This window comes from Diplotaxodon limnothrissa, linkage group LG9, assembly GCF_057381915.1.
Source record: "Diplotaxodon limnothrissa isolate DT_005_m linkage group LG9, D_limnothrissa_male_GT1.1, whole genome shotgun sequence".
Taxonomy (NCBI): Eukaryota; Metazoa; Chordata; class Actinopteri; order Cichliformes; family Cichlidae; genus Diplotaxodon; species Diplotaxodon limnothrissa.
Window position 1 is genome coordinate 3,091,145 of NC_140604.1, and position 72,089 is coordinate 3,163,233.

General features: G+C 41.9%; 1 pseudogene; it reads right to left on the reverse strand.

Moving 5' to 3' along the window:
- Positions 1–14,546: 14,546 nt before the first annotated feature.
- LOC146624984 (rab3 GTPase-activating protein catalytic subunit-like) lies at positions 14,547–49,824 on the reverse strand (annotated as a pseudogene).
- Between the last annotated feature and the right edge of the window lie 22,265 nt (positions 49,825–72,089).

Below are 72,089 nucleotides of genomic sequence, written 5' to 3' on the forward strand. Positions count from 1 at the left end.
ACAGGCATTTAGCTACTGAAATTGCATTTGCCGTTTTCACTGGAAAGATTTCCGGCCATTTTGAGAACACATCTATAACCACTAGGGCGTATTTTTACCCTTGGCATTCATTTAGCTCAATAAAATCCATATGAATTGTGTGAAAAGGATCAGGTGGAGTGGGAAAACGGCCTCTTCAGGTTTCCCTGAGCATTATGTTTTTGACACGTCATGCACGTTCTGACAAATTGTTTCGCTGAAGTTTCAAAATTTACAGTGTAGAATTTACAGTGTAGAATTTACAGTGTAGAAATGAGAGTTGACAATACAGGTCATCCCCCCCCCCCGATGACAAATGCGTACAGCCATGAGTCACTAATGCCGCCATTTTGTGGAGGAATTTTGGCAACACTGGCTTGCCATAACACATCATTAAGTCGTTTGTCAGAACTGCACCGTGTTTTAGCCATTTTGCCTGCTCTGCTGTGCTTGCTGCTTTTTGTTCATTTTTCAACACATCCAGTGGAATCTGATGTGTGTTTACTGCCATCAATGTGATGTTTGTCTTTTGTGCCGCCTGTTTTGCTGCTCTTTCAGCAAAATTGTTGCCTGTAATAATGAAAGAGCCATCAGTTTTGTGTGCTGCACATTTACACAATGCGAGTTGTTGTGGTAAATGTATTACAGTCAGTAGGTGTTGTAGCAGGCTGGCATGCTGAACTGGTTTTCCGGTTGATGTAATCCTTCCTCTGGTTTTCCAAATTTTTTGCAAAATGATGCACAGCAGAGAAAACATACTGGCTGTCTGTATGTATGTTTATTTGTTTAACTTTGTGTATTTCACATGCGCGAATCACAGCTATCAGCTCACTGCACTGTGCAGAATATGAAGAAGAAAGTGGTTTTGCTTCTATTATTCTACTATCTGTGGTCACTGCGTAACCTACACAATTTCGGCCTGTGCTGTAAGGTCAAATGCTGTTCTCCTAGCTTCCACACTTGCTGATCATAAGGTGGATCTGGGCCTGGAGTTTGTTTAAATCTCAGAATGTTGTGATACTCAGTCGGTTTCTGGAAAGTGGATGTGGCGGGTGTCATTTAGCATGCACTCAGGTGTAATACCAGAAAAGAATGGCATGAGTGCTATCTTAAGTTTTGTCAGAGCGTCTCTACCTAGCAAATTTACTGGACACGACGGGTCATATATGCATTTAACCCTTTAAGACCTACCATAGAACCAAGTCCGCCAGAGCTTATATTATATTTTTACATGCTGTGGAGCCATTTTTGGGAGCATTTCAAGTTGCTATACATCAATACAACCATTATAGCCCAGATTTTAATAATATGTATTCATTAAGTGCATAGTAATTACATAAATTGCAAAAAAGTGCAATAAACTACAAAAAAATTGAAAATCGTTTTTGCTTTTTTAACATATTTGTAGTTAGAGAAATTTAAGAGGCTTTTCCCTCAAAACTGTAAATACAAAAAAGTTGCACAAAATAGTTTCCCACCACAGGAAATTTATTTTGAGTGTCTTCATAATTTTATTTTTGAAATACACCAATTTTTATACACTGCAGGAAAAACGAAAATAAATATTATACTGCAAATTTGCAAAAAAGCAGCATGTGCATCAAAATAAACTATTTCCAGCAGTGCAATATGAGTCCTAAGCATCCCAGAAACCACACAGAAAGTCATAAAGTCAAAGATAACTTTTAAAAAGACCAGTATAGGCCCTGAGGCCCTGATCATAAAAAAGACTACATTTCCGCGAAAATGACGTTACTTCCGGTTTCTGGCTGGTAATGGCGGAAAAATGCAAAAGTTCGCGCTGACGTCTATTCCAACGTAGGAAGTGTTACGAACAGCTGATCGGATTGGCGAAGCGTGTTTCTGGAATATTATGTTTTTGTTCCTGCAAGCGCTTTTTATGCAGTTTTTGCAAAGCTTTATGTGGAAGGAAACCGTGACCTAGGACAAGCTGATGGCATGAGATGTAAGTACAACTCCTCCAGTTTCATATGCAAAAAAAAATTTTGCGCTAGCTTACGTGGTTGCAGTGCTACTGGGATTTAAAAATAGTTACACAAAACAGAGCGTGTCCGCTCCGATCGGCTCTAAAGGGTTAATAAAGCACCTGTGGCCACTTGCTGTATGTACTAGTTCTAAAGGGGCAGTTAATTGTTGTACAGTTGTGTGGCCTGAATGCTGACTTTACAACTAATTTGTCCTTTGAAAACTGTAAGTTCTTAAGTGGCTGCCTCAAAACTGTTTTGCATTATTTCTCTGTGGCCTCCTACAATCTCGAGGGAAGTGACCTTCCTCTCCACAGTTCTAGCAGGCGTTGTCTCTATGTTATCTGCTGTTTCTGCGTGGCTGTCTGCAGCCTTGGTGTTTGTGACTTTGCTCGCCTCTCTGTTCCTGATAGCCACCTGCGGATTAGTGTTTTAGTCTATTGTCAACACGTCAGCCTTATTTCTAAGTTACAGAATGCTTCTTCTTTTTTTTGTCTTGGTTTGGGAGAATAGATGCAACACTACATTTTCACTTAAGGCTTTTTAGATAATTTCTAGTTTTTCAAACAATTCATGGTCCTCACACATTTCAAACTTTCAAGTTAGGGTTGTTTCCCATTTATACATATATATATATGTATATATATATAACTTTTCATTGCTCACAGCTCACAGCTCTAAATCTAGGCATTTTCCAATCATATGCCTAATCACTATGCGTCACTGTGACTCTCAAGTATTGTCACAAGTTCGTTTAAATTCGTTTCCAAAACCAACAAAATAATCAAACAAAAACAAAAAACATAAACGTGTCAGGACACAAAAGAAAAAGAAAAAAAATGCTGCCATCCGAACAAGGCAGAAGTCTGCATATGTTGGCTTTTAATAGCATGCAGCTTGTAACATGGTAGACTAATGTGCCTGTGTTAATTCAGCTCCATATTATTGTGTGAAGTTGCACTGGGTTGGGAGTGGTTTTGTGTGTGTCACATTTTTGGTGAGCCAATGGCTGGAATGAGGTTGGACTAATTAGAGGCAGGTGTACTTGATTGCACTGATACACTGGTCTACTTATAGCCCACACTACAACCACTGCTGTTTTGTTTTGTCTCTCTGTGCAGGTATGTAATGTGATGAAATTAGATATGTTTGGGATGGATGGGTTTTGCGCTATGAATTTTATATTAAGTGTGTCGTTTTGTCTCTCTGTGCAGTCCAGGGCCTATTATATGCCACAGCCTAAAGGCAGCAGGGTTGCAGAGGCTTGAGTGACCACTGACTATATGCTTGCAGGGTGGTGGGTCTCCAAGGACAACTTCTAACCCTGTTAAAGGCAACATGTGGAGTGCAACTTGGCTGTGTGGCATAGCTGGCTCTGGCTTTGGGACTGTGTGTTTTTATACAATTCATAAGTGGGACACTGGACTGTTTTATCTTTTGATATATTTTTTGTCAATAAATTATCTTTTAGAATTTTATTGACTGACATCTTTTTGCCCATGACTGAAACGGTTGGTCAGACCTAGAGTCTTTCTTTGGGTGTGTTACAGCAGCTTCTGCTCTAAAAGAAACAAATAAATAAAAAGAAAAGAAAATGTGTAACATGCTCATCAGCTTAGCAGTGTCTACATATTTAATTCAGCTTCTCAATCCTGTAGTTGTAGCTGTTGTCTACAGGGTTTTGCTTATTGGTTGTTATTATAGGTGTGCTCTATATCTCAGCAATGTGTCATTCTAGGATGATAGGTTTCAAGCTGGTCAAGTGCCTCTATGCACTTCATTAGTTTAGTTATTCTCTGTATTGTCTTCATCTCACATGTCATTACACTGAGTTTCAGCAAACCTTAAGCTTGATGCAGACTACTGCTTAACAATTATCCACCTCACATCATAACCGATTAAGGTGCCTCTTCATATTAATATTATGTCATTGTTAATATTATCCTCTTTGTCTTATATAACAGCAATAGCATATTATAATATTTTATCAGTGTGTACCATTATACTACTACTGAGCCAATTTGATAGTTAGGATCATCTTATTCAGCAAACAGATAATTTAGAATTCATCCAATCTGCGGTCACATTTGTTCTCTCTGTTGCATGGCGGACCAGGCAGTTCTATTATAATATATTATTTATATTTTATTTTGTATCCATCAAGGGCTTCAGGTGATCTGCAGTTATCACCATTTTCCCAGGATGGAGACAGTTACCTTTTCCACACACTGTCCTTGGCTGAACAGTGACACAATCTTAATATACCTTATTTATTTTATTAAAATATTTTCGTGTGAATTATTTGCTTTATATCCATTTTATACATTGTGGGCATGGTCATCATGTCAACTGTGTTTCATTGATAATATCACTTTACTATGGAGTGCCAGGACTGCCATAATGAATGAATTAAATACACCATTAAATAATTAATTAAATGTGGCAATAATTAATTAAAATTGGAATTAATTAATTAAATAAATAGTTATGACACATGTAATTAATTAATTATTGACACATTTAATTAATTATTTATGTATTTCACATTTTAATTAATTATTGACACATGTAATCAATTAATTATTGACACATTTAATTAATTATTTATGTATTTCACATTTTAATTAATTATTGACACATTTAATTAATTATTTATGTATTTCACATTTTAATTAATTATTGACACATTTAATTAATTATTGACACATTTAATTAATTATTTAATGATATATTTATTTATTTCATTTTGGCAGTCCTGGCGCCTGGCTCTCATCATGAAATAATTTTATCTGTCAGCCTCACCCATCAAACTCAGGGGGCGGGGTTAACGCTGATCGAGCCAAAACCATTGCTTTGGCCTGGTGGCCATTGTTTCTAGCACACAACAACCGGCATGTGGAAGCTAACAGAACTGAACTTTGAAAAACCCTGTTTGTGTGTCACCAAATACCGTTTTAATGTTTTTTTAGCCGAGAATGTAGTGGTTTAATCTTCATGTGTCTGGTCGGTTTGTCAAGATACAGCCTCTTTGCAAAAGTGCTTCGATGATTTCGGAGATGTCTGCCCAGTCTCACGGCAAAGCGTGGGATAGACCCGCTCGCCTCGCAAGCAATCCCACCGACAAAGCGCAGGCCCCGGTACACAGCTGTAGTAACCCCCGCTGACTTCTTTTACCGAGGTTATATTTATCGGTGTTTTATTTCCTGATGTTCTTATGTGTCCTACGTGTTTCAGTCGCCAATTCTGAATTATAACTAACATTAAAACGTGTTTAAAGAGGAGAGAGAGCAAATAAACCTGTCTAACATCTGATCTTTGGGTTTTTGTTCAGTAATCAGCGTGACCTGTGTATAAACGCATAAAAGAGATAACGTTGGTGTTGGTGTAGTAACTGCTGGCTTTAACTGTACAAAGGTTGTTCGACACTATGAAACACATACAGACTTCATGATGTTCGGCTAATATTTTTATTGTGAATATTAATCATGCTGACCTCGCTCTGTACACCACGCAGCGAGGTCAGCATGTCCACGATATCCACGATATCCTCAGCTCCATGAATTAACACAAAGTTTCTCAGCTGACTATCTAACTGCCAACTATTCCAGAGACGTGAAAATATACAGCATAAAGAAAAGTGTAAGAGATCCAGCAGCAGATTAGAATAACAGTTATACATTTAATAAATCACCAAATGAATCCAAGAAACGAGCAAACCTGTTCCGACAATTTGAGTTTGTATTCCCTCAGCTGCAGACTCGCTGCTGTTTAAATGTTTGAAAAGGAAGATTAGATATAAAAAACGTCAAACATAGACTCAGTCTGCCTTCACATTTGATATGAGGCCAGCACGTATAGTGGCTGTGTCCTGTTTTAAGATCATACGTGTAAAATTGTTGTCTGTCGATCCAGCCGCTCAGAGTCCGTGGTTACCATGGTTACTGCATAATCAGCTATAATGTTAACAGCTGGCACTGAGGAAACCTACCGGCAGCATGGGTGTTTATGTTTGTCATTGCAAAAGAACCGTCTGAATGGTTAACTGAAGTTAACTTGGATAAATTATAGTTAAGGAGTATCACAGATAACGCCCACGTGAGCTGTGCGACTGTTCACCACTGAAATCAGCTATTACTGAAATACACGTGCTGTATCATAAACTATGATATAAATAGGGAGGTCCTATTAACATGTTTAGTTTTAAAGGACACCTTCCTGCCTTTAGTCTCCTTCATGAGCATTATTAGTTTTCTTCTAACATCCAGAAGTCTGCACGATGTGTTTCATAGTTTGTAACAAGACTTTGACAGGTAAACATAACATGACCCGAAAAAAAAAAGAGAGAGTGTTGACATAAGAGAAAATGCTCTCAATTATGGAGACAGGCAAATGGTTCATTTATGTTTGACGTGTGTTTATTCCTCCCTAAATATCATCGGTGAAGTTTGCCATGCACGTCAGATTTTCCTGCGCATTTTTATACTTCCGCCAACAGAGAGAGAAAAAAAGTCACATTCTAACAGACAGCTGTGCTTAGAATACAGTTGAATAACTATTAAAAAACAGATGATATTTAGATGATAGTTCAGTCTAACACATGTGCCACTGAACCATTAAACGTCTGTGAAACTATGCAGTTATGAAACGTAACTTTAACCTCAGCCAAACCGATTTGCTCAGTTGTAAATAAAACAGCGAAGTAAACGTGACCCGACAGACAGAACCTGAGTGAATGAAGTCCAGCGTTTAACCACTGAGAGCTAAAACTCAGCTGAGGTTTCAAAGCTGTGTGCTGGTGATTGGACATCAGCCGCTGATGAAGCTGGTTCGCCTATAAAGTGCTCTGTAAGGAAACAAGCTCCAGCAGCTCTGCGCTCGGGGAAAACACTATATTTACTTATCTTGTGCAGAAAAATGCGCTGACATTGCTTTATATCGAGTACCAGCTGCCCAGTTAAACTGTGACTATCACCAGGTAACTAGGCGTGTTTCTTGAATTAGCAGCAGGTGTTAAACAGCTGACAGATGAGGAGGAGGATGCATGCATGTAAACTGAGGGTCTGTTGAGCTGATCGCTGGTTTCGTGAGAAAAATGTCAGCTCGTTCTTTATGTTACAGAAGCACAGAGACACAAGACCAGGCGGAAAGAGACGATCGTTCGGCGAAAATGAGAATCTGCGAATGCAACATGTGGAACACGGAGAGTGGAATATGTAAACAAACCGGTTAACGTAACCCCCTGGGTGCACTCTGCATGCTAACTGTTAGCAGAGCTAGTGAAATCTCTGAAAACATCTGAGCACTTTTGCAAACATGTTCTATGTTGACAACCTGACCAGACATACGGCGCGACATTCGCGGCTAAAACACTGTTAAAAGTGTAGCTGGTGACAGAAAAACGGGGTATTTTAAAACTACACCACCACCATTGCTGCCTGTGATTTGATCTGCATTCTGGGATACCTGGCTGCCCCAAGTCTACACAAGCAATCGATTATCTAGGATCGACCTGTTTTGACTTACTTTGCACGGCAACCAATCAAATGTTAGAGAAGCTGCATGGGCAGCGTTAACCCCGCCCCCTGAGTTTGATGGGTGAGGCTGACAGATAAAATTATTTCATGATGAGAGCCAGGCGCCAGGACTGCCAAAATGAAATAAATAAATATATCATTAAATAATTAATTAAATGTGTCAAGAATTAATTAAATGTGTCAAGAATTAATTAAATGTGTCAAGAATTAATTAAAATGTGAAATACATAAATAATTAATTAAATGTGTCAATAATTAATTAATTACATGTGTCATAACTATTTATTTAATTAATTAATTCCAATTTTAATTAATTATTGCCACATTTAATTAATTATTTAATGGTGTATTTAATTAATTCATTATGGCAGTCCTGGCATTCGATACTTTACAGGTTGTTATCCTTGCTATTATTAATTTCAAATACTCTAAAGATAATTTCTACTGTAATTTTCCCTTTGTTTATCTTTATTTCGTACTTTTTATATTTATCTACTCAGTGGGGTCTGTTTTCAACCCTTTTAAACTACCTCAAACTACTGTGATCTCTAGTTTTCACTTAATAAGGGATTATTATGTTCTTCCTGATATGGGTGTTGCTGCAGATGCGGCTGCAGGAATGAGTGTTGGTTTACTAAAAAGATTGTGGGAACTGCACAGTGTCTCGTCTTCTGGTTTTACTAAACTGGCAGTTGAGTTCTGTTCTTTTGACTGTTTATATTTTGTTTTCTTAAATTTCTCAATTCACAGACACTGTTTTTGTCCGGCGTCTGGACTTTTCTTTTCTCACCACTGCTCGTCAGCAGGAGTGAGTTTTAATTTCACTTGCTTGATTACCCATCTTATTTATGTATTTACTTATTTTTTGTTTAAGTAATATATACACGATACAGCTGCTATCACCTTCGCTGGTATTAGAGATGAGAGTGGTTGCTCACACGCCCTTCTACTTTCGGACTATTTCCAAAAGCGGTGTGAACTTTACGAGACGGAACTCGACCGTTCTCTCAACTCGCCAGCACGTCAGTGAACAGCAGTAAAAGAAAAACACAGTAGGAGCAGCTCAGTCTCTTATTGGACCGTGAAAAGTCAGCTTGCTCCGTTAATTAAAACAATACACACACACACATTCACATTCACACCTATTCGCGCGATTGGAACCCTTATCATAAGGGGAGCTGCTTATTCCCTAGACCCTGTCTAGACCCAGCTGGGGGAGCTACCCAGAGCTCCAAACCTAACCCACAGAAGTGGGGAGCTTCCAGTCGACGAGCTCCAAGCTACCAGTCGACGAGCTACTTCCGCTATTTTAAATTCCCTGAATTTAAAATACGCTTTTACGCAAGATTGTGTCAGTGTATCTGTATCTACCTGGTCAGTGTCGCCGGGTCTGGTCCACCTCGATCGGGCCCCACCACCGTGGGTCGCTTTCTAAGACGTTGGCCAAGACCCAAATTTTAACGCTCTTGGTCTTTTATCACACACCTGGTGTGTGAGCTGTTGACAGGCGAACAACGTGGACTGGTCACGGAGATGGGACACGATGGAGGCGCTCCGGCTCCGAAGGACCAAGAAATGTTGGGGGAAAACTGCAAAAGACCCAGGAGAAATAAAGACACAATGAGACAAGGTTACTTTTTATGCTTTAACGTGCGCACGGGTAAGCTGTTCAGAACAACTCACGCCGTGTACAGAGGCTTGGCACTTTTTTATAGGAAAGACAGTGAGAACAGGATAAGAAAATAATAAACAGATAAAATAAACAACTCCATATGTGGCGCTAGTCTCGTCAGCAGAGAGCTGGGAGAGATAAAACAATCAAAAACAATATGTCCCAAGACAATATGTCTTGACACTAACAGCAACTGTGCCATGTGTTCGCTGACCAAGCCACCTGGATCAGGACCTTCAATGATGAACTGGGTGAGTTGGAGGGTATTTGAATTTCTCAAAAATGTGTAAAAGTCTTTGAGTATAAATGTGTTTTTTTTGCTTTGTCTGTTTAATTTTAAATAGATACAATGTGACACCTGTCAACGATGGTACCATGAACAGTGCCTTGACATGACCAACAATGACTTTAAAAAAGCAAAGGAAGAAGCGTGGAATTGTCTCCTGTGCTGTTAAACCACAGACTTATTGGATGCTTGTGTCAAAATATTTGAAGACGTACTCTGTTGTCTCCACCAAAGTGATAATTTGAGCAACATAATACGGTGAAACGTTTTCATACATATTTCATTCACATTTCCGTGATGTTGTCATTTACCTTTAAAGCACCTATAATGTTATCATGACTGCACCTTTCGGAATTTACAATTTACTCTCCTTGTATTGAGCTGTTTTCTGGGTTTTGTTTTCCAAGATAAACAGATTCACCTATGTTACTTTTATGAAAATAGTTATATTTCATAACATTACAAATACAAATAAAAGATTGTGTCATTAATATGTAAAGACAAGAAATCCACTTCAGTAAATTTTAATAAATGAAATCAGAATGACTTGATATTGATATGGTATCACCGTGGGGTTGTATGCTGTTGATCTATAGTGGAATTACCCTGTTGAAACTGGAATTTTCCATTTTAGAGCATTTTGAAATCACTGAAAGTTAGGTCAATTATGGACAATTTGAAAAGTCTTTTATTTTGGAAGGCATAATAACAGAGCAATCGAAGTCACATTGCCCAGCCTCGCCCCCCTTAGTTCCTCCTTACCACCTTCATGCTCTGTCTCCGCAGTCTGATGTGTGATGTGTGGAGGGTCCGGGCTGTGAGGATTATGGCAGCGGTGACTTTTCCCAGGAGAAGCTGGGACCCTGTTTACTAGAAGGTTTTAAAATCTCTGTACTTTTAGGTGACAGGAGACATGTGGCCTGGTCAAAACACAGAGAGCTGCACTCTAAAAGATCTTTAAACATAGTAAACATAACTTGTGTGCCACAGACTGCTCCCAAACACGAGGGGACAAGTAATGCCTCTAAAACACTTAAGTTGACTTTATTAAACGTTAGATCTTTAGCTGGGAAAACATTTTTAATTAATGATTTAATCACTGAGCACAGCCTTGATTTTATGTTTTTAACTGAAACTTGGTTGGACCAAAGTAACAGTGGAGCTGTTCTCATCGAGACGACCCCTCCTAACTACAGTTTTATCAGTGAGGCCAGGGTGAGCAGGAGAGGAGGGGGGGTTGCTGTCTTATTTAATGAATCATTTCAATGTAAGCAGCTATTTCCTGGAAGTTTTCAGTCTTTTGAATATGTGGCTTTACAGCTGAAGGCCCCATCCAAAGTTGTGTTTCTGAATGTTTACAGGCCTCCCAAATACTGCACAGACTTTTTTAATGACCTCAGTGAACTGCTGTCTGTGATCTGTGTTGATTTTGACTGTGTAATTATTGTTGGGGATTTTAACATCCATGTGGACAACCCTCAGGACAAAGGGACTAAAGACCTGAGTAACACTCTGGGCAACTTTGGGCTGACTCAGCATGTAACAGAGGCCACACATAATAGAGGACACACTCTTGACCTACTGATCTCCAAAGGCCTGAGCATTTCAAAGGTTACTGTGTCTGATGTGGGCGTGTCTGATCATTACTGTGTTTTCTTTGAAAGTAAAATCTCAGCCCACACAAATATGTCAACAACAGTGATCACAAAACGGTGTATAACTGAACACAGTAGTGCAATTTTTAACCAGGTCTTCCCATTAACACCTGACCTGCCCAGAGGGTCAGTCAATGAGCTCGTCAATAGCTTCAATGCTAACATGTTAAATGTAATGGACACTATTGCTCCCATTAAGGTGAAGGTTATCTCTGGAAGGAAAAAGTCTCCATGGAGAAACTCCACACTGGTGAAAAATGAAAAAAGAGAGAGTAGGAAAGCTGAGCGCAGATGGAGAAAAACAAACCTCCAGGTTCATTATGACATTTATAAAGAGAAACTTCACAATTATAATTTACAACTGAGGAATGCAAGGAGGTCCTACTTCTCTGACATCATCACTAAAAACAGCCATAATGCTCGGGTCTTATTTTCTACAGTAGACAGGCTAACAAACCCTCCTGTGTCAGTGGCAGCTGAACTTCATTCGACCATGGCCTGCAATGACTTTGCCAAATTCTTCACAGAAAAAATCCAAAAAATTAGACAAGCAATTGGTACATCAACAGCAGATCCAGGATATGTACTGTGTCCACCAAAAAACTGTTTAAATACCATGAAACAGTTTAAACCTATTAACAGCAAAGACCTGGAGGACATCTTAGGTCAACTGAACTCCTCCTCCTGCTGTTTAGATGTCCTGCCAACAAGTTTTTTCAAAAAGGTCTCAAAGACTTTAGAGTCAGACCTGTTACAGATCGTCAACTTTTCTTTATTATCAGGTGTGTTTCCAGAATCACTAAAAACTGCTGTAATCAAACCTATACTGAAAAAGGACAATCTTGACAAGACACAAATGAACAACTACAGGCCGATCTCAAATCTCCCATTTTTAAGTAAGATCATTGAAAAAGCAGTTTCTCAACAGCTCAGTTACTTCTTAAAACAGAATAACTGCTACGATGCCTTCCAGTCAGGTTTTAGACAGAACCACAGCACTGAAACCGCTCTGACCAAAGTGTTTAATGACATATGTCTGAATACAGACAGTGGAAAAATGTCAGTCTTAGTTTTACTGGATCTCAGTGCAGCATTTGATACAGTTGACCACAACATATTACTCAAACGACTGGAGAACTGGGCAGGTCTCTCAGGAACTGTACTAAACTGGTTCAAAACATACTTAGAAAACAGGAAATACTTTGTATCAATAGGTAACTTCACATCTGAGCAGACAAGTATCACATGTGGAGTTCCCCAAGGTTCCATCTTGGGACCCCTTCTGTTTAACATTTACATGCTCCCACTGGCACAGATTATAAACAACAACAAAATAAACTATCACAGCTATGCAGATGACACACAAATATATATCACAATGTCACCAGGAGACCAAGGCCCTGTGCAGGCTCTTGGTAAATGCATTGAGGAAATCAATGACTGGTTGTGCCACAATTTTCTCCAGCTAAACAAAAACAAAACTGAGGTAATAGTCTTTGGCGCCAAAGAAAAACGATTACAGGTCACCAGAGAACTTCAATCTATACATCTAAAAACCACAAACCAGGTGAGAAATTTGGGTGTAGTGATGGATGCAGACCTAAACTTAGAAAAACACATTAAGACAATAACAAAGTCAGCTTACTATCACCTCAAGAATATTTCAAGGATAAAAGATCTGATGTCTCAACAGGACCTGGAAAAACTAGTCCATGCATTCATCTTTAGTAGGCTTGATTACTGTAACAGCATCTTTACAGGTCTACCTAAAAAATCAGTCAGACAACTACAGCTCATTCAGAACTCTGCTGCTCGAGTCCTCACTAAGACCAAAAAAGTGGACCACATCAGTCCAGCTCTGAGGTCTTTACACTGGCTGCCTGTCCGTCAGAGGATAGACTTTAAAGTTCTGATGCTGGCCTATAAAGCTCTGAATGGTTTAGGACCAAAATACATCAATGACCTCCTGACCCAGTATGAACCTTCCAGATCCCTCAGGTCATCTGGATCCGGTCTTTTATCAGTTCCCAGAGTCAGAACCAGACACGGAGAAGCTGCATTCAGCTTTTATGCCCCTTATATCTGGAACAAACTCCCAGAAAGCCTCAGATCAGCTGAAACACTCAGTTTATTTAAATCCAGGTTGAAGACTCACCTGTTCTCAGCTGCATTTGAATAAAGCACCAAATCCACACTTTTAAGCTTAAATTTCAAAACTTACATTAACTACTGATTTTATCTACTGTTCTGATTTTATCTGTTTTGATTTTATATACTGTTTTGTTTGTTTGTTTGTTTGTTAATTAGTTAGTTAGTTTATTTGCTTGTTTTAATCAATTTTAAATCATGCTTTTTATTTGTTTTTGTTTCTAATGTCTCTGTAAAGCACTTTGAATCACCTTGCTGTTGAATTGTGCTATACAAATAAACTTGCCTTGCCTTCTTATTTATCAGGCTCTCATTAATCTTAGTTCTCCCTCCCTCAGTGTTCATTTCAGCCTGTGTTTAGTTTCTGTTCCCGTGTCCCACGTTTCATCGTTTCATGTCGAGTCAGCCCTGTCTCTCTGTTTCCTGTGTCTCCCCAGTCAGCCCCGCCTCCCTCGGGCACTCATGTATGATACAGAGTAATAAACCTGACTACATTTGCTACACTCTCTTTATTACCTGTTACTTTAAAATTCATACACTAATTATGTCTGCCCATCTTTCTAATGTGAAGGTCAAAGGTCAACATCCCAGTGACATAAGAATAATCCCAAAGGGGCAAAGGCAGCAGTTAATTTAGCATATTTAGCATTAAGGGTACAGCAAGGATATACTTTTACTTATTGTGGCAGGGGTGTGGTCTCTGGCCTGCTGCAGTGGAGGCTGGTGGCGGGACGTTGGACGGCACAGGTGAGGGTGATGGAGCTCATGACTCTCCCCTTTATAGTGACGGAGGAGACTGGCGTGGGGGAAGCGTGTAGTGGAGGAAGCCGAGGAGAGAGCTGGTTTCTGGCTACAAAGACGGCGTCAAACCAGAAAAGATTGCTCGTGGTCAAATAATGTGTCAATAACCTGTGAATCAAACTGTGTGTGGCTCAGTTCATGTCACAGTGTTGTTTAGTACACTCAACAAAAATATAAATGCAACACCTTTGTTACTGCTCCCATTCCCCATGGGATGGACGTAGAGACCTAAAATTCATTCCAGATACACAATATAACCATCCCTCCCAAACAGTGGTCACAAATCAGTCCAAATGTGTGGTAGTGGGCACATCTGCTATATTGAGATAATTCATCCCACCTCACAGGTGTGCCACATCAGGATGCTGATCTGACATCATGAGTAGTGCACAGGTGTACCTCAGACTGCCCACAACAAAAGGCCACCCTGGAATGTGCAGTTTTGTCTCACAGCAAAATGCCACAGATGCCACAAGCAATGAGGGAGCGTGCAACTGGCATGCTGACAGCAGGAATGTCAACCAGATCTGTCGCCCGTGCATTGAATGTTCATTTCTCAACCATAAGCCGTCTCCACAGGCGTTTCAGAGAATATGGCAGCACATCCAACCGGCCTCACAACCGCAGACCTCGTGTAACCACACCACACACACTTATTTTCCACCCTGATTTACGAATAAATTCTTTACAAATCCTACCATGTGAATTCATGGATTTTGTTTTCACATTCTGTCTCTCACAGTTGAAGTGTACCTCTGGTGCAAATTACTGACCTCTGCCATCATTTTAAGTGGGGGAACTTGCACAATCGGTGGCTGACTAAATACTTTTTTGCCCCACTGTATCATACAGTGCATCCACTTGCAGCCCTCCTCGTTTCCCAGCCGTCGCGCCCCCGTCTGCACATCCCCACACAGTCCTCACGTTTCTGGCAGGAGCCTGTCTGCAGAGAAGTCATTCCTTTGTCACTATCAGTGGCTTCATCCACCTGCAGAGGAAAGCAGCTACCATGCACCTTATCATTAAGCACTCGATAGGCAACTTTGATGAGCACGACGTTTTAGAAGTGTGTGTCTGAAAAAGCCCTCTGACTTGTCTTTGTGCTCTGGATGTTTGGCGTCTTAGCTTGTTAAGCTTTAAACTGTCACAAACTTGCACTTTAAGACAGACACGCTGCGCAGGTATGCTTCATCTTATCTCCTTTGGTTTGGAAACATATTTGGTGATGCTTCATCCTCTGCTTTGTGTTTGTGTGCGAGCCCCGTCAAAAGCCTGTGCATTATGCTGGCAGCGTCCAAGATTTCTACTTTTTTATTCATGCAGCTTCTGGTTTTTTTCTCCATTAACATCTCGGGTTGCATTTCATTTTCTTAGTACTTATTTTAATATCTTTAGTTTTTTGTATTTCAGTCTTACTGTAATTTACCTGCTGTGGGCTCAGAGTTATTTTCCCTGATTTTATTTCATATAAACGTGTTTTTCAACCAAACGGTGAGGACTTACCTTCTTCCTTCAACTTCAGAATAGTTGCATGAAGTATACAGGGCAGGAGGTGACGGGCCAGGTCTGCAGGTTTCTGCATCGCCATGTAGTGCAGAACCTAAAGACAAACCCCCAAAAAGTTTAGTTTGCCTGGCTTCTGTTTTCCTTTTGCTCTTTCAGATCAACAGAATATTTTTGCACAGCCAACAGGCTGCCTCTGAAGAAGACTCCAGATAAACGGTGACCTTTCTCTATGATGGTTATTCGCAGAGGGACCAGTCATACCCAGATCTTTAAATCTGTCATAAGACTATCAGTGAGCGTTATTTTTAACTTTCTCTTTTTGGATAAACAATGTCTTTAAAAGACAGGCAACATTTTCAGTGATGGTGCAAACTGGAGCTCCGAGCTCTGCTTTCATATGTGCAGGAAGAACATGCAAACGCTTGGCAGGGACCTGCCCGGGTCCAAATCCAGGACCCTCTTTGGGTGAGGAAACAACTAACCCCAGTTACTGTTTGTCCCTTTCCCATAAAGCCGACCGGATCATTAATAGAAGCTGGTTTAAAGTTGTTCTTCATTTAACACCATCACACCACAGAGAGCTGCTGTGTGTCAGTTAAACATCGTGTGTGACAGCATCAGATCCTTTTTCATCAACATGTGAAAATGCTTCAACATGTCTGTGAGCACAGATCTGTGTTAAACTGACTTCTCCAACATACATGAGCCAAAACGGTCCCATGGCACAAGCGGATCCTGAAAATCAGCAGAAACATTCATGAAAACACTTTGTGATCCACGCATGCGGCAAAACGAACGACCTGCTTCAGACCTTCTCGGCCTCCTTGGTGTCATCAAAAAGTCTTTTTTGGCATCGTGCAGGTGTGACCCTGGCAGTCTCCCAAGCCTCCACCCACATGTTGCCTGGGATCTTCATCCTGGGACTGAGTGTCCCCGTCACCATCGTGTTGCCCTTCTCATCGACCACTTCCTCTTCTACGTAATCCCGAGGTGAATACCAGGGCACAAAATCCTCCAGGACACAGCCGGGGTTGGCTGCCTGTGGACAGAGACACAAACTCGTACTTTAAATGAAGTAATGTGTAAATATATTCACTGACACCTCATACTGACACTGACGACTCGAACAGGGCCCACTCACGACACCACTGCATTCATGGACCCAAGCACACCAGGCTGTCACTGAACATAAAATGTCATTTAGGCATCAAAACGATTTCCTTCTGTTCAGGACTGGAAGTAAATACGTGTGATCTGGCAACAAAAATGTTTTACTTTTTTGTGTAAGAGTAAATCTGAAAATCTATGAATAACAAATCAATTGTATTTTAGTATTAAAACCAGTTCAGACTGAATAAAGAGCTCGTCCACACTGGATCAGAAACATAGAGACATGGTGGGAATAACCAACACTGTAGATTCAGGGCAGCTGCAGCATGACTTACACTGTGTGCTGGTCATTATCACTGCATTACTGCCTCAGGTCTGCAGGTCTCTGCAAAGACAAGGTTCAAATAACCTCTGAAGATGATTTATAAAACTGCAATGAGCTGTTTGAAAACTGACGACCACGTGATCGTCTGGTGATCAGAGGTTTCTGCACTCACGTAGCTTCTCCCAGCATGACTGCATCCATCATGCCACACGTGTCAGTGACAGAGTCACAGCTTTCCACAGCGTAGGCTGATCAACAGTCCTCTTATTTCACACTAGTTTACTTGTAAAAGCCTACATGACATTTTTTATTAATTCATTAATATCCCATTCATTAACTGCACAGAGAAGACGTCGTTTTCTTTAAGCTAACAGTATTATTAAAGTTCTTCATGACTGGGCCCTGTTATGAGTTCAAAATTGGGGATGGAGACAAGAGAAAAACCACAATAACAACACTGGTCCGGCCGGGTTGAGTCAAACGATGATTTTAATGATCACACACGTGGGAGATGACACTGATGCAGACAGCCTCAGATCTCAAAATGATGTCTGCGCTGCGTCTTATTAATTGCTGCTTGGATGACGTTCAGATGGACAATTAAAGTGCCGTTACGTTGAAAGGATTTTATGGTCAAAGTCTATTGTGGCTTCCAGTGGATATGTTTTAATGGATGATCACTGAAGATTAAAATAAATAAATAAAAAATCGAACAAACAAACGGGAAAATCATGAGTCAAACAGGTGGTGATGATTGTTCCTCTAATGATTTGGGGGGAAAGAGAGAAAGAAAAATGACTGGAAAGGCATTGTTGAATAAAATCGAAAAATTACAAAATGAATGCAAAATATATGTTAATAAAATGAAAGGACTAATACAAAAAATGAAAGCGCTCATGCAACACAATGAAAATCTTTCTCAAATTAAGCAGTGTTTGGTGGATTTAAAGTCACGGTGTGAAAAGGCTTCAAGTTCACATGTTGAGGTGTTGTCTTTGGTGCCAGAAGAAGAAGTAATAAAACAAGAGGAATGGTTTTCAAGTATCATGAAATACACCAATGTGTTTTTAAATGAAATTCAGAACTGGATAAATCAAAGAGAACAAAATCCTGCTGTTTGTCCAAAGCAAATCAATTTATTGGAAAACAATGTTGCATCAAATACTGAGACAGAAGTGGAGGATGATATCAAGCCAAGTGATAGTGTTTCAAATGTTGAAAGCCACAAAACTTCTACATCAAGATCTTCAACTTCATCTGTTCGTATGAAAGTTGAGGCAGAGTTGGCAGCTTTAATGATAAAGCAGAAATTATTGGATGAGAAACATGTACTGGAAGAAGAGGAGGAACGTCTTCGTAAAAGAAAGGAAAGGCTAAAATTGGACACTGAAATTGCTGAAAAAATGGCTACAATAAATGTCCTTAAAGCTCAAAGTATAACAAGCAAAAAAGGATCTTTAAAAGTTTCAGATGGAATGAATTCATACATTTCCCATGAAAGATCTAAACAAACCCTTAATGTTGATGCATTGGAATTTATACCTCACATTTCTGCAAAACAAAATTCATTGACTAATGCTGAAACTCAAAACAGGAGAAAAGATAAAACCCAGGAATGTGTCATGCAACAAGCCGTGCTGACTGAATCTTCTCAAAATAAGCATCCTCGACAATATTCAGTTATTCCTTCAAACCCATCTGATGCAAATGGACAAAATGACTGTCATACAAATGGTATGGTGGAACCGGAACCACAAAATGATGTTATTGGAATAATGACTAAACAAAATGAAATAACAACACTCTTAATCCAACAACAAAGCCTCTTTTCTTTACCAAAGAGAGAAATACCTCATTTTGATGGAGATCCACTTCAATATTATTCATTTATTAAAGCATTTGAGAATGCAGTTGAGTGCAATACGAAGAATAACAGCGATCGTTTATATTTTTTGGAACAGTACACAAGAGGCCATGCAAAGGAATTGGTGAGAAGCTGTCAACAAATGAACTCGGATCGTGGTTATCGCAAGGCAAAATCACTGTTAAAGGAACACTATGGCGATGAACAGAAGGTCGCAGCTGCATATCTGGAAAAGGCACTTTCATGGCCATCAATTAAAACAGAGGAAGTAAAAGCTCTTCAGAACTACAGTTTGTTCCTCAGGGGATGCTGTAATGCAATGGAGGAGGTGCAGCATCTGAGTGATTTGGACATGCCTTCTAATATGGTGAACATTATTAAAAAATTGCCGTATAAATTTAGGGACAAATGGAGAAGCCATGTTTGTGACCTGCAAGAAAGGCATAAAAGAAGAGCCAAATTTATGGATATTGCAGACTTTTTGGAGAAGCAAATAAGAATATTAACTGATCCTGTATTCGGTAATATTCAAGATTCTCCGCTTTCTTTACCAATAAAAGGAATGAGTAAAGCCAAGTATCAAGGCAGACCTGGAAATAAAGGAACAAGCTTTGCCACCACTATGCAAGTTGTGGAGAGTACACCTAAGCCTGCGGAAATGGAAATGAAAATTAATCAGGTTGGAAGGAACGTCTGTATTTGTTGTGGAGGAAGACATATGTTGGACGTCTGTGCACAGTTGGGGAAAATGGCTCATGAGAAGAAGATAACCTTCTTAAAGGAAAATGGCATCTGTTTTGGCTGCTTGTGTATAGGACACATCAGTAAAGATTGCCGTAAGAGGATTCCCTGTTCCAAATGCAGCCGGAAACATCCCACCATCCTGCACAAAGAAAGTTCACCTTCTGAAAAGACCGACAGGAACATGCAGCCGCATGTGAGCACACTGGTGTCGAGTGGTCTTACAGGGGCTGGAAACCAGGACTGTAAACTGCCCATTGTGCCTGTCCAAGTAAAGTCAAAGAAAGGAAGCAACATTATTACAACGTATGCTTTTTTGGACCAAGGGAGCACAGCAGTTTTCTGCACTGAGAGTCTGATGCGCAGACTTCACCTTGAGGGAAGGAAAGGAAACATCCTCCTCAGAACCATGGGCCAGGAAAGAATTGTGAGCAGCAACACTTTATCAGGACTGGAGGTTGCCGCTCTTTGTGGTGACGAATTTCTGGAACTGCCAAAAGTGTACACACAGGAGTCCATGCCTGTACATAAAGGAAATATTACAACACCAGGAGATATTGAAGGATGGGCACATTTAAAACACATAACCCTGCCTCAAATAAATGCAGGAATCGAACTTCTGATTGGAACGAACATTCCCAAAGCCTTGGAACCTCTGGAAGTGGTGTGTAGTGTTGATGGAGGACCGTATGCTGTAAGGACAAGGCTTGGCTGGACCATCAATGGACCACTTTCAGGAAACTGTGAAGCTACAGGTGATCAGAAGCATCCACAAGTTACAGTCAACAGAATTTCTGTTGTCACGCTGGAGGAGCTTTGGCAGCAACAGTTCAAGAATGACTTTCCTGAGAGCAAAGTTGATGAGCAGGTTGGATTGTCAAGAGAGGATCAGAGATTTCTGGAAATAGTGACTAACTCTGCCAAGTATGTGGGTGGTCATATCCAGATAGCATTACCTTTTCGGAATGCCAGTATCAGTATGCCAAACAATAAGAAAGTTGTTCAACAACGTCTGCGCTTTCTAAAAAAGAGATTTGAGAGAGACACAGTGTTTCATACTGAGTACAAAGTCTTCATGAATGAGCTTCTGGCTAAAGGTTATGCTGAAAAGGTCCCGGAAGAGGAGATCAATCGCAATGATGGCAAGCTGTGGTATATACCACACCATGGTGTTTACCATCCAACCAAGAAGAAACTCAGAGTTGTGTTTGACTGTGGAATGAGTTATCAGGGAACATCTTTAAACTCCCAACTCTTACAAGGACCTGATCTTACAAGCTCTTTAATAGGAGTGATCACAAGATTCAGGAAGGAGCCAGTTGTAGTTATGGGAGATATTGAATCCATGTTCCATCAAGTCATGATTCCAGCTGAAGATAAAGATCTATTGAGATTTCTCTGGTGGCCTAAAGGTGATCTGGAACAACCAACATCTGAATACAGGATGAATGTACATCTCTTCGGGGCAACTTCGTCACCAAGTTGTGCCAACTTTGCACTCAGAAAGTGTGCGGATGACTTCGGACATCTCTACAGTGAGGAAGCTGTGAAGAAGTTGTTGCACTGTTTTTATGTGGACGATTGTCTTGTGTCTGTTGAAACTGATGAGGAAGCAGTCTTAATGTACCACGAGTTGGTTTCTTTGTGTGCCAAAGGAGGATTTCTGCTCAAAAAGTGGATCACCAACAAGCCTGGAGTGCTGGAATCAATTCCTGAAAGTCACAGAGCCATAGGAATGAAAGAGTTCAACATGGAATTGGATTCCTCAATGACCGAGCGAGTTTTGGGCGTGGAATGGTGTATAAAATCAGACTCTTTTAAATTCAAGATTGCGCTCAAGGACAGACCGCTTACCAGAAGAGGAATCCTTTCAATTGTCAGTTCTATCTATGATCCTCTTGGAATGCTAAGTCCTGTGGTCTTAACTGCTAAGAAAATCCTAAGAGATCTATGCCAGGAAGGAATCGGCTGGGACAATAATGTAACCGAGCTGTTTCCCAAAAGATGGTTAACATGGCTCCAGCAGCTCCAGCTATTGAGCAAGTTTGAAGTGAGTCGTTGTTTGAAACCTGATGGATTTGGAGAAATCACGAGTGCTCAGTTGCACCATTTCTGTGATGCCAGTGAGGATGGGTATGGAACAGTGACCTATCTGCTGATTGAAAACATCTGCTCAGAACGACACTGTGCGTTTGTTATGGGAAAAGCTCGTGTCGCTCCTCTTAAATCCTTTACCATCCCGAGGATGGAGCTCATTGCAGCAACCATGGCCAGTCGATTAGATGTACTCTGGAGGAAAGAGCTGCAGATGGAACTTCTGGATTCTGTGTTTTGGACAGACAGTGCTTCTGTTCTTAAATACATCAGGAGTGAGACTTCAAGATTCAAGGTTTTTGTGGCCAACCGAGTTTCACAAATCTTAAGAGTTTCATCTTCCTCGCAATGGAGATATGTGGACATTGCCAGCAATCCAGCAGATATGGCCTCAAGAGGAGTAAAAGTCGATGTTTTTATGAAGAATACAAAGTGGTTGTCTGGGCCTCAGTATCTTCTACAATCTAGGAGTGAATGGCCTGTCTACCCAGATGACATCAGTCTGCTTGCATCTGATGATCCTGAGGTTAAAACGGTTGCCACAGTGAGTGTTGAGCAAGCTGGAGAAAATTCTGTTACTCGCTTGTTTAAACATTTTCCCACCTGGACACATCTTAAGAAGTCAGTGGCATGGCTGTTAAAATTTAAGGACTTGCTTCTGTCCTTTGTGAAGAAAAGGAGAGAATTGTGTTTAAGCTTACCACAGTCAGAGGTCACCAAAGAGCAACAGAAATCATTTGTGGAAGAAAAGCTGAGGAACTTTAAGAGGACATCTGTGATTAAGAATCTTACAGTGGAAGATCTGGACAAAGCTGAGATTGTCATTATCAAGTTGTGTCAGAGGAGGAGATTTTCCTTGGAGCTTGTGAGTCTGGAGAAGGGACAACCCATTATAAAATCAAGTCCTCTAAGAAGACTCTGCCCACAGCTACAAGATGGAATTCTCAGAGTGGGTGGGAGACTCAGTAGATCATCGATGCCGGTTGAGGTGAAACATCCCATAATACTAGCAAAGGATCAACACATTTCCGAGCTCTTGCTTAGACACATACATCAGGAAGTTGGACATGGTGGTCGTAACCACATGTTGTCTAAGCTAAGAGAAAAGTACTGGTTGATTGGAGCTAGTACAGCAATAAGAAAAGTGTTATCTAAATGTGTCATCTGTCGACGTTTTAATGCTCCACCAGTGAATCAACAGATGGCGGATTTGCCCAATGAAAGAATCATTCCAGATGAACCTCCATTCACGCGGGTGGGAGTGGATTACTTCGGACCCTTCAGTGTAAAAAGTAGGAGGAGCGTGGTGAAGAGATACGGTGTTATATTCACCTGCCTTGCTATCCGTGCTGTTCACATTGAGGTTGCTCCATCACTGGATACTGACTCTTTCATTAATGCGTTCAGACGTTTCAATGCAAGAAGAGGTCAGGTTCGAGAACTGCGTTCTGACAACGGAACCAATTTTGTAGGTGCTGAACGTGAACTTAGAACTGTCATTGAACATTGGAACCAGGTAAAAATCAATGATGTCCTTTTGCAAAAGGGAGTTAAATGGACCTTTAATCCTCCTGGAGGTTCACATCACGGAGGAACCTGGGAGCGACTGATAAGACTGGTTCGCAAAGTACTTAATTCCATAATGAAAGTACAAAACCTGGATGAAGAAGGTCTTCATACAGTACTTTGTGAGGTTGAAGCCATCATTAACAGCCGCCCAATTACCAAAGCCTCAATAGATCCTAACGACCTGGAAGCTTTGACCCCTAATCATCTTCTTCTGTTAAAGACCTCACCGATATTACCACCAGGAGTATTCCATTCCACTGATATGTACACACACAGAAGATGGAAACAAGTCCAATACATGTCTGACTTGTTTTGGAAAAGATGGGTGAAGGAATACCTACTACAGCAACAGGAACGTCAGCGATGGATTGGAGTAAAAAGGAACCTCATCGTGGGAGATCTGGTTCTCATCATGGACAGTTCGGCACCTCGAAACTCTTGGCCAATGGGACGTGTGATAAAGACTTTTCCTGACCGAAGAGGATTCGTTCGTCAAGTTCGGATTAAAACTCAGACTAGTTGCCTGGATCGACCTATTACCAAACTGTGTCTACTGCTGGAGGCAGATCACAGTTAAAGACTTCTGGGTCCAATTATCAGACTTTGATTGTATTTGGACATAAAATGTCTCATTTTTTTTTCTTTAAAGATAGACTTTAAGATTACCTATAGGATTCCTGCGGGTAATATTGAAATACAGTAAATGCTTGACTTTTCTCTGCATGTTTTATGTCTCCTACTTGGTTAATTATGGGTAATTATCAGAAGGGATCCTAATAATTAGGGGCTGGTGTGTAGGAGCCATAATTGAATGTATTGAATTTTGATGATCACTGGGTTTTTATTTGTTTGGTTGTTATGGGAGTCACATGGGTGCTAGCGGTGACATAATTGGGCGTTGTCAGTCTGTCATTCACGGGTTTTGATTTTGACAGAGAGGAGGGCTGGGTAGCCGTAGTTTTTGTTGACCGCTGCACTACATGTTCGCTTCGTTATATTAGAGCCTGTGATGTTGTAAGAGTTTGAATCAGGAGCCGATGATACTACTCTGTAAAAATCGCAAAGCACTTTAATTAAACGAGCAAACAATTCCATCTCTCGCATTATTGCGTAACTTTGACAGCGCGTCAGGCAAATAGGCAGGCTCCATCCCCGGCCTGTAGCGACTGTGGAAGTCGCTACAAGTGCTTTACTAGTCCCTAGGTTTACACAACCAGTCATCCACCCATTCACACACACATTCACACACTGGTGATGGCAGCTACATTGTAACCACAGCCACCCTGGGGCGCACTGACAGAGGCGAGGCTGCCGGACACTGGCGCCACCGGGCCCTCTGACTGCCACCAGTAGGCAAGGGGTGAAGTGTCTTGCCCAAGGACACAACGACCGAGACTGTCCAAGCCGGAGCTCAAACCGGCAACCTTCCGATTACAAGGCGAACTCCCAACTCTTGAGCCACAATCGCCCCATAGCCAAGATACTAACCCCAAGCTGCTCTCCGATGTGTCCGTCTAAGTGTGGATGTTAGACAGGAAGCACTAAGAAACTTAGGAGACAGCTGACCCAGAGTGTGTCCGACTCACTTTGAAGGACTCCATGTCAGATAGCAGACAGGCACTCTGCATCCGAGCACGCAGGTGGGTACCTTCAGCTGATGTGCCCAGTTTGGTCAGTACCTCTGACTGCTCTGCTAACAGGTCCTCTGTCATTGGAGCAGGTTCCTGAAAATGAAACATGATGCACAGATATCAGACTCAGTCAGCTTCAGCTGAGGTTAATGACATTTCTGTGAACCACTTATATGAGATCTGCTTTCATGGTTTTGTCACACAAAGGTCGCCTCTGTACTGTTACAACCGCTTTCTTTTAGTTCTAATTATTAACTGCACGTCTTTGAACATGGAGCGAGTGGGGTTGGGTTAACTCTGACTCTAAACTGCCCACAGGTGTGAATGAGAGCATAAATCAGAGGTGTCCAACTCCAGGCCTCGAGGGCCGGTGTCCTGCAGGTTTTAGATGCGTCCTTGATCCAACACAGCTGATTTAAATGGCTAAATGACCTCCTCAACGTGTCTTGGGTTAGGGCTATCCTTTGTCGCTAGTTAGCCTGACCTGTATCCCCAATGTTAAGTTTGTACATTGTATGTATTGTCGATTAAGTCATCTCAGTTGCAGGCAACCAACAAATAAAGCTTATCCTTATCGTGGAAGTTCTCCAGAGGCTGAACTAACCATCTGATTCAGGTGTGTTGACACAGGGTGAGATCTGCAGGACGCCGGCCCTCGAGGCCTGGAGTTGCCCACCCCTGGGTTAAATGTTTGTCTGTCTCTCTGTGTTCGCCCTGCGACTGGCGACCTGTCCAGGGTGAACCCCGCCTCTCGCCCTATGGTATGGGATAGGCTCCACCTCGTGTGACCCCGACTATTATTTTCAACATGCTGTATTTGGAATAAATAACAGCATATGATGTGTTTGCACAGTGAGGCAGTGACTCTGACCTGTGTGGTGACCTGTGAACACAGAGAGGCTCTGCAGAGTTGAGCAGAGTCATGTTGTTGTAGGGGTGCAGCCTGCCCTCAGCTTGTGTCGCCTCAGGCTCGCCCTGGTCACTCAGGCACTCGAAGAATTCCTCCTCGCTGTCACTCCACGAGTCCCAGGATTTTCCTTGAGACATCTCTCTTGTTGAACTGGAAGCACTGGTTGCACACTCTGGTCCTTGGCGGCTCTTCTGGCAGGTACCTGAGACCCTGTGTTCCTTTTCTTTCCCCTCGGGTACCTTGTGAGATTCATCTCTGGCCTTCTTCCTTTCGATACAACAATTCAGCATCTGTCCAGGAACAAAAACTCTTTTCACACATGGAAACATAACACTGCTACTTGTGTTCAACAGACAACATGACATAAACAGGTGTTTGGGAGTTTGAAGATGCTGTATCACACTGAGCATCAGCTCTCAGAATTCATTTTTCTCTTTATCACCTAAACATCGTTCCAATTATCAAAGTTAACACAACACTGGAATTAAAGTTGCAAGTCTACAAATGTGCATGATGTTGTTTTTTGTCTTTTAAATCGTTCGATTAGTCCTTGCACTTTGTGCACTGTGTGGCTACCTCGAACTTCTGATGCAAAAGACAACAGCGAAGATCAGGAGCTTGTTAAGGTTCAAAAATATTGGGGATGGAGACAAGAGAAAAACCACAATAACAACACTGGTCCGGTCGGGTTGAGTCAAACGATGGTTTTAATGATCACACGCGTGGGAGATGGACACTGATGCAGACAGCCTCAAAATCTCAAAATGGTGGAGCATTGCTCAAACTTTTATAGCCTCTGGTGTCTCCACCTTATCATAAAACCTAAACATTCACATGCTTTCTCTCACACAGCGCCTAAGCTACGACCTTGGCTCCCCGTTTATCTGCTCCTGCTGAGATGGGGCAGAAAACTCCAGTATGTTCTGTTCTCTTCTAATCAGACAAATAAGGCGATGACTTTCTGCAAACAGTATTTCTTATAACTCAGCAGTATAATGCATCATAAAACAATATCATTCATTCACAATAAATCAACAGTTTAATATAATGCACATCAGTTTAACTAATGCAATAGTTATCAGCTTCTTCTAATTCAGGAGAATAATGCAAACTAAAACTACATAATAATTCACAATCTTTAATTAGGGGTATAGCATGGCATAAAATAATATTATAATCTAACAAGCTCCACCTGCCAGCCTGCAGATTAGGAAGCACAGAGATGGATATGAGTGAACACCAGTGTGTTAACAGAGAAACAAATACTGCTTAAACAATTTCAAGCAAAGTTTTAGTTAGAGCACGGCACAAACACTGCAGGGGCTTTTGTGCCTGGTATTATGTACTTGGATTTTTACATTTTGGTCATTTGTCTGTTATTAGAGACGGACGGAGATCCAACATGACTGACAACAACACCAAAGCCCGATTCTAAAGTGTCGGCTCAGCTGGACAGCTGAAGCTGGACAAAGTACAGACATCCAGCATTTGACTTTATTTATATGGCACAGGATAAGAACCACAGAGTGCTTCACAATAATATGAAACAGCACAAATCCAGTTCAAAGCCAGGCTAAATAAATGAGTCTCAAGCTGCTGTTTATAAAAATAAATGCAATCAAGGCAACATAATGATGGAGGCAAAGCACTCCACAGCCTGGGGGCCCCCGCTCTGACAGATCCATCTCCTCTGGTCTCAAAATGTGTTTCTGTCTTCTGTCTGTGTCCAAGTCAACAGTCTAACGAGGTCCCACAAATGTCTGCAAATAGGTTCTGCTCTTCCACGAAGTCCTTTGAGATCCCGACTGAAATCGGCTGATGCCAATATCTGCTGAGTGTTGGCCACGAATAAAGCAGCAATAACAGAGTTCAACGAGGACAACAACTTTTCATTATCACTTATTCTTCACTCTCTCCACAGCTGACGGACCAACAGCAGCACACAGAGGACAGTGGTACCAGATACTTTGTATGCCGTCACCATCTGACAGAGGAGCTCCAGGGCTGAAAATATATCCTCAACCTCAGGTTCAACTAACGAACTGACCCAGTCACAGACTTCCAGGGAGGCTTTGGAGTATCATTCCCAAGTTCAAGCACAGCCCCTAGTCCCACTTCATAGAAAGGGAAACCGCTACTGTAGTCTGCTTATCCCGAGGTGGGAAACCAGGACAGTCCAACAACATCCACAGACTCAGTGGGACTCGCACCTCCAGCCCAGGAGTCCTGCCACCAAAGAGTCATGTAACTCGTCACAGACCTCGCCAATTAATATCAAATCAAATATAATGGATTGGATTTATATAGCGCTTTTCAAGGCACCCAAAGCGCTTTACAATGCCACTATTCATTCACTCTCACATTCATACACTGGTGGAGGCAAGCTACAGTTGTAGCCACAGCTGCCCTGGGGCAGACTGACAGAAGCGAGGCTGCCATATCGCGCCATCGGCCCCTCTGGCCAACACCAGTAGGCAAGTAGGGTAAAGTGTCTTGCCCAGGGACACAACGACCAGGACAGAGAGCCCAGGGATCGAACCGGCGACCTTCCGGTTACAGATGCGATTCCCAACCCCCTGAGCCACGGTCGCCCAATATATCAGCTGGTTCAGTCCCAACTGATGGTCTTATTATTCAGGTTTCACACAAGAAACGCCTCATGACGGGTAAAAACAACGAGCTCTCTCAAGACTTGCAAAACATGCTGGTGGCAGTGGTCACAGTAGAACTACTGAAGGTTCCAGCGCACTTTTGGTTAAGTTGAAAGAATATTATTTCACCATAAATGGGCCACGACCAGGTGCTTCCCACAAGATTTCACACAGACCAGTGAAAAGAATTATCAGAAGAGTCAAGGCCCAGTTATGAAGAGCCACAGAAAGGCCTGGAATCAGCAGGTACGACTGTTTCAAAGAAAACTATATGTGCGCAAGAGCCACAGAAAAAAAGAGAAGCGTGAAGTGTGTATAAAGTTTGCTGAACAAGTCTGTGAAACGCTGGCAGAATATTATCATCTGCATTCATAAAGTATCCACAGGCGTCTTTGCCTGCTCTCCTGTACACTCATGAGTTCACACCTACCTGCCCCTCTAACACCATCATTACATTTGCTGATGATGCGACAATCATCAGTGGAGAAGACGGCGAACAGGCAGGAGGTTAAAAACCTGACAGGCTGCTGCAATGAACACAACCGTCTGCTCAGCACCATCAAAACTAAGGAGATGTGACCTCAGCAGAGGGAAACACGTTCCTCTCCACATCAAGCAGACTGTGTTCAGCGAGTGTCCTCGTTCCTGGGGACTCACGTAACTGAGGACCTCTCATGGTCCAAAGTCAAAGACTCCACCTCAGGATGCTGAGGAGGAGGAGGAACCATCTGGAGAAGAAAGTCTTGGTGGCTTTTTTACCACAGCACTCTAGTGTGTCCCCACCTACTGCTAACAGCTTGGTATGCTAACTGCTCAGTGGGTCATTGAGACAGCACAGAAGAATAGTGCCTGTCCCTTTCCTTCCCTGGAGGACATGGTCAGCACTCGCTGTCTCAGGAGAGCCAATCAAATCTCATCTCATCCTGGACAGCACCTGTTCAAGAAACAGGACAGCCAGGCTAAGAAAACAGCTTTTCCCCTGGACCATCGATCACTGAACACTAAGCTCAGTGAATGGACCGAGTGAGCCTCCCTCCTACCTGAGACACTCCTGTGTAACATTCAGTATAATGTTCACTAATGCTGCCAAATGTAAGCTTACATCTAATACAAAACACCAGCATAACACGGGACAATTACACCCTCCCTCCATGGCTGCTGCCATCCAACCAGTGCAATACTCCTCTGGTTAAATGGTAAATGGACTGGTTCTTATAAAGCGCTTTTCTACTCTTCTGAGCACTCAAAGCGCTTTACACAACTTGTGCATTCACCCATTCGCACAAGCACATTTTTCTAGGTGCTTTCTAAGTAACATTCTCTCTCTCACACACACACACACGCGCACACTCCGATGAACGCATCGGAGAGCAATTTTTGGGTTAGTATCTTGCCCAAGGATATTTGGCATGCAGCCTGGGGGAAGCCAGGAATTGAACCACCAACCTTCCGATCAGTAGACGACCCGTTCTACCGCCTGAGCTGCAGCCACCCTATTTTATTGCTATTTTATTCAGTTTGACGAATGAATGATGAGTGTAAGCAGGTAAGAATGTATGTAAGCTCTGCTCCAGTGTAATGCATAGGTACAACAATACGCTTTAACTTTAATATAGTTTGGTCACTTAATTCAATTCAATAAAACTTTATTGATCCTGAAGGCTGACCCCGATGGAAATTGGGTTAAGGCTGCCGACCTCTGCCAGCGCCATCTTACCCTTCTGACCATACATACATGACACAAACATCACATGGGGAAGACAGGTCAGAGAGGTATAACAATGGAAAATGCACCACATGAGGAAAGGGATGGGTAAAAGGTGAGAGACAGCCAGTGTAGACAGTACATCCGGGCCTGCGTGCGCTGGTCTCCTTGATCCACCGTCAGCATCGGAGGGGAATAAGCGTCGAAGGCGTTTGGAGGGGGGAGGAGTGTACATCTGCATGTGTATATATGTCTGTGTAAGTGTGTGCGTGTCCAGAGTTCAGCTGAGACAGTGTCCTCCTCCCTGCCAGGCTAAGTAAACAGTCTTCCAGCCAACCCAGGTGGCCTTGCATGGAGTGGGAAGAACAGTCTAAACACAGTCGTTATCAGGGAGTTGTTCTTCGGCTCCAGCCTTGAGCCCACGGCTGGGGCCGAAGGGGTATCCGCATAAGTGATGGAGGTTTTTACTTTAGTGCGAACAGCTCATATGAATTTCAAAGCTGTTCTAACACTCCGACACTGGTCTCTCAATCTCCCATTGGAGAGCCGTGAGCTTCTCCATGATGTTATCAAACTTGCGCTCCGTGATGTTGTCATTCTTGTGCTCAGAGAGCCGATTCTGAGAACTCAAAGACACAACGTCGTAGTCTCACTCCAAGCGCTTTATTTGTTACGCCATTTTTCTGCACACCAACAACAACCCTTCGCGGGCAACAGTACTCTCACAGTATAACAGAAAATAACAAGTTAACAACGACTGCAGTGAGCTTCTCCAAGATGTGATCCATGCTGCGTTCAATGAGCCCTTTTTGAGAAACTCACGCCTCTTCCCATCGTTTGAATCCCAGCGGGCAGCCTTGTGGGGGTTTGAACAGCCGGTTCCGCTTTCTTAATTCTTCGATAAGTCAGGGCCAAGCCAGCTCCGATCAGCCAGAACCCTGTTACCATGGTTCCGAATAGGTAGATATCTTCAGCACTCAGGCTCACCCGAGCCCAGACTTCTCGTTGAGAAAGGGGTGTCAATTGCATTCAGGGAGCAGTTGATCCAACCCATAATTCCTCTTTTAGGTTTTAGAGAACAGACTGTGAGAGAATGTTCCAGGGAAAAGTAATACAAAAAACACGAGACTAGACAAGGACACAAGAGGCTAAGCAGGGAAGCTAAGGGGGAGGAGAAAAGTGCGACTGCCTTTGTTAAGAGCAAAACTCTCTGAATGCTGTAAACACACCGTGTTTGGGTGGCTGCATCCCAAAAACACCACAGCAACACTGAAGTCTGGAGGTGGGAGCATTATGATTTTGATGTTCCCAAAAAAATGTGTGATTGCTTAGAAAACTTATGCATAAAAACTTTATAACAAGCTGCAAAAGGGACTGAGCCATTAAATCTAACTCCAGGAAGGATGAATGGAGACATTGTTGATTAAAATCTGCTGCCATCTACCAGGATGATGAAGATGAAACAAGGATGGATGTTTCAGCAAGACCATGATCACAAACACAGCCAATGGAAACTGTTGGTTTCAGAGGAATCAAGTAAAGCTGCTGGAACGGCCCAGCCAATCACCTGAGCTGAATGAATCTGTGGGAAGGATCCACAAAGCATTCGGGATTTATAGACTGTTTGTGTGGTGAGTGGGTCAAAGTCATGAGCAATGATGGGACTGGTTTCTCCATACAGAAGCTGCCATGAACTGTCATCACCAACATTTGTATAAAGTAATAAATAAATGTCTGTGTGTTTAATGTCCCTGTGTTACCGACATCTGGTGATAATTTCACATCAAAGCACCTTTAGAAATATATTTGCTTAGAGAACTGCTGACGTGTTCAATACTTATTTTACCTGCTATAAAATGAAAATGTTAATATGTGTGACATCTTTAAAATCAAAGCAGCACGAGCCTGTGAGGTACCCACCCACAAATAAGATGGTTATTTTCCCACCGGTAACGCAACTCAAGGACAAACTCCTGCCAGAGGTGTCCAACAGCCCGCAGCCCACCGTAGTAATAGTTGACCAGACACACACACAGAGCCAGACGGTAGGTCAGACTGTCACTGGGGGCTGACTTCAGCTGGTGGAAAAGGTTCTACAACGAGGGAAAAGACCAGCATGAAATCAAACAGCAGGACACCAAATTTAATACATTCTAATAAAAATCCTGACAAAGTACTGACAGCACTGAGCCCGTCTTCACTCTGAAACTTATATTGGACCTGACCTGAGTGTAACCTTGAGTGTGCGAGTGGTGAAGAGGCAAACATACATAATCAGAGGTTTTCTCTTGCTCCGATGTCCCACTGGAGTTGGACAGCTGAGTGTTATTCTTACAGTCAGACTTCTCCACAGCAGCATCTGGAAACAGATACTGAGACACAAACACAAATAAGTAAGTCTGTCATTTAGAAACTCTGTTGTTTTATAGATGTTAGAAGAATTAAACAAGTGCAGCTCACGTAGTCATCACTTCATGATAAAACACAGGATGCTGATCGCTCAGTGGCAAAAGCAGGATGTGACCAGAAGTAGACAATAAAAATAAGAACGCTGCCTGATATCCTGTTTAAGATGACGCTCTTGTGCTTTACTGAGCTGCTGTCAGATGGGATCAATATCTGTGGCCAGCACTCTAAGACATAAATGCAATTACGGCTGTAGTTTTAAGATTCAAGGCTGTCTTAGCTCGAGCTGCTGAGTGTGACGGGCTCAACAGTAACCAGGAAGGAAAAACTGTTTGTGAAAAGAAGCAGAGGAGCCACATCAGTACGAGTCAAACTACCACACGCTCCGAGGTCTCTGCTGCTCTGAATATCACGCTCACGGTCTCCTAACACGGGATCCACACCTCTTCTGTCAGAATCAGTTTCCTCATAAAATGAGCTGAAACCATTAAAACTCAGTCAAGTATCAGTCAACTCCGACTAGTTAATGCCTTTTAAACAGGCTACATGATTAACTCTTACCAGAAGGACAGAATTGAGTATCTCGGTGTTAAGGGGCGACTCATCGATGCGTCGATGGCGGCGAATGTGCTTCCGGGCACTGTGCACCATGTTGGACACAGACAGTTTGGAAATGGGCACAGTTGCTGCTGGCTCGGTCAGCTTGGACAAAGCAGAGCTGATATCACTGTTTTCTACAGACGACAAACACATCCAAGAGTTTCTGTTCAATTGCTGAGGCCCGGGTCAGCACAGACGCCCAGATCTCCCAGTAAGCTACGCACGTTTCCAGAATGCAGTATGGTCACTCAACAAGTAAAGCCAGGAACCTGACCTTTGCCCTCATCTTCAGCGTATCCTCTTCCAGGAATCTCCTCTGTAGACTCAGTCCTACAGCAGAGTTTAAAGAGCTCTGTCACAGCCTCACCTACAGGGAACAAAAACAGTTACTGACCTGATATTTTCTTATTCAAACTTTTCATGAAGCACACGCTTCAGCACAGCGAAGCAGGACAACATATGTGTAACATTTTCTAAATCATGGACGTGGCAACAAAAGAAAAGTCCACTTTACATCACATGTAAAGTGCTTGGGGCTGTCATGAGAGGCGGGGTACACCCTGGACAGGTCGCCAGTCTGTCGCAGGGCAAACAGAGACAGACATTCACACCGTGGGAAATTTAGAGCCCCAATGAACCTGTCCCCACTAACTGCATGTCTTTGGACTGTGGGAGGAAGTAGGAGGCCCACACAGAGAACAATGAGGAAAAAAGACACTTTATTTGTCCTTGACTATGTTCTTTCTATCGGAAGCTTGATTACATCCGTCTTATCTGCTGCGTATCATTTGATGTAGGGGTGCAACGATACACAAAATTCACGGTTCGGTTCGGTACTTTGGTGTCACGGTTCGATATTTTTTCGATACAAAAAAATGTTCATGCCTTTTTAATTTGTCATTTATTAAAATTATAAATATATATTTTAACTCAAAAGTACAGTTTTTAAATTTAATCCTAACCCTTGTGCGTGTTTTTTATTTTGACAGCGAATGCGCACCACTTATGTGCAGCCCTGGTTATTTAGCTCGTCATATTGCAGCCACAGAAATTCTTTTGTCCATGAAACCATAAAGCTGCACTTTCTTTTTGCCTTATAGTCTGATTTGTCATAACTTCTCCGTTTTGTGGTAAGCTTTTCTTTGGCTGTCACTTCTTCACCCTGACCTGTCTTATTTGGCTCAGCAGAACTGAAATATATATCCTGCTGCTTTTACACACACACTCACATAACGCTCAGCGATTCTCTGCGCGATCAACCTCTCACATGTTTAAGCTGCGGGAGATTTCACTTGTCATGTTTGCATAGTAAGCTAACGATTAATAAGACGATGTCAGAGGAATTGGTGCGCAAATTATCATCACTCACAGATCAGTGCTGTCGCTCTCTATACACAGTTCGCACGATTGCAAAGTGAAAGCAAAAAAACAAGCGCAAATTCAAACGCGATTTCAATGTCACATATTGACAGTGGCTCACCGATGCCAATGACATAATTACCCAGCTACATTTCTGAAAGAATGCAAAAGCATTGACATATATTTTTCCTTCCTACAATAGCCCGACAGGCAGGGCAGAGATAGCCCCGGGACGTCGGGCTAGCGATATTGCGAGCCCTGTATCTGATTGAGGAATCACTCATCTTTGGAAAAGAGAGTTTATTACAGAGAAATGTCTCTTTCCAAAATAAAAGCTATACTATCCGCTTCTTCTGGGCTATATTCTCAGCAGCATATTAAACATATCAGGTCTCCATAAGGAGAATCCTGTGCTAACAGCTGTCTAAATGACTCGGCTAAAGTTTGTAGCATGCGTGCTTGTTGTTTTTTTCTGCTTCCACTTGTCTTTGCACTAGGATGATGTCGGAGTAAATGTGCAGTCATATTCGTTGTGTTCCCACTAGTGCTTTCAGGTTAATCTCGTTGAAATAACCTTAACGCCACAACACGGCAAATCTCCGTTAACGAGCTACCGCCGATCACCCCGTGCATGGGGCTAGACGGCCAACACGTTAACGAGCTAACTGCGCTAACACACTAGCTCCCACCCATGTAATTGAGCATTGCGTGGCACATCCAACTTACTGTTTTACTTTAGTTCATGATTCGCTTACCTTCAGGGTCATACGTCACATGAAAACCAAAATAATTCCAAACGCCAGATCTGAATGAGGGTGGGGAGGTCCACTTCTGTCTCGCTAGCTTGCCCTGCGCTCTTCCTTCTGACGATGCTGTCTGTGTTGAGCGCTCAGTGAATCTGCGTTCGACTACTCCGCCTAGGCTCGAGAGTGCAGCCTAGGCGGAGTAGTCGAACGCAGATTCACTGAGCGCTCAACACAGACAGCATCGTCAGAAGGAAAGTTGATAAAATAAATTACAAATTTTGTATTGTTCGATACATATGCGTACCGAACCGAAAGCACTGTATCGAACGGTTCAATATCGATACGAATATCGTTGCACCCCTAATTTGATGCATGAATTTTAGCCTCTTGGCTTAGAAATAGTTTCCTCTGTGCTGTTTGGACAAAAAACAAAGCCATAAAAAGTCTTCACACATCACACAACAATGTGTATGTTTGTAATGGATCCAAGTGTATTAGCAACCAGAAAAATACAACATGTAGTATGTAGCGGTGTGTTTGAAATCTGTACTGACTAGTAAAACCTCTGTGGTCTGCCCCAAAGCATCATGGTCTCTGTCCCCGAGTGTCCCACTGATCAGTTTAACTTACCCAGTAAACACTGAGGATTTTCAGCCGTCCTGACTCGAAGTGACCAGTGAGGAGCTTGAAGAGGGTCGAGGTCACTGTTGGGTGATAAACAGAGTAAACAGTAGAGGAGAGTTTCTGATACACTTTTAGTTAAAGGGTTTTTATAAGTAATGAGTCATGTTTGATTACATGTGACGTAGTCCTTCACCAGTAATCAAGATAATTACACATGTAAGCATTTCCTTATGTCACACTCAGTTTGTCCCTTCATGCTTGTTAGACCTGTGCCAGCTCTGTTTGGGCCTTACAATCAAACCCATGTACGTTTACCCTTTTAATAAACTGCTCCACCCATTTCCTACTTTACGAGTGAAATATGAAGCAATGCAGTGTGTACACGGATGCAACACTCAGTGCTCAGCGCAGCGTTTTGTGTGCTATAGTGCAAGTGAACAGCTCACTCCCATCAAAGCTTTTCCATTGGATCGTTAACACAAACACCAAATGTCAGGAGGACATGCGCCTCAAACTGGAGTTGTCGTTCTAGCCTGGGTACTGTGTTATCCTTGTCTGTATACAGAGCTTCTTATTAATAATCAGCTCTGCACAGGAGCAGAAGCAGAGTCCAGCCTGTTGCTCTTACAGTATAATACTCATAATAAAAGCACAGTAACCGTGGTTAGTCACTGAGCAGCCCGGTGCGTTTCTCTTGATTTCTTTAGTCAGGGTAAATTCATTCACCTGCACGGGTTAGTAGGGGTGGGGGAAAAAATCGATACTGTGTAGTATCGTGATATTTTGTTTGCTAATAATGTATCGATACAGGGACAGCAGAAATCGATATTTTGTTACAAAAAAGGTTTTTGTGCTCTGACTTCAGAGCATGTTGATCCTTTTTCTGAGCAAGAATCCTGACGCTGTCCAAATGTGTTTTTTTTTTTTTTTTGCAGCAATAAACATGACAGTTTACTAATTTTAATTTAAGACATGTTTTATTTTAATTAAGTTTAAAACTTTTTTATTTAATGTAAAATTATATTTTGTTTTAATTTACTTTCAAATTCTTCTGTTGCTGAAGGGGCTGCATAGTTTTCATAAATTCCATAGTTCAGAATAGCTGTAAGTGTACCAGATGGTTGCATTCAGTTAAGCTGGACTAGACTGTAATACAAACTGTTCAGTTTGTCAACAATAAAACTGAAATGAAAGACTGAGTGTGGACTTTGATATTAAATAAAATTAATATTGATAAAGTTTACCTTTATGTACAGAATCTGAATATCGCAAAATATTTTAAAAAATTGCAATAATATCGTATCGTGTGTTAAGTATTGTGATAATATCGTATCGTGAGTTGTATGGTGATTCCCACCTCTACGGGTTAGCTAAACGAACTTTACAAAACAAGTTTCCCCGACAGCCGAGTGCTCACCTAAGGACCTAAGTTACAGATTAGCTTACACACACATTTAACTTACCGAAAATAATACGGTGGGGCCTCAGGTCCTCCTGTCTGGTAGTCCAATTTACTGAAGAACACCTCAGGCTGTCACTTTGAAATAGCCGGTAATGTAAACGCTGGACCTCTCAGCATCTGCCATTCCCGAACAGACACATGCAAGTTTGTCCGTGACCGCAGCCGCGCTGTACATTTATTTCAGTTTCAATATTTTTTTCGGTTTCATTTCAAGGTGGCATCGTTCTGATCCCATACACACACAAATCCTGATTTACAAGTACAAAATATTTATGACCACAATTTGAGCCCATATACTCTCTCTACCACAGCTGCCTTTGAACTTGCCTGGGCCAGGTCTGAGTCCAGCTTTGCTACTCCTGCCAGGTCACATGACACAGGGGTGTGCTCTGATGTCAGCAGGCAGGTCAGTGGAGCCCTCTGGTGGTGGATATATGGCAGTGAAACAGGAGGAGGCCTGAGAACAGACAGCAGGCTTAACTAGCAGGACAAAGTACTTGAAGGAGTCATCACAGCCAATCAGCTCTCAGGAAAATGGAACATCACATAAATATTTCTCTTCTTTGATTTTCATCAATGTATTTCCTTTGATAGATTTTCCGTCAACACTTCTGCTTGATTAGAAGCTCATAGGTAGTTCCTGTCACTCTACAATAACACAATGTACAGGCTGCGCTCTCTGCCCTCCCTAATTTGACATATTTTGTTGTTTTGTGTGTGTTTGTCTGTGTGAAGTTTTGATGTGTATGTGAAAAACACAATTTTGAAAACACTGGAAAAAGACCTCAAGACATGTTTTCCTTTACTTTCTATGAAACAACAATTCCCACCAAGGCTTTTCAGTGTGAAATTTAGTGTATAGAAAATACCTGTGCCAGGTTGTCTCCATCTAGTGGTGAACATGGCCTCACCACTACATCAGGTGAGCTTTTCACTGTGCACAGTGACACAAAAGTCATTTAACAATTTTAAAAAAAGCAATGTTACAGATTCAGTAAGAACTGAAGTTTATCATAATCCTTCAAGTTTGACTCAGTAACAGCAGCTTTTTAATATTATTGGCTATATTTTAGAGTCACATTTATATGAAATGTCAAACAATCACAGAGTGACACTGAACTAAACAATCAATGCCATGTGAGTTGCTCTTGTTTGTTCTTTATCTCGGATTTATTGTAAGCAGCGGGAGTAGAAGCTAAAGAATTCATGTGTGCCTGCGTGGAGATCTGAGGTTGGCTGGTAGGGTGGACCTCTGCGCATAATCACATGTGTGTGCAATCAGAGCCACGTCTGGATTTCTTGGAATGTGGGTTCTTTGGGGTTAGTTTGTCTCTGGATGTGTGCAAATGTATGTGCATTCATGTGTGCCTGCGTGGAGATCTGAGGTTGGCTGGTAGGGTGGACCTCTGCGCATAATCACATGTGTGTGCAATCAGAGCCACGTCTGGATTTCTTGGAATGTGGGTTCTTTGGGGTTGGTTTGTCTCTGGATGTGTGCAAATGTATGTGCATTCATGTGTGCCTGCTTGGAGATCTGGGGTTTGGTGGTAGGGTGGACCTCTGCGCATAATCACATGTGTGTGCAATCAGAGCCACGTCTGTGCCTGCGTGGAGATCTGTGGTTGTGTGGTAGGGTGGAAAAAAAAAAAAAAAAGAAGAAAAAAAAAAGGAAAAAAAAAAAAAAGAAGAAAAAGAAAAAAAAAGAAAAAAGAATTTAAAAAAAGGAAAAAAGAAGGAAAAAAAGAAAGAAAAGAAAAAAAATGAAAAAAAAGAAAAAAAAAGAAAAAAAAAGCCACGTCTGGATTTCTTGGAATGTAGGTTCTTTGGGGTTGGTTTGTCTCTGGATGTGTGCAAATGTATGTGCATTCATGTGTGCCTGCTTGGAGATCTGGGGTTTGGTGGTAGGGTGGACCTCTGCGCATAATCACATGTGTGTGCAATCAGAGCCACGTCTGTGCCTGCGTGGAGATCTGGGGTTGTGTGGTAGGGTGGGAAAAAAAAAAAAAAAGAAGAAAAAAAAAAGGAAAAAAAAAAGAAAAAAAAAAAAAAAAAGAAGAAAAAGAAAAAAAAAGAAAACAGAATTTAAAAAAAGGAAAAAAGAAGGAAAAAAAGAAAGAAAAGAAAAAAAATGAAAAAAAAGAAAAAAAAAGAAAAAAAAAAGCCACGTCTGGATTTCTTGGAATGTGGGTTCTTTGGGGTGAGTTTGTCTCTGGATGTGTGCAAATGTATGTGCATTCATGTGTGCCTGCGTGGAGATCTGAGGTTGGCTGGTAGGGTGGGCCTCTGCGCATAATCACATGTGTGTGCAATCAGAGCCACGTCTGGATTTCTTGGAATGTGGGTTCTTTGGGGTGAGTTTGTCTCTGGATGTGTGCAAATGTATGTGCATTCATGTGTGCCTGCGTGGAGATCTGAGGTTGGCTGGTAGGGTGGACCTCTGCGCATAATCACATGTGTGTGCAATCAGAGCCACGTCTGGATTTCTTGGAATGTGGGTTCTTTGGGGTTAGTTTGTCTCTGGATGTGTGCAAATGTATGTGCATTCATTTGTGCCTGCGTGGAGATCTGAGGTTGGCTGGTAGGGTGGACCTCTGCGCATAATCACATGTGTGTGCAATCAGAGCCACGTCTGGATTTCTTGGAATGTGGGTTCTTTGGGGTGAGTTTGTCTCTGGATGTGTGCAAATGTATGTGCATTCATGTGTGCCTGCGTGGAGATCTGGGGTTGGCTGGTAGGGTGGACCTCTGCGCATAATCACGTGTGTGCAATCAGAGCCACGTCTGGATTTCTTGGAATGTGGGTTCTTTGGGGTTGGTTTGTCTCTGGATGTGTGCAAATGTATGTGCATTCATGTGTGCCTGCGTGGAGATCTGGGGTTTGGTGGTAGGGTGGACCTCTGCGCATAATCACATATGTGTGCAATCAGAGCCACGTCTGGATTTCTTGGAATGTGGGTTCTTTGGGGTGAGTTTGTCTCTGGATGTGTGCAAATGTATGTGCATTCATGTGTGCCTGCGTGGAGATCTGAGGTTGGCTGGTAGGGTGGACCTCTGCGCATAATCACATGTGTGTGCAATCAGAGCCACGTCTGGATTTCTTGGAATGTGGGTTCTTTGGGGTGAGTTTGTCTCTGGATGTGTGCAAATGTATGTGCATTCATGTGTGCCTGCGTGGAGATCTGAGGTTGGCTGGTAGGGTGGACCTCTGCGCATAATCACATGTGTGTGCAATCAGAGCCACGTCTGGATTTCTTGGAATGTGGGTTCTTTGGGGTTAGTTTGTCTCTGGATGTGTGCAAATGTATGTGCATTCATGTGTGCCTGCGTGGAGATCTGGGGTTTGGTGGTAGGGTGGACCTCTGCGCATAATCACATGTGTGTGCAATCAGAGCCACGTCTGTGCCTGCGTGGAGATCTGGGGTTGTGTGGTAGGGTGGAAAAAAAAAAAAAGAAGAAGAAAAAAAAAAAAAAAAGAAGAAAAAGAAAAAAAAAGAAAAAAGAATTTAAAAAAAGGAAAAAAGAAGGAAAAAAGGAAAGAAAAGAAAAAAAATGAAAAAAAAGAAAAAAAAAGAAAAAAAAAAGCCACGTCTGGATTTCTTGGAATGTGGGTTCTTTGGGGTGAGTTTGTCTCTGGATGTGTGCAAATGTATGTGCATTCATGTGTGCCTGCGTGGAGATCTGAGGTTGGCTGGTAGGGTGGACCTCTGCGCATAATCACATGTGTGTGCAATCAGAGCCACGTCTGGATTTCTTGGAATGTGGGTTCTTTGGGGTTAGTTTGTCTCTGGATGTGTGCAAATGTATGTGCATTCATGTGCCTGCGTGGAGATCTGGGGTTTGGTGGTAGGGTGGACCTCTGCGCATAATCACATGTGTGTGCAATCAGAGCCACGTCTGTGCCTGCGTGGAGATCTGGGGTTGTGTGGTAGGGTGGAAAAAAAAAAAAAGAAGAAGAAAAAAAAAAGGAAAAAAAAAAAAAAAAAAAAAAAAAAAAAGAAGAAAAAGAAAAAAAAAGAAAAAAGAATTTAAAAAAAGGAAAAAAGAAGGAAAAAAGGAAAGAAAAGAAAAAAAATGAAAAAAAAGAAAAAAAAAAGCCACGTCTGGATTTCTTGGAATGTGGGTTCTTTGGGGTGAGTTTGTCTCTGGATGTGTGCAAATGTATGTGCATTCATGTGTGCCTGCGTGGAGATCTGAGGTTGGCTGGTAGGGTGGACCTCTGCGCATAATCACATGTGTGTGCAATCAGAGCCACGTCTGGATTTCTTGGAATGTGGGTTCTTTGGGGTGAGTTTGTCTCTGGATGTGTGCAAATGTATGTGCATTCATGTGTGCCTGCGTGGAGATCTGAGGTTGGCTGGTAGGGTGGACCTCTGCGCATAATCACATGTGTGTGCAATCAGAGCCACGTCTGGATTTCTTGGAATGTGGGTTCTTTGGGGTTAGTTTGTCTCTGGATGTGTGCAAATGTATGTGCATTCATGTGCCTGCGTGGAGATCTGGGGTTTGGTGGTAGGGTGGACCTCTGCGCATAATCACATGTGTGTGCAATCAGAGCCACGTCTGTGCCTGCGTGGAGATCTGGGGTTGTGTGGTAGGGTGGAAAAAAAAAAAAAAAAGAAGAAAAAAAAAAGGAAAAAAAAAAGAAAAAAAAAAAAAAAAAGAAGAAAAAGAAAAAAAAAGAAAAAAGAATTTAAAAAAAGGAAAAAAGAAGGAAAAAAGGAAAGAAAAGAAAAAAAATGAAAAAAAAGAAAAAAAAAGAAAAAAAAAAGCCACGTCTGGATTTCTTGGAATGTGGGTTCTTTGGGGTGAGTTTGTCTCTGGATGTGTGCAAATGTATGTGCATTCATGTGTGCCTGCGTGGAGATCTGAGGTTGGCTGGTAGGGTGGACCTCTGCGCATAATCACATGTGTGTGCAATCAGAGCCACGTCTGGATTTCTTGGAATGTGGGTTCTTTGGGGTGAGTTTGTCTCTGGATGTGTGCAAATGTATGTGCATTCATGTGTGCCTGCGTGGAGATCTGAGGTTGGCTGGTAGGGTGGACCTCTGCGCATAATCACATGTGTGTGCAATCAGAGCCACGTCTGGATTTCTTGGAATGTGGGTTCTTTGGGGTTAGTTTGTCTCTGGATGTGTGCAAATGTATGTGCATTCATGTGCCTGCGTGGAGATCTGGGGTTTGGTGGTAGGGTGGACCTCTGCGCATAATCACATGTGTGTGCAATCAGAGCCACGTCTGGATTTCTTGGAATGTGGGTTCTTTGGGGTTAGTTTGTCTCTGGATGTGTGCAAATGTATGTGCATTCATGTGCCTGCGTGGAGATCTGGGGTTTGGTGGTAGGGTGGACCTCTGCGCATAATCACATGTGTGTGCAATCAGAGCCACGTCTGGATTTCTTGGAATGTGGGTTCTTTGGGGTGAGTTTGTCTCTGGATGTGTGCAAATGTATGTGCATTCATGTGTGCCTGCGTGGAGATCTGAGGTTGGCTGGTAGGGTGGACCTCTGCGCATAATCACATGTGTGTGCAATCAGAGCCACGTCTGGATTTCTTGGAATGTGGGTTCTTTGGGGTTAGTTTGTCTCTGGATGTGTGGAAATGTATGTGCATTCATGTGTGCCTGCGTGGAGATCTGGGGTTTGGTGGTAGGGTGGACCTCTGCGCATAATCACATGTGTGTGCAATCAGAGCCACGTCTGGATTTCTTGGAATGTGGGTTCTTTGGGGTGAGTTTGTCTCTGGATGTGTGCAAATGTATGTGCATTCATGTGTGCCTGCGTGGAGATCTGGGGTTTGGTGGTAGGGTGGACCTCTGCGCATAATCACATGTGTGTGCAATCAGAGCCACGTCTGGATTTCTTGGAATGTGGGTTCTTTGGGGTGAGTTTGTCTCTGGATGTGTGCAAATGTATGTGCATTCATGTGTGCCTGCGTGGAGATCTGAGGTTGGCTGGTAGGGTGGACCTCTGCGCATAATCACATGTGTGTGCAATCAGAGCCACGTCTGGATTTCTTGGAATGTGGGTTCTTTGGGGTGAGTTTGTCTCTGGATGTGTGCAAATGTATGTGCATTCATGTGTGCCTGCGTGGAGATCTGAGGTTGGCTGGTAGGGTGGACCTCTGCGCATAATCACATGTGTGTGCAATCAGAGCCACGTCTGGATTTCTTGGAATTTGGGTTCTTTGGGGTGAGTTTGTCTCTGGATGTGTGCAAATGTATGTGCATTCATGTGTGCCTGCGTGGAGATCTGAGGTTGGCTGGTAGGGTGGACCTCTGCGCATAATCACATGTGTGTGCAATCAGAGCCACGTCTGGATTTCTTGGAATGTGGGTTCTTTGGGGTTAGTTTGTCTCTGGATGTGTGCAAATGTATGTGCATTCATGTGTGCCTGCGTGGAGATCTGGGGTTTGGTGGTAGGGTGGACCTCTGCGCATAATCACATGTGTGTGCAATCAGAGCCACGTCTGGATTTCTTGGAATGTGGGTTCTTTGGGGTGAGTTTGTCTCTGGATGTGTGCAAATGTATGTGCATTCATGTGTGCCTGCGTGGAGATCTGAGGTTGGCTGGTAGGGTGGACCTCTGCGCATAATCACATGTGTGTGCAATCAGAGCCACGTCTGGATTTCTTGGAATGTGGGTTCTTTGGGGTTAGTTTGTCTCTGGATGTGTGCAAATGTATGTGCATTCATGTGTGCCTGCGTGGAGATCTGAGGTTGGCTGGTAGGGTGGACCTCTGCGCATAATCACATGTGTGTGCAATCAGAGCCACGTCTGGATTTCTTGGAATCTGGGTTCTTTGGGGTTAGTTTGTCTCTGGATGTGTGCAAATGTATGTGCATTCATGTGTGCCTGCGTGGAGATCTGGGTTTGGGTGGTAGGGTGGACCTCTGCGCATAATCACATGTGTGTGCAATCAGAGCCACGTCTAGATTTCTTGGAATGTGGGTTCTTTGGGGTTAGTTTGTCTCTGGATGTGTGCAAATGTATGTGCATTCATGTGTGCCTGCGTGGAGATCTGGGGTTTGGTGGTAGGGTTGACCTCTGCGCATAATCACATGTGTGTGCAATCAGAGCCACGTCTGGATTTCTTGGAATGTGGGTTCTTCAGAATGACTTGATATTGATATGGTATCACTGTGGGGTTGTATACTGTTGATCTAACGTGGAATTACCCCGTGGAAACAAGAATTTTTCATTTCAGAGCATTTTGAATCGTTAGAAGATTAAGTCAAATATCGGCAATTTCAAAGGGCCATTACTATGAAAAGTAAAATCAGACTGACTTGATATTGATATGGTATTACTGTGAAAAAGACTGCGGTTGGAAAGTTTTGATACAAAGTTCAAATAGTATTTGGAAATACGACTTTTGCTTTTAAGAGCATTTTAAGTCATTGAAAGAGTAGTTCAAAAATGAAGATTCACGGGGCTTTTACTTTGAAATCCAAAATAAGATGGCCTTGATAGTGACAGGGCACAATTAGGGTACAAGGCTGTGTCATATAGATCGTTCATTAGAGTTTGTAAAATAAAAAAAAGCCTAAATTATATGTTATTATGTTCTTAACATATCTGCTAATTCACTCGAAGTTGGCTTTTATTTTGAAATCTGGTTTCCACATCCATTCCCGTAATACTTTGAATACACAGGGAACGTAAAACAAACTGGAGGCTGGCTTGACTGCAAGTCTCGAATTGGAGGCTGGCTTGACACCAGTAATATAAGCTAGCGTTTACACCGTAACTTTAAGCTAGCACCATAAAGACGGTAAAACACGTAATAATAAATGCATCTTAAAGCTGTTATATTAGCACTCTGTGTATTACTAAGATAACCACATTAACATTACTGACACTAGCTGACTTTTAATAGTCATTCTATAAATGCTGTCCGTTTAAATGGTCTTACCTGTACACACTGCATATCGACCGGATTCAAGCCAGAGTGGATTCTGGAGTCTTCCACGCTCCTGTTAGTGATCCTCCATCTGGATGGATGAGAACAACCTTCTGAACAATCTAGCAGGAGATGGCCCATATCTATGGGACTGATTTGTGCTAATAACGCCCATTGTATGGACTGATAACAGCTGAAGCGGGTGAATAAAGTCATACATCACTCCCTCCATATGCATATGCAATAAACGATACAAAAGTAATAGCCTATAATTGATATATCTGCTGTTTCTCAGGTAGTTGCTTACATTATATAATTTATTGTGTTCAGTATACGTCACTACAATGTGATTTGGAAAATGTCTAAATATACCGACAACAGGCACTTCGGCGGCAATCTCTTCAATCGGAGGACCCTTCACGTCAATTCCCGACGCGAGGGGGTACCCTGCGCGTCCATAAGTAAAGCAGAGGGAGCCTGACCATGCGTCACACGTTTGACGAGTTGGGAGTGAGAACGTGTTGGATAGAAAGAAACACAAAAAATGGCAAGAAGCTGTTGTATTATTAACTGCAATAGCCGGTGTTATGCCAAAAAGTGATTGTCTGCCAAAAACTGATTTCCGGTATTTTCCAAAAACTGATTGCTCGAATTTAAATTGCTATAAGTAACTTGTTGGGCTATAATATGTGAAACATATGTCAAATGCATCCCTCATGGATGACATAAAGTCATATTGAGCTACAAACAACATTAGTGTAGCAAGGTAGAAGCCGCAATCAGTCTTTGGCAGTGACTTTTATATAACCGTTATTTATGCCGTTAAAAAAATCTAATTAACATTAAAAATGTCTTTTGTAAGAAGTAGTTGGACAGCAGAAATGGCTCAAATATTACAATAGTTCTGTAAAAATATTTAAAGTGGGGATAAAGGACCGGATTGGTTATAATGTAAGTACAATAACACAGAGTTGTAAAGATACTTGAAAAAACAGATAATTTTTTTAATTCCATATATAGCCCCTTTGTAAACGCTGTTCACCAAAGTCTATTTACCAACATACGTAAAGATATTACACATAAAAAATACACGCAAACATTGGAAATCAGTTTTTGGCAGGCAATCACTTTTTGGCACAACACCTGTTGCATGACAGCCACGGGAAGCCGACGGGTAAAGAGATCGGTTGTTATCGGATTACGTCGTGGAAGAGAAATTGTTTAAGCCATGTTTCCGAAGTAACAAAGAGGCGACGGATTGCCTGGATATACCAAATATAACGCCCCAGAACACTCCAGCTCACATGTTAGTCTGCTCCAAGCATTTCCACAAAGGTCAGTGTTTTGTAGTAGTTAATGCGTCATTTTTGTTAACATAATTGGTGATATAGGTTACAAGCAAGTCTGGCACTGAACAGAAATTGTCGCGCTATGCTCCTTTATTTATTGTGCATAAATAGTGAATTGTCCTGACACAATATTGCGTTTCGCTTCTGTTATTACCATGGTACATTGACAAAAACATATACTTTTATTCACAGGGTAAAACAGTTGTTTTGTATCACTAATTGTCCAGTGCGATTACAGCATACAATATTATTGTCACTGCTACATTTCTGTAATGCTACCAGAGATTATTTCCACTACTAATTAATTACCGTTGAGCTCAAAGGTTATATTAATAAACGGTTAACGAATGTGTATTTATGATGACGATTTGTGAGACTGGTAAACTTATGATACGTACGATGGTCTTTCGATCTGCACGGTGCATTTCAAGGTCCTGCACCCATCCGTCGGTAAACTGTACCTGGGCTTGTTGCAGTGACCTGAAGTTACTAAACTTCATGAGTGTATGCACTCACTCCAAGAACCGTATAATTATAAATCTGAGCGTGGTGAAAGTTGGGCAGCATGCTAACGTCTTTTGTCCACTCTGTGTGCTCATAAGGGTCTAACCCTTTCACTCCTTTGGTTTTTCCTCGTATCTTTTCTTTGCCTTTTCGTCGAGTCTGTCTTTGTACGGACCGACATTGTTCTCCTTCGTTTTGTACATTCCTTTTTTGGGGGGCAAAGAAAAACCAAGAAGGTATTGGAACCGGAGAATGAACGTTTTGCGGTGCTGCAAATGCTTGTATTTGATGCGGTACTTGGATTGTTTTGCCACGAGTTCCCGGCATGCAATGCGCAAAAGTCACGTGGTCTGTCAATCGCTATAGGAAAAACCATAAAGCCTTTGCATGAAAACAACTGCTTTGATGTACACTGCCTTGTTGGTATATATGTATCAATCTAATAAACTTAAACCTACACCATTCTCCCTATTCTGGATTTTAAACAGTACATAGCGGAAACAAAAAGACTGCTTGGTAGAGTTAACCTCCTGAACTATCTACAACACATGGTAGAAACCTGAAATTAAGACCAAGAACACTAGAGGTGAGACATGATCATTAATTAATATTAAAATTAATAAATGACAGATTTAGGGATATTTTCATAAAGTATTTATTTACCAAAACAATACAAAACAGCATGGTAGCACAATATTTTTTTTTAACACAGCAACCTTTAAATATGAAAGGAGACAGAGAAAGAAAGGTGAGAAAGAAGAATAAGAATAACACTTAATTGAGTTTTTGATGGCATTTTACACACAGTACTAATACAGTATCTAGAAAATATGGGAAAATACTGGCATCATATACAGTACTTACTTCTGAAGAAATTATATGGGACCCTGAAAAAGAGGACACAAGTGAAAGGACAAAGAACTGTGAATGGCAATTGATGGACTTGCTCAGATGATCACAGTACTGGCATCTTTATTCCACAAAGGAATTAGAGGAATCATATACACTAGTACTTACGTTGATGAACTTAAAAAGTTGAATGGTCTTGAACCTCTTAAACAAACAAACAATGTATGATCAGACCCTGACAAACAGGACAGAAAGGAATAAAGATTAGATGAATATTAAAATCTATAAAGGACAGATTATGATTGAATTGTATCACCAAAGACTATTCACTCATCAATAAAAGGTCACCTACAACACTTCCACAGCAGCAACACTGAACATATCTTAAGACATGGAAACCTTTATGAAGTGAAAGGACAGACAGTGGTTCCAGAAGGTTGAGAAAGAATTGTACTTAATAGATTTTTTCAGACGATGACAGTACTGGTATGCTTACTCTAGAAAAATGGTTGAATCATATTCCATATAGTACTTACTTAAAATGAACACACTTCCGTCCTCCTAAAATCACTGACAGCATCTGAAATGAAACAATGACAGATTAAGACTGTAAGAATATATGTTTATAAATGCCTAATACTCCAATCTCATATTTATTCTATCTATTAAGATGGACAAATTCTAAGCATTTACCAATCACTTGACTTGTTTGAAGTGAAGGTAGATACTAAACGTATTCATTTAGGCAATAACAATAAAGCTGAATTTAATATTAACAATAGATAATTAGGAATGTTTTGCTCATTTTTATTTCAACTCACCAGGTTACAAAAGGAGCTTTCTCAGCAGGTCACTCTTCTCAGCTACCCTGTCAATGACCATGTCAGAGTCCAATGACATGAGAATGTCCTTTTCAGTGGCCATCAGCATAAACATCTCCAGCTTGTCTGCAGACAGGCTGCTTCGGAGTCTGCTTTTAATGAACTTGAGTGTAGAGAACGTTCTTTCACAGGCAACCTGAGTGAGGGAGAGGGTCAGCAGGTACTTGTATGCCAGCCCAAGGAGACGATAGGTATCAGACAGCATGTTGAACCGCCTGAGTATTTGATAGCAGCACAGTGGGCAATTTTTGCAAGAACCACAGCTTTTGGTCACAATTTAACTTTCTTCGTCCCATTCTTCAGATCTGTCCTTTGCTGTTCTGGTCGTGTACTCATCTACATGTGATGTCTTAAGCCTTTCCCACTGTTCAGCAAAACGTTTCAGTTCTGACTGAAGGTTATTAACTGTAGCCCTGCTGTCAAATTTAAGTAGACAGGCGCTGAGGTTCTGAAATGCATTACTTGGAAGAGAAACTGTTCTGACCTGGCTAAACTTCCTGGGGTCCAACCATGCCAAATCGGCAAGAAGAGGGCCATGTATGACAAATCTTCTGTGGATTGCTTCAATAACTGTGTCCAGGATGATGTTGTGCACTTTCACCTCATATGATTTCTCTGCATTGATTTGCAACTCATCTTCAGGCATCTCTCCGGCCATGCCTTTTCTCTTTTTGGCTCTCTTTTTAGGTAGTTCAGCCTCCACTTCCATGTCTGTGTTGTTCTCCCTCTCCTCTAGTTTTTGATTTGTCTGTTTCACAAATGTGTCTGCAGCTGTCTTCACAGTTGGAAAGTCCCTGGCGATACTTTTGAGGCCATCTTGTGTGGCAGTCACCATATGATGGGCAGAGAGAATGTCCATCCCCTTTGACTGGAGGTACTTCGACAGAGGAGTTGTTTGCTCAAACACTCTAAGAAATATCTGTCCTGTTAACAGTTTCATGCTTCAAGAGACACTCTTTAAAGCCCCGTGCTTTGGCACGAACAGCTGGCTTTTCTTTTTCCCTCTTTTCAATGGCTTCCATCGTCAGCACTACATCAACGAAGAGGCCATCATCTGGTTTTCCAAAATGTCCAAAGATTTTTTGGAGGGCATCATGCTTGGCCCACCACCGTGTCTCACCTATTGGACTGAGGCGTCTGTGTGTTGTCTTTTCGGTTTGTTTCTCCCACAGATTAACCCTGTGATGGGACTCCTTGATGAACACAGCTATGTCATTAAGTAAATTAAAGAGTGATCCACTTTCAATGACACTTTGTGTTGTGTCAGCAATCACAAGATTAAGTATGTGTGCATAGCACCACACATGCACATGAGTTGGAGACTGGGCAGTCATGAGTGCTGAAAAGCCTTTGTACTGGCCCTGCATATTTGAAGCACCATCTGTTGCATTCCCAGTGCACATGGCCTTGTCTAGATTCAGATGCTCTAAAACTCCGGAAAGCAAGTTTACAAAGTACTGCCCCGTGGATGCTTTGCACCTCACTATGGAGACAAGCCTCTCCTGCACAGACTCAGTAACATACCTGATGATTACTGAACACTGATCATAACCTGTGATGTCTTGGGTTGTGTTTAGCTGAACAGAAAACATCCCAGCTTTCTGGACATCACTGGCGAAGCTCTCTTGAAGGAGATGGCCAAGTGCATCAATCACTGAGTTGACAGTTGTTTTGGAGAGTAGGGTGATGAGAGATCCTCTACCTCTTGATCCACTGGTCTGATGCAACTTCTTACTTTTTTCAATGCAGTTATTCAAATGTTCTCCAAGGCACATGTCATACTTGCCTAATAACACAATCAGTTCCAGAAAGTTACCATGATCGATGATGTTATCACCTAAAGTGTATGCAGCCTCATTCTCCACATGCCTATAGCTGAGTCCCCTCTTCCCAAGTACTTTGATCACATCCACTATACGCTCTAAAACTTGCCATCTCTTTTTCACTTGTGCTCTGTGAGCTGACAACTGACTGCCAGCAAACAAGCTCCTGATGTTGCCTTTTGAGCACCTTAAGAAAAAAGCTTCAGCACAGGTCTGGTGTGTAGTGCTCTTTTCATGCTCCTCTGTGCTCCTTTTCTGCATTTTGTTTTTAAAAGTAAGAAAAGGAGAAATAAGAAGAGACACCACCGAAAAGAATTTCCCTAATTAAAATACCACACCAGCTGGTATGATGGTGCTGCCATTCTCAGATCCGGACTCCAGTACTTCCAGTGAAGCTGGATATTTATGTGCTTTTACCATCATCTTCCAACTTCTGATAGAAATCCTGACGAAAACTGACGACAGCCATCGCTAACAGTCTTCTGACTGGGCCTTCCTAACCGAAGTCAGGTGACAGCGCAAACAAGAGGAAGTCTGCATCCCTTTTATTTATTTTTTTCTCGTAGCTGAGCTGGTGAGTCCAATCAGTGTTCGTCAGATGCTCATCAAAAACTTGAGGAACCGTCCTTTAAACAATCTAGTCCTCTGGCTATACCATGACCTGGTTACAGGGTCCAAGGAGTTTCCTCATATCACAGTCAGAGGATTGTGTCATTCAGAGCAGCTGGCGACACCTTTCTAGTGATGGGTCGTTCGCGAACGAAATGGCTCTTAGAGCCGGCTCTTTGACGTGAACGACGCGAGCCGTCACGTGGGTTGTATTTCTTTTTCTTTCTCTCACCCTCTCTCTCGCACTTCCGCTTTACGCTGGGCAGAGGGGGGAGGGGCGGTAGTTACACTGAGTAGCACAGGAACAGAGCCAGGGGGAAAGAGAGAGAAAGAGAGCCAGGGACAACAAGGTCACATTAGAAAGGTATAGTAATCATCCACAACTATTTTCGGTTGCAGATGATAAAGGATTCAGAAAGTTTATTCATGCGGGCCCATATGACAGAGAATATGTATGTTCTTTTTGTTTTCATATTATAATTTATATTTAATTGTGTTGTGGTTTGCAGTGTTTTGTGTTGTTTTCACTTTAAATTTGTAAAAGAAAAAAGCTGAAAATTTAAATAGTTTAAAGTTGAAATGTGAATAGTTGGTTTTTGTATTATATGATTTATTTATTACATTTCATGTGGAGTGAATAAATAAAAGTGTATTTACGGTGGCCCCTAGAGACAAAGCACGTACAAACTCCAAAACACGTAAGAACTCTGAAGCACGTACAAACTCCAAAACACGTAAAAACACGTACAAACTCCGAAGCACGTAAAAACTCCAAAACACATACAAACTCCGAAGCACGTAAAAACTCAGAAGCTCGTAAAAACTCAAAACACGTACAAAAGACAACAGAAGTGCTCCAGGATGCTGGGCGCAGTGTTGAGCCTTTGTTATCTTGTAGCTACACAAGCCAGCAAGTACCAACGACCGGATTTGGTGTGTGGTAGTAACAGGTAGATGAACTTCTTTTTTAAAATTATTTGAATATATATGAGTGCCTGTGTATAAATACACAAACAATACACACATGCTTTCAATTGTGTAATTTAAGTGATGTAGGTAGCTCTGCTTTGGAAGTTCAGTTCATGCTAGAAATGTGTTTTGGAGTTTGTACGTTTTGTCTCTATGGGCCACCGCATATATTTATATATAAACATATATAAATAAAACCACTTTTTTTTTTTACATTAGTAATTCCTTTTGTGCATAATTTTATTTTGTTGTTAATAATAAATTAATTACTTAGAACTTAGTTCCTCCTATGCCGGGCGGCGCATCGGGCAGCTAGTGATCTCCATCGATGTCGGTCAGCAGCGACTGCTTCAGCTTCATCCCAGGCAATGTCGACAGTTCTCAGATCGTCCATGAATGTTCGACGCCATGTGGTCTTTGGTCACCCTTGCTTTCGCTTGCCAGTGCGTGGACGCCATGTCATGGCAATCTTAGCTGGGCGATGAGGGGGTAGGCGTAAAATATGGCCTGCAAAGCGGAAGCGCCTTTCTGCAACAACATCGGCTAATGGGCGGGTGCCTGCTCTTCGTAGAACCTCCTCATTTGTTATTCGGTCCCACTAGGAAATTCTCAGGATTCGCCGCAGGCCACGTTGTTGAAGCACGTTCAGGTGTTGAATAATTGCACTTGTTGAGCGCCAGGTTTCACTAGCGTAAAGTGCAGTAGGGAAGACGATAGAGTTCAGTAGTCTGATCTTGACCCTTACATTCAGGGAGGTCGAGTTCCAAATAGGTTGGAGACGTCGCAGTACACCAACTGCCTTCCCTACTCTGGCGTCGACATCCCGATCAGAGACCCCGTCATTTGAGATGATGCTGCCAAGATATGTAAAATTCTCCACTTCTTCAACACGTTGTTGGTTGATCATGACAGGAATGCAGGCACGTGCATAGCCAACTCGGAGTACCTTGGTTTTTTTGGCGCTGATTCTTAATCCAACTTTCGTCACCTCCCTCTGCAGGGCCGGGGTCAACTTTTGGAGGTCTTCCTGAGTCGAGCCCAGCAGGGCGATGTCATCTGCGAAGTCCAAGTCAGTGAGATTACGCGCTTCGTGCCAGGGCACACCGATGCCAGCTTGGTCAACTGATCGTCGCATGATGAAGTCAATTACCAACAGGAAGAGGAAAGGGGATAGCACGCATCCTTGTCGGACACCAGTATTGATCCTGAAGAAATCTGTGCAGCCGTCATCCGTCCGGACGCAGCAACGGGAGTTGGAGTAGAGACAACGAAAGGCATCTACAAACTGCTGAGGGACTCCATAGTGGCGTAGGATAGCCCATAGAGTCGGCCGGTGGACGCTGTCAAAAGCCTTCTCGAAGTGATAAATTAATTAAAGCAACAAAACAACCTGAAGAGCCGGTTCGGAGCCGAAAGAGCCGGCTCTTTTTAGTGAGCCGAACCGAAAGAGCCGGATCTCTAAAAAGAGCCGGTAATCCCATCACTACAACTTTCACACCCATGCAGCAGAGTCAGAGAGAGAACACCACTCCATCTCCTCCTACAGACTCACCAGCTGGTTTGATGCTGCTGCCTGCAGGGACCCTCCTACATTCTCAGATCCCGACTAGTGATGGGATTTCCGGCTCTTTTTAGAGATCCGGCTCTTTCGGCTCGGCTCACTAAAAAGAGCCGGCTCTTTCGGCTCCGAACCGGCTCTTCAGGTTGTTTTGTTGCTTTAATTAATTTATTATTCACAATAATATAAAATTATGCACAAAAGGAATTACTAACGTAAAAAAGTGGTTTTATTTATATATGTTTATATATAAATATATGCGGTGGCCCCTAGAGACAAAACACGTACAAACTCCAAAACACATTTCTAGCATGAACTGAACTTCCAAAGCAGAGCTACTAGATCACTTAAATTACACAATTGAAAGCATGTGTGTATTGTTTGTGTATTTATACACAGGCACTCAAATATATTCAAATAATTAAAAAGAAAAGTTCATCTACCTGTTACTATCACACACCAAATCCGGTCGTTGGTACTTGCTGGATTGTGTAGCCACAAGATAACAAAAGCTCAACACTGCGCCCAACATCCTGGAGCACTTCTGTTGTCTTTTGTAAGTGTTTTGAGTTTTTATGTGCTTCGGAGTTTGTACGTGTTTTTACGTGTTTTGGAGTTTTTACGTGTTTTGGAGTTTGTACGTGTTTTTACGTGTTTTGGAGTTTGTACGTGCTTCAGAGTTCGTACGTGATTTGAAGTTTGTATGTGCTTTGTCTCTAGGGACCACTGTAAATATACTTTTATTTATTCACGCCACATAAAATGTAATAAATCATATAATACAAAAATCAACTATTCACATTTCAACTTTTAACTATTTAAATTTTCAGCTGTTTCCTTTTACAAATTTAAAGTGAAAACAACACAAAACACTGCAAAACACAATTAAATATAAATTATAATATGAAAACAAAAAGAACATGCACATTCTCTGTCATATGGGCCCGCATGAATCCGCACTTTCTGAATCCTTTATCATCTGCAACCGAAAATAGTTGTGGGTGATTACTATACCTTTCTAATGTGACGTTGTTGTCCCTGGCTCTCTTTCTCTCTCTCTCTCCCTCTGGCTCTGTTCCTGTGCTACTGAGTGTAACTACCGCCCCTCCCCCCTCTGCCCAGCGTAAAGCACAAGGCTCGCGTGCAGAGTGTAGCGGAAAAAAAGTGCAAGACAGAGGGTGAGAGAAAGAAAAAAAAAACCCACGAGCCGTCACGACTCGCGATAAAGAGCCGGCTCTCGTCGTTCACGTCAAAGAGCCGGCTCTAAGAGCCATTTCGTTCGCGAACGACCCATCACTAATCCCGACTCCTGTACTTCCAGAGAAGGTGGATATTTATGTGCTTTTATCGTCATCTTCCAACTTAAGCATGAAACCCTGAAGAAAATTGACGACACGCATCTCTCAGTGTCTTCTGATTGAGGTTTCCTTACTGAAGGGAGGTAACAAAGCAAACACAAGGAAGTCTGCATCCACCTGGAAAAAAGTGGATGGCTTATTGCATATCTACAAAAAGTGGGGTTCTTTAGTCCACAAGAAACAGATACCATAACTAAAAATATATACAGTTGTGGTCAAAAGTTTACATACACTTGTAAACAATATAACATAATGGCTCTACCGAGTGTCCCGTTACTTCTAAAACTCTGATTTTCCTCTGATAGAGTGATTAGAACAGATACTTCTTTGTCACAAAAAACATTCATGAAGTTTGGTTCTTTAATGACTTTATTATGGGTTAACAGAAAAAAGTGATCACATCTGCTGGGTCAAAAATATACATACAGCAACATGAATTAGCAATTTTGGTGACTTAGAAAGTTGTCAGTGAACTGAGCTTCATAGCATGGCCTCTTAACTTCTTGTGAGTTATTATGAGTGACGACAGCTGGTGACTTCTCTTAGACCAGTTAAATAGGGCTCATTGGATACAAACGCCCACAAATGCTACAATGGGAAAGTCAAAGGACCTCAGCATGGATCTGAAAAAGTGAATTATTCACTTGAACAAGTCAGGAAAGTCACTTGGGGCCATTTCAAAGCAGCTGCATGTCCCAAGAGCAACAGTGCAAACAATTGTTTGTAAGTATAAAGTGCATGGCACTGTTTCGTCACTGCCAAGATCAGGAAGAGAACGCAAGCTATCACCTGCTGCTGAGAGAAAATTGGTCAGGAGGGTAAAGAGTCAACCAAGAATCACCAAAAGGCAGATCTGCCAAGAATTAGAAGGTGCTGGAACACAGGTGTCATTGTCCACAGTTAAACGTGTTTTGCGTCTCCATGGACTGAGAGGCTGCCGTGCAAGAAGGAAGCCCTTGCTCCAAAAGCGGCACCTTAAGGCTCGACTGAAGTTTGCTGCTGATCACATGGACAAAGATAAGACCTTCTGGAGGAAAGTTCTGTGGTCAGACTAAACAAAAATCGAGCTTTTTGGCCACAATGCCCAGCGATATGTTTGGAGGAGAAAAGGTGAGGCCTTTGACCCCAAGAACACCATGCCTACAATAAAGCATGGTGGTGGGAGTATTATGCTGTAGGGCTGTTTTGCTGCCAATGGAACTGGTGCTTTACAGAGAGTAAATGGGACAATGAAGAAGGAGGATTACCTTCACATTCTTTAACATAGCCTAAAATCATCAGCATGAAGGTTGGGTCTTGGGCGCAGTTGGGTGTTCCAACAGGACAATGACCCCAAACACACATCAAAAGTGGTAAAGAAATGGCTAAATCAGGCTAGAATAAGGGTTTTAGAATGGCCTTCCCAAAGTCCTGACTTAAACCCCATTGAAAACACGTGGACAATGCTGAAGAAACAAGTCCATGTCAGAAAGCCATCAAATTTAACTGAACTGCACCAATTCTGTCAAGAGGAGTGGTCAAAGATTCAACCAGAAGCTTGTGGATGGCTACCAAAAGCGCCTAATTGAAGTGAAAATGGCTAAGGGACATGTAACCAAATATTAGCACTGCTGTATGTATATTTTTGACCCAGCAGATGTGATCACTTTTTTCTGTTAACCCATAATAAAGTCATTAAAGAACCAAACTTCATGAATGTTTTTTGTGACAAAGAAGTATCTGTTCCAATCACTCTATCAGAGAAAAATCAGTTTTAGAAATAACGGGACACTCGGTAGAGCCATTATATTCTTTACAAGTGTATGTAAACTTTTGACCACAACTGTATTTTTAGAACGAGTGTGAGCCTCTTTTACAACTTTACTTACATCCTTTGTAAGAGCTGCTGGCACATCTGGTGAGGGGGTGCCCACACCTCATCTAAACCACAGAGCTTTAGTCCCTCTCCTACTTGGTTGAGTATAGAGATTGACAGACCACGTGACTTTTGCGCATTGCATGCCGGGAACTCGTGGCAAAACAATCCAAGTACCGCATCAAATACAAGCATTTGCAGCACCGCAAAACGTTCATTCTCCGGTTCCAATACCTTCTTGGTTTTTCTTTGCTCCCCAAAAAAGGTAGGTACAAAACGAAGGAGAACAATGTCGGTCCGTACAAAGACAGACTCGACGAAAAGGCAAAGAAAAGATACGAGGGGAAAAAAAATCAAAGGAGTGAAAGGGTTAGACCCTTATGAGCAGACAGAATGAACAAAAGACGTTAGCGTGCTGCCCAACTTTCACCATGCTCAGATTTATAATTATACGGTTCTTGGAGTGAGTGCATAATATTGTATGCTGTAATTGTACAGGGCAATTAGTGATACAAAAATCTGTCATATATCCTGTGAATAAAAGTATATGTTTTTTGTCTATGTACCATGGTAATAACAGAAGCAAAACGCAATATTGTGTCAGGACAATTCACAATTTATGCCAAGCTGAATATTTACTGTACATTCTGTCCTCACAAACACGTTTTTCTGCACTGACTGTTTCAGGTAAATCACTCCATGCACCTCAAACAGAAGCCTCTTCAGCCCTGGGTTATTCTGCAATCTAATGGGGATGTTGAAAGTGCACATTGCACATGCATGGGAAGTGTGGCAGAGAAGTGTGTGCATGTGGCGGCTCTCCTTTACAAAGTTGACACAACTGTGCGTCTACGAGGGAATATCACGCCAACAGATGTCCAAGCTTACTAGATAATGCCCTCCAACATCAAGAGAGGGCAAAGGAGTACCTGGACACACAATTGACTACACCACCAGTGCAGCAAGAAAAAGGGCACTCGACCAATCCTTCAGTACTGGACAAAGTGACTGTTCTCCAAATCCCAAAATCCGGACTCGCACTGGTGGCAGTTCGCTACAAGTGCGTACACTGGCCGATTTAAAGCCTCTCACAGATCTCATGCATGTCAGCTATCTGTCCTTCTGCAGCACTGCGATCGTCTGAAGCACTGTGTTGTTGTCTCAAAGGCAGAGGCACTAGAAGAGAAAACCAGGGAGCAGCACAAATGTGACCTTTGGCACACAGCACAAGCAGGAAGAATCACTGCGTCAAACATACATGTAGTTGTGTCCACCTCCTCCTCATTCCCAGAATTGGGTGCCACCCCTGATGCGCTCGTAAAATGTGAATGTTGTGGTAAAGGATGTGTGGAAATTAAGTGCCCATATAAACACCGCAACAACAACCTCCTGCAGGCCTGTGAAGATGACAGGATCAGCCGCACCAGTGGATCCAGTGTGATGCCACTAATAGACACGGAATTCATACCTGAATTAAGAGGTCACACCACATATTTTCGACAGACATTTCAGTAATGACTACACATACTTTATGATTGTTATGGTTTTTTTCTGTAGTTGGGTGGCGCTGTCATTTGGTGTTCGCTCTCTCTGCAGTTGAGTGTCACTTCCTGTTTCTTGTTCCAACACACAGTGGTGTTTCTGTGTAGCTTATCTGCATAGCAATTTAATGAAAAAGTTGTACATATCTTCTTATGTCATAGTGTAATCTTCACTTGCACACTCTGTGTCCTCACACGCTAATTTATAACCAAAGTATTAACTCACCGTGTCTTTACTGTCTCACTAGCTTAGTTTAGCTAATCTCGTAGCCGACTCGCTAGCCATATGGCCTCTTCCCCTGTCCCCCGGTGTTTGCTTGGGGCGGTGGCGTGCGAGGCTGTGTAGCTGTCGCGCTAGCTTCCGCTTCTTCGTCAGACATCTTATTGTTGTAGAGCAACTCAAACTGGTACTTTCAAAATCCCCGCTAGTGACGCGCGAATCATGAACAAATCGTTCAATACTCGAGAATCACTTTACTTACTCATGATTCACAAGCCCAACTGACTCACTGACTCATCCCTGTTGCTGTTAGCAGCAATGTATCTAGCTTATAATTAAAATTGTGGAGAAAAACACAACATCCAGTATCGTAACAAAAAAAATTTCTGCTCTGAACTGGAAGAAAAAGCCCTGAGTAGAAGCTCACATCAAGAAAATAGCTCCTCGGTTCACAGTAGCATCGCTCTGCTAACATGCTAACAGCACATTTGAGCTACTCAGCCCCTCCCTCCTGTGCTGAATCATAGAACGAACAAATCACTCACTCACTCACCCCCTCCCTCCTGGCTCACAGCTTCTTCTTCTTCTTGGTTGGCAACCAATGTTAAGGCGCATTACCGCCCCCTGGCTCACAGCTCAGTGGACATTTAGATGAGAAAATGTATATTTAACACATTTAAGGAAAATACTAATAAAATAAAAAATAAAAATATATTAAAATTAAATTTTGATAGAAAATTGCTTAATTTTATAAATGTTTTTGCTCTTTTTTGCTCTATAAAATAGTTGGTTTTCTTTTAGAATCATTCATCTTAGCAATAGGATTTACATGAAAAGAGAAACAAATTAAGTTTGAGTGAAAATGTAAATTTTTTTGCACACTCTGGTCGACTGACTCAGTGAATCAAATGACTCAAAACCAATTCACTTTGGTGAGTGACTCTTTAAAACTCGATTCAGTAAAAAGAATCTAATTTACCATCACTAATCCCCACGAACTATTTCTCTCTTTAGCTGCCGCTTCACCCGACGTTCACTTCGTGTTAAACCTTTCACAATAAAACTTATTACGCCACACGACTAGCTATACTAATGTAACCAGTTAACATTCTCAATAAGCTAACTAGCCAGACTAATCATTTTGATATATTGAAGTTGCCTGTCAAGATATCCTTATGCTTTGCTTATGATATCCTGTCAGGATTTCATAAGCCCATAACTTCACGCCACATGGCTCCACCTTGTGGAATAACAGGACCATTACAATTAATAGGAAGTCATTATTCATTAAAGAGTCGAATGGAAAAAAAAAAAACCTATCATCTTTATTACAGATTTACTTTACTGTCCAGTTTAATATTCAGTGTTCCCGTAGAGAATATAACAAAGTTTTTAATGCAATCCCTTTATCTCTGTTGAGTTTGATACAAAATCATTTATATCACTCTAAAGGACAAACCAGTTTACCCTCTTTACAGTTAAATAAGATTCATTTAACTAAAGTGTGGTTATAAAATCATAAATAAAATGTTTGAAAATATATTTTACAATTTTAACAATAACACAATATAAAAATGGAGTAATATTAAAATAACAAACAAATAAACACATTTTTGAAACCTATCCTATAAGAATAGTTGGGATGACCCCACTGACTCTAAGGAACTTGTCATGCTTTACAATGTTCTAATAATTATGGGCAAATAGCACATCCATAAGTGTAAATGGCTTGAGGAACCATCTTTTTTCCTCATCTTTAGAACTACTGAATGCTTCATGTAAAGATGCTGCTTTGTTATGTGAAAATGTGCCCCAGTTTCTATCCTTTTATGAATGTGTTTTTTTTGTACCAAGCAAGCCTCATGTATGTTAAAGTGTTGCCAGAAAAGAAAATGAAAAAAGGCATTAGAATGGCCTTCACATATTTATATTGTAAATGGGTTTTTTTCTCCAGATGTTATTGCACCAATGTTATCTCCCATTGAGAGTCTTTACATTTGTGCAAAGACTACATTTTAAAAATAAATAAATAACAAAAAATAAAAAATAAAAACTAGCCAGACTAACCTGGCTTCATGCTAGCTTCCATCTATCCATACAGACAATTTCTTTAACTTATCCAATCCCAGCTACCACAGGGCGTTCCTGTTGATCAGTCTTCCACTCCTCATTTTACTCACTCAATTGCTGTTTTCATTCAGCTACTACTCTTGCTGTCCTGGAGAAACTCTTAGGAATCTTAAATACTTTCACTTAGGAGAGTAGGTGTAATAGGTCATCCTTGTGCTCATTCCAAACATGTTCCTATCCAACAAAGGCTTTATTTTAAATTACTTGATCTCAACAAGTAAGAAAATTTGTCTTCTCAACATAGACACGGGTCAGAAATTGTAATTTCAGTCTTTTTTTCCAGAGAAATGCTCCTTCACCTATAGATGTTTTAGCTCTGAGAGCTCCATCAAAATAGTGATTTTTAAGCAATCTCATGTTATCTTCCTGTGTTGTCTCTTGCCACCTGTAGGGGCGCTACTTTTGGAAACCCTCATGTTTAAGAACAAGAAGGAACCTTTGCTTGTTATTAGTCTCCACCAGATGGCGCTGATAGAACGTCATCAGTTGTGGTCAATACAGAAATAAATTAAATCGTGAACAAATATATAAACAAATAAAACATGTCACAAAGTAGTTTAAGCTTCAAGTGTTTTAGCCGACTAAAAAAAAGCAAAGTAAACTTTTACAAATTTATCAGTTGCTTCTCAACATGTCAGCAGGTCTGTGTTCAGTACGGTGGCCCCTAGAGACAAAGCACGTACAAACTCCAAAACACTTGCAAACTCCAAAACACAACGGAAGTGCTCCAGGACGCTAGGGGCAGTGTTGAGCTCGATTTGCAAAATAAACGGCAAGTTTGTCTGTACGGGACGGACTAGTCTCCGTTGCGCTTCCCAGGTTGCCTAGCAACCATGATACTAACCTCTGGAAACGTGTCATACAACTTGGTTTGACAGAAATGAAGGAGAACATATTTTGTTCATTTGGTTGTTTGTTTTTACAAGAGCTTTGTGTTATTTGATAAGTATCTGAGGCTGAGACCACAGGACAGTAAAACATGATTTTTGGGCTTCATTTCTGTACTGAACAGTTATTTCAAGATTAGTTAGTAAATAAGAATTAGCTAATATTGTTCATGAAACTAAAGTCATCTCACTTTGGTAATGTAAATATAATATGGCCAATATTATAGTATTGTCAGATTATTATATCTCTCTCTCTCATACATATATATATGTATATATATATATATATACATATATATATACAGTATATCGTCCGCAAAGTCCAAATCTGTGAACTGCTGCAGGGGATCACGTTCGGCGATGCCCATCGTGTTCGGTCCAATTGCTCGGCGCATGACATAGTCAATGGCGATAGGACGCAGCCTTGTCGCACACCAGTATCAATGTTAAAATATTCCGTGATGCCGTTGTCTGTTCGGACGCAGCAACTACAATGCTTGGAACGCGGTAACGAAGCAGTCGAGTACACCGTAAGACTTGATGGTTTTCCAGAGCGTGTCTCGATTAAGGCTATCAAAAGCCTTTTTAAAGTCAACGAAGTTCACGCATAGCCTTTGCTGGGATTCGAGGCTCTGCTTAATAATTGATCTCAGCGTGAATACAAACACAACATCACATTAATCTAGCTAAGTGTAAACAGCAGTAAATACTAAATATTGAATGTTGTTGTGCAGCACGCAGGACCGACAGCACACAGTGTGCTTTGAAGTAGCAGCCAAGAAAGGTGTAGTTTATGTCTATGAAAAGTGAACACCCGTGTGCACACCTGTGTGGATCAGCGCACTTGTATTCAAAAGGTTTCCCCATGTAACGGTCTGCTAGAGGGTGTAGAGGGCCACAGCCCCGTCGCCCAGGGCATGAAGCAGGCATGGAGGAGATCCAGGCTCCAGATATTCAGAGGCCCCAGAATGCAAGAGCCCAAGGAGGACCACCGGAGGGGCATCCGTGCCACCCTTCTGGGAAGGGCTGAGGAGATCCCCAGACAAGGGGCCACCCAGTAGCCACAGAGCAGAAGCCAGAGGGGGCTGCACTGGCGTGCCCGCCAGCTCTGCCGGCAGCCAGCTGTGCCAGAATGAACCGAGCCGCAGGCCCAGAGGCCCGAGGGCCCCCCGCACAACAGGCGCCAGGCCCTGTCAGGTAGCCACTGGGAGTGAGCTGGTACATACCTGAGCGCCCAGCCCTGCATACCAAGAACCACAAACGCACCGACCCCTGAGGCCATCAGTCACCCGCAGGGAGTGTGGTGAGGGGAGATAGGCCTCCATACTTTGGAGGGCCTGGGAGTTCCCAGAGAGGTGGAGTCTAAGACCCGACCTGACATATAAACACAGACAAACAGGCACACACAGACACAAACATGCATTCCCACCCTCATGCACACATATACAAATACTCAGCACTCACCCAACGTAAGGATAGACATAAATGGACATGTACACACAATCACACTCCCCAAACATACACTATACTCCAGGTACCCTCGCCCCCAGAGAGGGAAACAGCACCTAGACCCAAGAGATGTTACCGTTTCCCCCGGGGTGGAGGCAAGCAGACCGCCCCAGGCTCCGCAGCAGCAGGGAGGCCAATCGGACGGCCAACACCTCCTCCCAGCCTCCCCGCCCCGATGGCCAACAGAGAACGGGGGTGTGTGAAGACCCCATACCTCCCTCCTCCTGCTCATGTATAGTGTTGCTGCGTGTTGTTCTAAAGTGCATTTAATGCTCTGTCTCCGCAGTCTGATGTGTGATGTGTGAAGGGTCCGGGCTGTGAGGATTATGGCAGTGGTGACTTTTCCCAGGAGAAGCTGGGACCCTGTTTACTAGAAGGTTTTAAAATCTCTGTACTTTTAGGTGACAGGAGACATGTGGCCTGGTCAAAACACAGAGAGCTGCACTCTAAAAGATCTTTAAACATAGTAAACATACCTTGTGTGCCACAGACTGCTCCCAAACACGAGGGGACAAGTAATACCTCTAAAACACTTAAGTTGGCTTTGTTAAACGTTAGATCTTTAGCTGGGAAAACATTTTTAATTAATGATTTAATCACTGAGCACAGCCTTGATTTTATGTTTTTAACTGAAACTTGGTTGGACCAAAGTAACAGTGGAGCTGTTCTCATCGAGACGACCCCTCCTAACTACAGTTTTATCAGTGAGGCCAGGGTGAGCAGGAGAGGAGGGGGGGTTGCTGTCTTATTTAATGAATCATTTAAATGTAAGCAGCTATTTCCTGGAAGTTTTCAGTCTTTTGAATATGTGGCTTTACAGCTGAAGGCCCCATCCAAAGTTGTGTTTCTTAATGTTTACAGGCCTCCCAAATACTGCACAGACTTTTTTAATGACCTCAGTGAACTGCTGTCTGTGATCTGTGTTGATTTTGACTGTGTAATTATTGTTGGGGATTTTAACATCCATGTGGACAACCCTCAGGACAAAGGGACTAAAGACCTGAGTAACACTCTGGGCAACTTTGGGCTGACTCAGCATGTAACAGAGGCCACACATAATAGAGGACACACTCTTGACCTACTGATCTCCAAAGGCCTGAGCATTTCAAAGGTTACTGTGTCTGATGTGGGCGTGTCTGATCATTACTGTGTTTTCTTTGAAAGTAAAATCTCAGCCCACACAAATATATCAACAACAGTGATCACAAAACGGTGTATAACTGAACACAGTAGTGCAATTTTTAACCAGGTCTTCCCATTAACACCTGACCTGTCCAGAGGGTCAGTCAATGAGCTCGTCAATAGCTTCAATGCTAACATGTTAAATGTAATGGACACTATTGCTCCCATTAAGGTGAAGGTTATCTCTGGAAGGAAAAAGTCTCCATGGAGAAACTCCACACTGGTGAAAAATGAAAAAAGAGAGTGTAGGAAAGCTGAGCGCAGATGGAGAAAAACAAACCTCCAGGTTCATTATGACATTTATAAAGAGAAACTTCACAATTATAATTTACAACTGAGGAGTGCAAGGAGGTCCTACTTCTCTGACATCATCACTAAAAACAGCCATAATGCTCGGGTCTTATTTTCTACAGTAGACAGGCTAACAAACCCTCCTGTGTCAGTGGCAGCTGAACTTCATTCAACCATGGCCTGCAATGACTTTGCCAAATTCTTCACAGAAAAAATCCAAAAAATTAGACAAGCAATTGGTACATCAACAGCAGATCCAGGATATGTACTGTGTCCACCAAAAAACTGTTTAAATACCATGAAACAGTTTAAACCTATTAACAGCAAAGACCTGGAGGACATCTTAGGTCAACTGAACTCCTCCTCCTGCTGTTTAGATGTCCTGCCAACAAGTTTTTTCAAAAAGGTCTCAAAGACTTTAGAGTCAGACCTGTTACAGATCGTCAACTTTTCTTTATTATCAGGTGTGTTTCCAGAATCACTAAAAACTGCTGTAATCAAACCTATACTGAAAAAGGACAATCTTGACAAGACACAAATGAACAACTACAGGCCGATCTCAAATCTCCCATTTTTAAGTAAGATCATTGAAAAAGCAGTTTCTCAACAGCTCAATTACTTCTTAAAACAGAATAATTGCTACGATGCCTTCCAGTCAGGTTTTAGACAGAACCACAGCACTGAAACCGCTCTGACCAAAGTGTTTAATGACATATGTCTGAATACAGACAGTGGAAAAATGTCAGTCTTAGTTTTACTGGATCTCAGTGCAGCATTTGATACAATTGACCACAACATATTACTCAAACGACTGGAGAACTGGACAGGTCTTTCAGGAACTGTACTAAACTGGTTCAAAACATACTTAGAAAACAGGAAATACTTTGTATCAATAGGTAACTTCACATCTGAGCAGACAAGTATCACATGTGGAGTTCCCCAAGGTTCCATCTTGGGACCCCTTCTGTTTAACATTTACATGCTCCCACTGGCACAGATTATAAACAACAACAAAATAAACTATCACAGCTATGCAGATGACACACAAATATATATCACAATGTCACCAGGAGACCAAGGCCCTGTGCAGGCTCTTGGTAAATGCATTGAGGAAATCAATGACTGGTTGTGCCACAATTTTCTCCAGCTAAACAAAAACAAAACTGAGGTAATAGTCTTTGGCGCCAAAGAAAAACGATTACAGGTCACCAGAGAACTTCAATCTATACATCTAAAAACCACAAACCAGGTGAGAAATTTGGGTGTAGTGATGGATGCAGACCTAAACTTAGAAAAACACATTAAGACAATAACAAAGTCAGCTTACTATCACCTCAAGAATATCTCAAGGATAAAAGATCTGATGTCTCAACAGGACCTGGAAAAACTAGTCCATGCATTCATCTTTAGTAGGCTTGATTACTGTAACAGCATCTTTACAGGTCTACCTAAAAAATCAGTCAGACAACTACAGCTCATTCAGAACTCTGCTGCTCGAGTCCTCACTAAGACCAAAAAAGTGGACCACATCAGTCCAGCTCTGAGGTCTTTACACTGGCTGCCTGTCCGTCAGAGGATAGACTTTAAAGTTCTGATGCTGGTCTATAAAGCCCTGAATGGTTTAGGACCAAAATACATCAATGACCTCCTGACCCAGTATGAACCTTCCAGATCCCTTAGGTCATCTGGATCCGGTCTTTTATCAGTTCCCAGAGTCAGAACCAGACACGGAGAAGCTGCATTCAGCTTTTATGCTCCTTATATCTGGAACAAACTCCCAGAAAGCCTCAGATCAGCTGAAACACTCAGTTTATTTAAATCCAGGTTGAAGACTCACCTGTTCTCAGCTGCATTTGAATAAAGCACCAAATCCACACTTTTAAGCTTAAATTTCAAAACTTACATTAACTACTGATTTTATCTACTGTTCTGATTTTATCTGTTTTGATTTTATATACTGTTTTGTTTGTTTGTTTGTTTGTTAATTAGTTAGTTTATTTGCTTGTTTTAATCAATTTTAAATCATGCTTTTTATTTGTTTTTGTTTCTAATGTCTCTGTAAAGCACTTTGAATCACCTTGCTGTTGAATTGTGCTATACAAATAAACTTGCCTTGCCTTGCCTTGCCTTAAAACAAGGGAGAGCATGGTGCTGCTGCCAGAGAGCAGCAGGTGTTAGCACGGCCCCTCCCGAGAACCCTCAATGTCTACATGGATTTAAAATTGAGAGGTGGGCACCGGTGCCAGAGGTGGGGTTGAATACACAGACCGTCCTCTGGACGCCGTTAACGTGCCCACCCTCAAGGCCCTGTATACAGGGAGTGCAGAATTATTAGGCAAATGAGTATTTTGTCCACATCATCCTCTTCATACATGTTGTCTTACTCCAAGCTGTATATTCTGTACATTCAATAATCTTTAATCCTACAACTGTTTACAACTTGCATAGTTCCCATTTCTGTATAGCTGTATATCTCAGATTTCTGTAAAGTTATTTATTTCATATTCTGTATAGTTTTTCATATTTATATCCTGTTCATAGCCTGTACATAGCTTGTACTCACTACAGCCTGTACATACTTAGTTATAGAATATTCACAACATACTTCATACCGTGTACATTATAACATACCATAATAGACCCATTTCTGTAATATACTTACATATCTATACTATTGCTAATATATATTGTAATATATCTATATCACTAAAGCACTTCTGGATGGATGCAAACTGCATTTCGTTGCCCTGTACCTGTGCATGTGCAATGATAATAAAGTTGAATTCTATTCTATTCTATTCTATTCTATTCTATAGGCTCGAAAGCCTACTACCAATGAAGCATATTAGGTGATGTGCATCTCTGTAATGAGAAGGGGTGTGGTCTAATGACATCAACACCCAATAGGGCTTTGGAGTTGACATCACGCCGCAATGCATTGTGGGAGCGCGGCGCCATTTTCGGGCTCTACCAATCAAAACAAACTCACTGTTTTGGAACAACGACGACAAGAAACATGCTTAAAAGCAGCTCAAAAGAAAACGGATGGTATAGAGACCGACTGCGTCCAGAGTCGAAGCAGCGGTACTTGAAAAAAATAGAGTGCATCGCAAATCTGGACCCATATGAAATACGGCAGTGGAGTAAAGACCCAGACGACTTACCGCCACTGTCCTACCCCGATATCTTCACGTATCTTGTTTGTGGAGCGCTTACACTGTGAACCAGTTTCAGAATTACAAGTCACTGGAGGCGCATATCCAATTTACAAATGGCTGGGTGCAAGATTTGGCTATTTTCAAGCCGCCAAACTCTGAGTACGTCGTCATTCATACCAAGGTAAGTCAGCTGGAGTGCATCGAGTGACATAGCCATTTTCCACCCCCCACCATAATTAATGTTATACATTTATCATTGAACTGCTAAAATATCGTTATCATATTATGTACCCATAATTGTAAAGTAGATGCAAACTAACACATTGATAATCAGGCAAATTATTAACGCCAATTTGTGTCCTCCCTGTCTCATTTCGTTTATTGTCTTTACATCAACCTTGTCCTTGCATGTTACAGGTACTGCACTCCCAAAGATTGAATGAACCTACATTACGACCATGGGTAATTGTAAGCACCACGGGGAAGGTCGAAGCTGCACACTGCACCTGTATGGCCGGAGTTGCTGAGACCTGCACCCATGTCACTGCACTTCTGTTTAAAGTGGAGGCAACAGTGAGGATCCGTGGCACAAAGACAGTCACAGATGAACCAGCCTAATGGGTTTTGCCGGGGAACACAACCAAGATACAGCCAGAGGTTGGCCATAACATTGACTTTACATCTTCAGCAGCACAATAAAAGACTCTTGATGAAAATATAAACGGACCGTCTGTGGTGAAAGGCAGAAGAAGCCGTCCTTCAAAAAGAAAGATTCCTTCTGCTATGTTTGAGGAGTTGTCACACTTCAAAAACACAATAAAGCAGTGTGTTTCTCTGGATTGGAGAAATACTACACATCACACACTGTACAGTCATCCACATTACCACTGTCTCTGGCGTGTTTGCACAACACAGGTGCACAGTCCCTTGGCCTTACCGAGCTACAACTGCACTGCGTAAAGTACATAAACGCAGCAAAAGTTACTGAAGAACAGGCAGAAGCTATTGAGGTATGCACAAGACTGCAACACAAGAGCCCAGAATGGTATGTTTGGCGTGCTGGAAGAATCACAGCTTCAATGATGCACACTGTGTTTGCCACCACTGTAGAAAAAACCGCCATTACTGTGGTTAATCGTGTTTGTTACCCTGTTAACTCTGTCTGTAATGTGCAAACAACTTGGGGACGGGAGCATGAACAGGACGCTCGACACGCCTACACCCAGAAAATGTCAGCATGTCACAAAAACCTACGTATGTGTGGTTTTCTTGTTAACATGGCTTTTCCTGAAGTAGGAGCATCTCCTGATGGACTAACCACGTGTGAATGTTGTGGGAAGGGGTGCCTAGAAATTAAATGTCCATTTAAATACCGATGTGACAGCATTCAGCAAGCATTGGATGCACATGACAAAGACTTCTGCCTCGAGTTGACAGCAAATGGACTTAACTTGAAGAAGACACATCACTTTTACTCACAAGTGCAAACACAGGTCTTTGTGGCCAACGCAAAGCACTGTAACCTCGTGGTATGGACACAAAAAGACATGGCAGTTGTACGCATCTTCCCTGATGTGCACTTCTGGGAATCACATTTAAAGAAAGCTCAGGAGTTCTTTCAGAAGGTGTGCCTTCCTGAACTAGTAGGAAAACATTTCTCTAAGCGAAATGCAGCCCCGAGTGGTCACAACGTTTTTCCTTCTGGTGTCTAGTTTTTTGTCAGAAGTGCATTGAAATATGTATAACTTGATTTCAAACCTGCAGCACTTACCAAGTACCAATTATCAAAGTGTGAAATAAAGAGTGCAATGCAGTTATTTGTTATCTTGCTTTTATTATAACATCATTTTAGCGAAACAAAGAGTTCAAAGTGATGATAAACTTTCAATTATAGTATACAGGTACAGAAATGGTTACATAACATAATGTCAATGTGTTCATACAATTACACATTAAAAAAAAGGTTTTCCTGGTACTATGTCTTCAAAGACATACTGAGAGTTTTCACAATTATTAATTAACAAGTACAAGTCTCATGTGTGCCTGGTTTCACTACCACACTGGGGCACATGTTAACCAAAACACAACACACCCTCACAATTTTATCAAGGAAGGTAACGTCTTCACCCTCACATGGAAGAAGAGAATGGATTGGCATGGTAGTATGTAGCATTTTGAACTTGTTGCGCAAACTGCCAATTACTCGTTCAACATGGATTCTTAGGTGTGCAATGGCTCGTGTATTTTCTATGTCCTTGGCATCTAGTTGACAGAAGTTCCTTGTAAATGCTGGGATTTTAACCTCCACACACATCATTCCCACCGCATCAAAGCCTCTGTCAGCCAAAACTACATCCCCTGGTAACAGCTTGTTAAGTATGCCACATTGATCTGTGATGTGTTTATCTGATGCATGGCCCCCCCACCCCCTTAGAAATGAATGAAATTGCACCTTGTGGAGTAATCCCGATCAGATATTTCATGGTGTGTGTACCCTTGTAGTGTGAGTACGTTTGAGCACGAGCCTTTAAATTAGATGGTCATTCTGTACGAATTTCAAAACAGTCTACAATGATGGCTACCCGATTTCCAAAAGTGTCCGTAAATTGTGGTGGCATTGTTGCTTGCAAACAGTGCCTCTCTGGCCAGTGTACAAGTACTCCAAAGCGAGCATACAAAACGTCAATTGTATCAGCAAAGATAGAAGAAAGAGTTTTGTGGGAGACATTGAATAGATAACTAAGATGCTGAACAGGAAGCTCAAGTCTAAGTCGCATAAGTGTGAGTAAAAGAATTTGGAAATGCGACAGTTTCTTTGATGCTGGTAGGAAAGCTTTTACATTCTCGAGCACGGACATAAAAATAGCAAAACAAGTAAAACCAGTGTAATATTTCACTTTTTCCGTGTCACCCTTTAAAAAGTTTTCATTCAGCTCTGTCTTGTCCAACTTTGATTTAAGCTTTCTGTTCTCCTCCAGCAGCCAGTTTATTTCTGCTCTGCTCTGTACACAGTGCACACAATCATTTGTCAGTCTTTGATCTTCTGTCTGTTTCTCTCTGATATCAATGTTTTCTGCATCTGCACCCGTTACCTCTGCTTCAACTTGTCCAACACAAATTTGTCCCTCAGCCAAAATAACAAGGTTGTTATGGTGTTGCTCTTCTGTGGTAACTTCTGCTGAGGCTTCACCTTCACACTCTGCTGCTCCATTGTGAAAGCCTGTCCAATAAAAAGAGTGCAAATACACAAGGGAATTTTTAAATGGTTTATACATTAAGGCCGTATGAATACTCAAAAATGTTTGTGTTAATTGACTAAGATCAACTTTTAAAATAAGAGATTGTGGTTGGGGGTGCGGTTGTTGTTTACCTCCTACTAGTGCTTTTTTTTGTTGCCGTTGTGTTCGCCTCCTGTGACGGTCTGAATGTGATGTTCGGATTTCGGAGTGCCCCATGTGTAGCGTTGGTACCCAGTCTGGATTTGTTTGATCCATTTCATTGGCAGGCTTCCCTACAGTTGTGCGAAATAATTAGTGAATCTTTACATAGCACATATGTCTGCAAAGTCACTCCATTCGATGTTTGATCGCAATTTCTATAACTTCCGAGACCACCAACGATAATATTATTCAGCTATAAAGTGTCATATGAACATATTTAGAACTTACCGGAATCAAAATGTCTTGAGCACACCAACTGATATCTGGAGACGTAACAGAACTTGATATCAGCTCGTCTCACGGCTGCTATCCAGGCTAGACGCCTTCGTTTGGTAATATCCGATACAAGAGCTCCTTCATGTTGCTTCCAGGTTGGGAAAGCATAAAAAGACAATCCAAACTTATTGCCGTGCCGGTCATAAGATCGAACATTGCAGCCAACCACACAGCAAGTACGAACCATGGCTATGCTTTCGCTCCTTACTTAGACCCCCAAAATGGCGGATCAGCCCAAAATCCTTTCGACGCCCACCCACGTGACATCACGCTCCAAAGCCCTACATCAGGTGTGCATAATTATTAGGCAACGTCCTTTCCTTTGGCAAAATGGGTCAAAAGAAGGACTTGACAGGCTCAGAAAAGTCAAAAATAGTGAGATATCTTGCAGAGGGATGT